Raw genomic sequence first — 61,337 nt, forward strand, 5'->3', positions numbered from 1 at the left:
CAAAGAGTTGTATAAGTACATATGCTTCTCTAAACTTGCCACAGAAATAATAAAACCCCATTAACTACACTGGTTCAAACAGTTCCTTCTAGGATTTACTCTCTAAACAGACCAGAACAAATCTTTCACCATCCCCTGGTACAGGCACTTCAGAAATCCTTTCTTAAAACTGCTATGTAATGCAGTTTTATTCACATTACAGCATACCCAAGCCTTAAGCCATAATGCTGATCCAAATTCTACTAAACTTGCATTCCTTTCTTCATTTTAGCACTTGGAAACCCAATGTTAAAATCTCCACATATTCTTAGTACTAGTAGTTATTCATCCTCTTACTCTTTCTTATATCATTCAGTGGATGTGGTGCTTAGGGACATGGTTCACTGGTAGACTTGGCAGTGCTAGGTTAAAGGTTGGACTTGATGATCTTGGAGGTTTTTCCCAACCTAAGTGAATCTACAATTCTATGAATTTCAGAAACCTCAAGGTATAATTTAACATATAAGGTTTTTTATTATTTTTTTTTACATTGAAAGAAGTATTTAGCATTATTTTCTGTTTTGAAATGTGTCTTACTCTGTTCATTAGGAGCCATATTTGAATCCGTATCCCCAGTTTAGCAGATTTTTTCAGTAAGTGTTAAAGGGCTTAAAGGTTGAACACTTACCTCACCTTAAAAATAGTTTTGGTATAAGTAGGTTCATAATTGCACTCCAAGACTGCAAAGCAAAGCAGAAGTCTGAAAGTTTCATAATTAAGACTGTAACTTTAGCTCTCTCCTGCTTCTCACTGAAAGCTACCCCAGCTCCATTATCTAACTAGGCTCACCTCAACAAAAAGTACATTTAAATCTAGTCTTGCAATTCCACTGATTCTATGTTCTCAATTTCCTCTGCCTGCTTGTGACAGCAGGGAAAAAAAAAATAAAATAAAATAAAAACCACATTCTTACATTCCTGCAACGAGCTTTTTCTTCTGATGTCTGTCTTACTCCAGAACGGCCCTTCCCTTTTTAACCTTTCCTTCTGTTTCAGCATCACCAGGTTTTCCTGTGTTGTGGTCTGTGTTTTAGCAACTAACCCACTTCGGCAAATAAATCATTCTGAGCAATTGCCAGCTCTTTTTGTCTGAGGGTCCTCCATTCAATTTCAGGTTGTCAGCATTTCATTATTTTCCATGGTTGGCCTTATGGCAATGTCCTTTTAAAATTCAATACACTGAAAAGTCTAGGAAAAAAAAAAAAAAAAAAGAGAGAGAGAAAAAAATGTTCCCTTTTCAGTAGAGAGCATGCAGGTTGAAACAGATATATCTTGAGGACCCATGATATCAAAGAGAATTCGTAAGTTTTACATAAATTCCTCAAATTGCCACAGTTTTGTTACGCATGCATATTTATGAGGAGATATTATACATAATAGAGATATACAGTGTATCAGCTAAATGTTCTGTTAGCTTTTGAAGCATAACATTAATACCAAACTTGCAATGCAGTACAGAGTTACCCAACAGGTACGTTTTCCTTGGCTGCCTGTCCTGTACTGTGAGGAACTGGTAAGTTCACTCATCAAAGGAATGCTTTTATGTCCAGGCACATATCCCAGATTAGGGAGAACAGATCACTAGTATTTAGGTCTCTTCTTTCCACATTTTATATTAATAATGGAGAGTGAATAAGTTCACTGAAGTTTAACAAAATTATGTAATGCACAAGTGCAAGAGCTTCAGATATGATTTAGATATCTAAACCATGACTTGAAAAGAATTTAGGACATAAATCCTCCAAAAAGTGACCCAGGAATCCCTCAGTGCAGCAACAGCAAGACTTACCAGTGCTCACTTTTCCCTTTGGCATTTATTCTTGGGACCTGTGTTCACAAGCTTTCCATCCATGTGCAGGACTGCCCAAGAGTACGCATCTCAGAATCTTTGTGATACAGATGTGAGACGGAGCATAACCCAAGTGCCTCCCTCCCCCCCAAAAAAAGACTATAGAAGAGTCTGATATGACTAGTGTGGTCAGGTAAGGTATATCAGCAGTAGTGCTGAGCCCAGCGAATACACAAAAAGTTCAGGAAGCCCTCCTTCTGCACTACCACCTAGCAGTTGCAACACATGAAACAAGATCTGGAATTCCTGTTCATCCTGGATCCCCTATGTGCAGAAATGCAAGAGCAATGGCACCAGAAAACAAAAATTGAAAAGAGAAACTGACTCCCATATCCACTGCCTAGGACACTTGCCTCTTACGGTAAGATCTGGGTCTTGGTTGCTGCTCCATGGCCTGACATTAAGCAGTCAGTGAGGAAACAAACCAAAACCAGCACTAAACAGTGCAGGTAGCAGGGATCAGAACCCATGAGTTGCTCTTGCCAGCTGAGTGTCTGATTTAGTGCAGTGCAATATCCTGTTCCTGCTCTATTTTCCACTCTTTTCTTTAAATACCATTAGGCATTCAAACATTGCCTAATTATATGCAAATACTAGTCCAATTAAGCACCAGATATTGCCATTTGCTAACATTAGGCTAGATTAGTTTTGTAGGTGACAATTCAATAAAACACTCACTCTTTCATACCTCCACGAAAGAGGCAATTCAACAATAATTTTGTATTCACAATTGCATCATAGAGCTGCAATCATGCACTTCCTCCTACTGTGCCATCGTCATGCTGTTCCCAAAGTACCTGAACAATTCCAACTGTCACGTTTCTTACAGATGGCTTATCCTTATCCAGAGACTGATTTCTGCATCCTCATCAGTACCACAAGACCTCCAGTCTTCTCCCTTCCAGTACGTAAAGGGGTCCTACAAGAAAGATGGGGAGAGACTCTTTGTCAGGAGAATGATGATCACTATCCTAGTGAAAGGGCAAGAAAGAATGGCTTTCTTAGATTAGATATTAGGAAGAAATTTTTTTCTGCTCTGAGGGTGATGAGGCACTGGCAGAGGTTGCCCAGAGAAGCTGTGGATGCCCCATCCCTGGAGGTGTTCAAGGCCAGGCTGGATGGGGCTTTGGGCAACCAGGTCTGGTGGGAGGTGTCCCTGCCCATGGTGAAGAGGTTGGAACTACATGATCTTTAAGGTCCCTTCCAACCCAAACCAGTCTGTGATTCTGACTTAAAATTGCTTCACCATTTTCCATGCATAAATCAGATCATTTCAAACTTAATAACCTACAAATTGACAAAATGAAACCTTGGCACTAGGTTTTAGATGTCAAATTAGTTGCATCAAACAGGTAACAGGTGACACAGTACTATCCAGGAGCATTTCCACTTTCCAGACCATAAGACCTAAATTCATGAGTAGAACATACGTTAACTGCTCAGAAAGCCACCATTCACTCTCCATCTCTGATGCTAGAGACTTGATTTTTTATTGCCTAACTCCTATGCATTGAAAGTAATTATTATTCAGGATAACACTTTAAAAATTTAATATTTTCTTTGCAGAGCTTTAAATCGATTCAGAGCCCTATAGTGTACGTCTGTATTACCTTCAATTGAAACAATAAATTAGTAGGAAATTTAACGCCTAGCTGTGAACCAATTGTATCAGCAAAAATACATATTTCTAACACCAACACTGTGAATTTTTGTCCCTGAGAAGGGCCTGAAAGTTCTCTGAAAGCTGTCAGTGACAGTTATCCTATTTTATCCTATTATTTTTAAATCCCCTTCTCAGTATATTGCTAGAAATAGAAAATGTTATTGCCAAATAGTCTCTTTAATCCTACAACATATTGTCCATTCATGGTTCACCTCTAACCTAGCCTTAAAGATGGTAGAAAATGGGAGAAGTGATACAACTCAGCTCTGCAAAAAGTGACTTAGGTATACTGCTGCACACCAATAGTGGTCATGCAAATATTTCTATGAGCACCAGAAGAAATGGAGCAGTGTCTGTGCAACAGAAGCAAGGAGGGGCTCGGCAGTGTGCCTGTTGGACAGTTTGATGCTAAATAAATAAACAGGATTGGTTTGATACTAAACTACCAAACAGGATGTCTTCAGACTATCGCAGAACCAGCAAAGCCCTCGGTTCTAACAGTGCTGTGCTCGCTACTCGCCATTCCTCCCCTGGTCAGCTGCACAGCTGAGCAGAGCCAAGCCTGGTCATGAAGTGTTTGGATGAGGACAGATTGAGACTCCAGGCCATGGATGGTTTTGGCCAGTGAAAGATGGCTGTATCCTGAAGTGTCAGGCATCAGCCACAGTCCCTAGGGTGTCCTGAGATCACAAGTGGTGGCTCATGAGAAATAAGAGCAAGGGAAAAAGGTAAACTCTAGGGCAAAATCCCAACACCTACGTTCACAGAATTTACAGGAATCTCACTTGCCCGTGAGACCTCTCTGCTCATGTATCTAACTTCACTAAAAAGAGCCTTCAGGTTCAGTGAAGGGGAGGAAATGTGCATAAATTTCCTTAGTCATTATCTAGCTTCATGATAGAAAGTATATGAAAAAGTGTATGAGAAGTATACGAAAAATAATGAACCATAATCACTTCTTTCATCAGGTCCCAACCACTCCCTAATAATCTCCAGTGAGCCAACTGCACAAAAAATAGATGCGAGTAATACTGTACTAGCCCAGGAGCCACAACAAGAAAGCTGAAGAAGCACTGCACACATACCCATACCGGCTGGAAAACTACACATGACCTCAGGACAGAATAGCTTTACATAACTGGTGTAGCTACATGCATCACAAACACGAGGCTGTCTGCACTTAACACTGGGTGCATGAAAATGCTGGACACAGCTCAGCTGGAAGAAGTCATCCTTCCCCTGTCTCTCCTGCATTTTTAGGTTGCTCTCTCAAGGCAAGCAGTCTCTCTGTAATGTCACCAACTCTTTTCATTTTGCTCCACAGTGTTGCAGTGGCACCTGTAATGGTGATAAAAAATAAATAAATAAAAATTAAAAAAAAAAATTAAAAAGGCTCTTGAATGCTGTGATTGGCACGGTTAATGACCATGACACTGCAGAGCTGCTGTGTGCTTCAGCAGTGGTTGGAATATTTCAAGTCCTGACTTTCCATTTAGTAAAGTAAACCAGAAGCATTGCATAGCCTCTGAGTAAGCATTTTATTGAAGCTCTAGTGTTAAAATAGCCTAGACAAAAGGACCATCAAACATAATACCTAAGAAGGGATGAGGTGGGCAAACACAAACCAAATGCTTCCTTTGTTTAAAAAAAAATAAAAATAAATAAATCAGCAAACTTTTGTCTATCAAGTCTATCTAGTCTAGCAGACTACACTTCTACAATCACGGTAACAGATTTCCCCACCGGAGTAAATGAACTTAGCTTTCTGTGTCAGTGGTTGAGAGCTGCTTGTGTTGGCTAGAAATCTTTCCTTGAGTGGGGATGCTCCACTCTTACCAAAACATGTTTGGCAGGCTGTCAGAAGGTAATGTCTATGGACAACAGTCAGGGGAGAGATCAAGCCTCCTTAGCCATGCATTGGAGCCAGAAAGTCATTAGCGTGGCCCTTGTCAGTGCTTCCAGTTCAGTTTTTGGATTCTGAAAGACTCCACCAGTTTCTTACCAGAGTGTTTTTGCATTACTGGTTAGACAAGGCACCTGCAAAAGTTACAGCTTTCACCTACGGTGATTTAGTCACGAATTCATAACTTGTCAGCATCGTTCCTTTCAACTGTCTTGGTTGCTGAATTGTACCACTGTGATGTATTCACATAGCCATATGTCATGCACAGGAAAATGTATCGGCAAATGGAATGTATTTACAGGAGTTGAAAGACATATTGTATATAGCTTATACTAAAATATGTACAATTAACTGGATTAATTAAAGCACAGATGAAAATATATTGAAGAAATGAATCGCTATTTCTGTAAGACTACTCCCAGTGTCTGTGCAGATGCTTCAGCAAGTCCCATCTACCAGATTTGTAAGCAATGGTATTTTATTTTTGGTTAGGGAGAAAGAAGAAAGTTATTTCCAACCATTCCACATTAAGTTACCAAAACACCAACAGAATTTTTGGCACGGGAGGAGAGCAGAAAGACTGGAAATAGCAGGTACTTCCCGCAGCTTGGTCTGCATTCTCTTGAAGTCCTGGTGAGAGGTTTGTTCTCCTCCCCAGGAGGGCAGGGAATAACAGCAAGTGTCCTTCCAAGGTCAGCAGCTCAGGACCTCACTGAAGACTATGTTGTTGCTCATGTTAACTAAAAACTGTTGACAGGAGAATTTCAATACTTTACAGTAAGAAAATTGCAAATACAGCATAATTCACATTTAAAAAAAAATATATATGGACGCACAAGATAGCATTTACCCTGTTTTGCTTTTTTTTTTTTTTTTAAATTTGAGCCAAACAAATTATTCAAAGATTAAATTTTAAATACACCATTATCTATGCATACAATTTACAAGAAATCCAAGACAGCAATATCAGACAAATATTCTCAACCATTCAAAAATGTAGCTACATGGAACTACGTCTTCAGCTACTATAAAGTAACCTTTATCTTTTTTTTTTTTTTTTTTTAATATACTTCTGTGGTAATAAATCATCTATTCATATCACTGTGGCTGTGATTATCTATATCTTTAATCAGTTATTTATTATCAATCCACCTTGGCTGTAAAAATACGCAATTTGCTAATTTTTCAGTACATTACGACATACATATGGAGCACAAACCACAAAGGCAGCATGAACCCTTCTTTGCCTCTCTCTCTTTCTCTCTTAAATATATAAAAAGGCCACTTGTGAAGTCCAGCAATTTAAAAATGTAGCTTATCTTTTTGTAGAAACAAGTAATTAGCAGTGCAATTTAACATTGGCAATTAGTCATGGGCATGGTTAAGCTCATTTGCATTTCTGACTACCTGATAGCAAGTGAAGTCAAGTAATTAGTTGTCCACACTACCTAAATTGCATAAAAAATAACTGAACTTAACACTGAAATATTTATTTAACAGTATATCTATGAAAACTAGATGCAGAAGATGTGTGTCCAGTCTTCAAATATAGTTGTAATGAAAAAAATGTAAGAAGATGTTTAGAAGCTTGAGGATACCGATGAGTACCTAATGGGATTTTCAGAAGCACGTTGGTTTCTCACAGCCATTAGAGTCACACAGAGCTGTGGTTTCCCTCTGCAAGACAAAACCTTTTTATATGCTCAGCAGATGAGTTTATGTATATTGGCCCTTAAACCCTTATTTATCTCTGTGTTAGCATGCAACATAGATCAGTTTTTAAGAACAAAATTAACTTTCAAAGGGCACTTTGGAAACATTTTTAAAATACCTCATTAAACACTTCTGAGAAATATTTATAAAACAACTGAGGATCCGGCAAAAGATTAATTTTAAAAATTGCAGTAGTTACCCAGAGGAATTGTTCTCAATATTCATATGAATGTGGTTTTGTTATATGTGAAACCAGGCATCACTGAGATGGAGACCAGTTCAGGCATCTTTAGCGTGGGGTGAAATTTATGTCTGCGCTCAGAGCCAACCCCGCAGCCAGACACTACCAACAATGTCTTTATTCTGCAAACACTTTACAAAGCACAGGAACCAAATATATTGCAGGTGAAATTCTCTGTTGTGCAGGGGTCTTTCACAGGTCTCTGTATTACATAAGTCGTGCTTAAATACTATTTCAAAGTTGCACAAATCTACAGCGCTGGCATGAAACTTCCCTTGGAAGAATTCCTTGAGCCCTTTGAAAAGGATGTACTTTGATAGCATCTATCACAGTCTCTTAAGCAATACATAAATCTTGTGCTGGCCTCTGCGCAGAAGTGGGTACACCTTGCAGAGTATCTCCAGTTTTGTAGAGGTGTCACAAAATCCCACAGTGCTTCTCAGTTTGCATTTTTCAGACTGAGCAGGCATCGCATACATCCAAATTTCAGAACCACTAATAAACACTTTAATTACTCAAACGATCAAGAGAATAGGGAAATGAATATTTTACAGTTTAGCTGCTCACAGCTTCTGGCCCTGGACTGAAATCTTGATTTCACTGAAATTGGTGAGAGTTGTTACTGACCTTGGTGAGGCCAATATCTCACCCCATCTTTCAGCTGATAGCCACTTGTCATCACTAGCCTGTCCTCCAGCCCAATCTCTACCTCAGACTCCATTAGCAAGATTTCTCAGTGTCAGACTTTTCTAAAAAAAACCTCTTCCATTCTGAGGAAAAAGCTCAAAACAATGAGAATCACCTACCCATCAAGCCCACAAGGTTTATAACTTTGGTACACAATTCCTCGAAAGAAATCAAGTGCCATGTACCCAAACTGCTCTCACTTGCCAAAAAAGTTCTTTACAACAGTACTCAACTGTCCCCTACGCAGGTGCCAGAACTCCTGGTACTCGAACATCGCCACCACCTCATGGCAATGGGCTGCCGTGATCTCTTGCCAAAGACCAAAAATCTCAAAGTATGATTCTGTAATAAGGTGATCCTGTTCTGGGAATGGATCTAGTGGACCCACACCTTGGTTATTCTTAATCAATACCTAAATAGAAAAATAATGACAGAATACAGGATCCTCAGTTACCAACAGCAGTGCTGAGTACCTCACCCTTTATTTTCTAGGCTGTGGGTCTTATGAAAAAATAAGTAACATGGAGATAAATAACATGTTTCCAGGAGACATGGAAAGAACTCTGTACCATAACTGTCAACAAACTTGCAGTAGGGTTGCCCTAACCTGCAGAGAGTTCACGTCTTTGATCTAAATCAGAAAATGAGGGAAAGAGTCTTGGCTCTCATATTTTCTAGGGAATGCTCAAATCATTCTGCTGTTAGCTCTAATGGGGTACATGAACGCTCTTGCTCTCACACTTGACTTGTTCTCTGTCCTTTTCCCCCTCCTTCTTGGGGAAAAGCAGACAAGAACTTACATAAAAATGGCAGGGAAAGTTTATTTACCTTCCCAAGAGTAATCACTTCTGTCCTCTGAGATGCTTATACAGCATGCAAGTCCTCTCTTTTAAACTTCCTTCCTGCTGTCCTTAATGGTGTTCCCCTTACACTGAGGAGCGGGCCATTTATTCCAAGTTCAGGATCCCTTCTTGTGGCAAAAGCCCAAGAAGTTCTGCTTGGCTACCCCTAATCAGCTCACTTTACAACAAAGGCTTCCCCGCATATATTTTTTTTCTGTACCTTTCAGATCTCTAGCCTGAAGAACTGAAGAGTACAGATCTGAAGAACTACTGAGGACAGATCTCTTTTCTCTTTTGTAGCTTTTCTCCCCCCCCCCCCCCCTTCCAAAAGCATATTCATTTCAGTTTATGCTTCCTGGAGCCACCTGTAACTGACCATTCCTTTCATCTCCCAGACTCCCAGTCCATGACTCCTGGATTTGCTTTCCATCCATGGGGAAAGTGACCTGCTCCCAGCACAACAGCTTAACACAGTGTTATTTCACACTTCACCAGAAATCTCTCCGTGTGTAACAAGGGTTTCTCTTGCCTAATTCTACCCCAGAGAACAGTGTATCCATCTGACCTATTTTAGACTCGTGCTTCAAAATGAGGTGATCTGATCCCTAAAACATCTTCTCATGTGCTGTGAGGAGAAACCGAGGACACTTGGGTTGTCTAGTCTGGAGAAAAGAAGGCTCAGAGGCAACCTCATTGCTCTTTGCAGCTTCCCGAGGAGGGAAATGGAGAGGGAGGTGCTGGTCTCTGCTCCCTGGTAATGAATGATAGGATGCATGGGAACTGCAAGAAGCTGCACCAGGGGAAGTTTCAGACTGGGCATTCAGAAAATTTCTTTAGTGTGAGGGTGGCCAAGCACTGGAACAGGCTTCCTGGAGAGGTGGTTGGTGCCCCATGCCTGTCAGTGTTCAAGACGCATTTGGAGAATGCCCTCAATCAATAATGAGTTTTAACTTTTGTTTAATCCCGAAGCGGTCAGGGAGTTGGACTTGTTGATCTCTGTAGGTCCCTTCCAACTGAACTCAACTCTTCTCTTCTCTTCTCTTCTCTTCTCTTCTCTTCTCTTCTCTTCTCTTCTCTTCTCTTCTCTTCTCTTCTCTTCTCTTCTCTTCTCTTCTCTTCTCTTCTCTTCTCTTCTCTTCTCTTCTCTTCTCTTCTCTTCTCTTCTCTTCTCTTCTCTTCTCTTCTCTTCTCTTCTCTTCTCTTCTCTCTTCCATTTACAATGGGAAACTAGCCTAGTTATACGTAACTTCAGTCTAGATGTCTATATTTCATTGAACAAAATTAGAGCATTATTTCTCAGATTACACATATGATGATTATGCTAAACCAGCAGTTGAACAGTAGTCCATGAATTCTGAAGTCTATGGACGTCAGCAGTCCATGACAGGTATAAAAGAAAAGCAAATTTGTAAATGTTATATAGCAATATAAATTGTAACAGCTCTATGAGAAAGCACATATATTTAACAGAAAGGGGTAGCCAGAGAGGTCTGCTTAGCTCAGCCGACTGTGACATGAGAAGCACATCTTGAAGTAGTAGCTTTAATAACCACCCAAAATGGCAGTTTTTGGAAGTGAAATCAACCCCAAAGATGAGCAGCAACCTAAGGTCACAGTAATTACGTTCATGAAAGAAACAAAGAAACAGAGACAAAGAGACAAGAAAAAATGATAAAGGTATCTATGATAAGGCTCTATGTGAGTTTTCTACTCAATAAAATATTTTATTTGAAGCAAGTCACATGCTTGAAATACTGCAATTTTTTGTTCTAAGTAACTGAATTACTCAGTAGCTGAAGACCTTTGGGCTCAATCACGCTGCTCCTGAAGCTAATTTTGTGGCTTGGCCACTAATTCCAAAGACTTCTAGAAAGTGCCATAGCCATGAAGAACCCAAACTTTGACAACAGCTTTCACAATGCCAGTTCGTCTGTCGGTGATCCCAAAGATGTGCCACACAGTTTGAATCAACCCCATTCTCCAGAAGGACTTGTTTTGGGTTGAGCAGAGGCTCCCTGTGAAGCAGTTCCTCAGAACCCAAGCCTCCTTCCACCCTGGAATACCTTGTTCTCCTCTAAGCCTTTTGGGGCACCTCTTGGCATGCCCGCTTGCCTTGGCTAAACTTCTACAACGCCTCAAGAGGCCGGAGGGCTGAGGGCCACGCTCTGTCAAGCCTTTTCACCAAACCCTCTGCTTCTTCCCCAGGTTTTATACCCTCTGCGAGTGGCAGCGGGCGGCAAGGCTCCCACAGCGGCTAAGCCATGGGTCGCCTCCCGCCATGCCCACCTCGGTCCCCCCGAAGGGTGCCATTTTGGGGGTACGGCTGGACCGAAGGGTGTCATCTGCGGGTACGGCCGGGCTGAAGGGTGCCCTCTCGGGGGACAGCGACCCACCCTGTCCCCTCGCCTCTCCCCGCTCCCTCACAGCGGGGGTGCCGCGGCCCGGCCGGAGCAGGCTGCCATTAGCATTCAGCCCCGCCGCCATGCCGCGCTGCCAGCAGCCCTGCGCCGGCCGTGCCTGCACGCTGCCAGCGCCGCCGTGCCGCCGGCTGCCGGGGGGGCAGCGGGGGAGGCAGGGAGAAGGTGCGGTGTCCTAGCGGCCCCGCAGCCCGGGCGCTTTCTCCGGGAGCCCCCCTCCCTTCCCCATTCTCCCCGCCGCCGCAGGGGCTAGCAGGGGGAAGGGGGCGCTCCCTCGCCCCCCCCCCCCCCCCCGTTTTCAGCACAAGGGGAGGGAGCGGGGGGGAGTTCATCGGCACAAACAAGGAGCGCAGGACCCGCTTCCTCCCCCCCCTCCTGCTTCCCTCGGCGATAAATCCAGCCGGGCTATGCATCGCGATGGGGACGCGCTGCCGCCTTCCCCGCGCTGAGGCGGCGGCTGCTGCTGCCGGGGGGGCCGCCATCCCCTCGGCGGGGACAGAGCAGCCGCCGCGGGGGCTGCCCGGCCCCCGGCGAGGGAGCAGCCGCCGCTGAGGCCGCCCTGCCCTCGGCCGGGGCCGCCGCCAAGGGCCGGGGGGAGCCCGAGCCGCTGCGACACGGGAGGGAGGACGGGGCTCGGCGCGCAGGGAGGAGGCGCAGCGGGCATGCGCCGGCCGAGCCGCTGACTGGATCCTCAGGCGAGGTACCGAGGCGAAAAAAAAAAAAAAAAAAAAAAAAAAAAGGAAAAATAAATAATAATAACCCTACAGGAATGAGGGAGAGAAGAACGGAACGCGGCGGAGGAAAGCGAAAAGGGGCTTAAAAAAAAAAAAAAAAAAAAAAAAAGGATAAAGCAGCGCTGGAGGAGCAGCTGTGGCATGTGGGCACCGCCGGCACCAACAGGTAGGAGGAGGAGGAGGAGGGCAGGGGCTGGGGAGCCGGGGCTGCCGCAGCCGCAGGTGCGGGGACCCCCCCCCGGCTCGGGGATGGGGTCCGGGGGGGCGCTGAGAGCCGAAGCCCGCAGACAAAGCCCCGGCTCCCCGCCGCGGGGGGCTCCCGCAGGGCGCCGGCAGCTGCGGCTGCCAGGCGGCGGCACCCGGGCGGCGCGGCGCAGCCCTGCCCGGCATGGCCGCGGGTGGCGGGCGGCCCTTCCCCGGGGGGTGCCGGCGTCTGTGGGGTGCGTGTGGGGTGCGTGGGGCTTCGTGGGGTGGGGGCGAGGGGAGGCAGGGCCGCCCGGGCGGCGGGGACGGCTCCACAGAGGAGGGGGAAGCGGCAAAGGGGGGGGGGGGGGGAAGGAAGGTGGGGGGGGGGGAGGGGGAGCCTGATTTCATGGTTTTAAAACGATGCCATGATCTGATCAGCCTCTGTTTACACAGCAGCAATCAGGCTCTTTTGTGGACGGTAAGAATGGCAGGGTTTTGCTGGGGTTCAGTGGGAATATCCTTTGTGCACACCCGAGGTGGAAACGCTCGGGGTGGGGAGCGAAGGAGCCTGATCATGCCTGCTGTGGCTCCCGTCCCTGGCTCCGGAGGGAGGGGGAATAATAATAATAATAATAATAATAATAATAATAATAAAAACAACAGCAGCAGACAGTTCTTTAACGTATTTTATTTTATTGCACGAAATGGTGTTCCGGTGAGCTTCACCGGGAGGATTAGTGGGAATCGCGGAGCCCTAATTAGCTAAAAAAAAAAAAATTAAAAAAAAAAAATCAATCTATTATATGTTTATTTAAGCATAACCAAAACCAGCCCTCCTGAAAGGATGGGCATTGTATCTTGGGTGTGTTGCCTGTTTTTTCTCAGTATTTACATCGAGCGTTGCTTATTCTGAATTATGTTGAGGCTCTAAAGATTTGCATTAAAGCGGGGAGGGGGGGGACCCTAAAGCATAGTGCTATCGCCTGTCTGGCATACCTGTTTATTTGGAAGCCTAAATGATAAAATTATGGCTTATAGGAGGAAGGGAGGGGAATAATGAATACTGTTTCTCTTACAATGTGCATGAACCAACACAGTGTGATTAATGTGCTTTGGTGACTTGGGTTAAAAAACATAAATTCTGCAGGGTTTCTTTGGGTGTGATCCGTATCAACACAGCAGCTGCCTCTAAAACATTGACAAATACTGTAGCCGTAAAATAAATATAGGTAATGTCAAAATATCAGCAGCCTTTGGGGATTTTTAAAAAGATGTCAGTGATTAACTCTTGGGCTTGCAAACTAGGAATCTTTTTGATTCATAAAATCTCCGAGGCTTTAACTGTAAAATTATATATGCTGCCGAATATAAGGGGCACTGGTCAGTTCTGAAACTGTAACGAGCCAAATCTGTGAAATGCCAATAATCAAACATGCTAAACAGTAAGTACAAAAAAAAAAAAAAAGCCTCGGGATTTTTGAAAACAAACAATAGTACTCAAATTTACAACTTCATTTGCTTCTCCATAAATTAACATCTTTGTTAGCACTTTCTGACATCATTTCTTGTTAACTTAAGAACTGATAGCTCGATTTTTTTTCAGATATTTTGATGGCATGACAAATCAGAAAGAAGAGGATGTACTGTATGACTAGACACCAGATCAGTTCTGTTTGTGGATTACATTTTCAGTAAGATGTATGGATCTATTTTTTCCTTGTTCTTATATATAGATCATGAGACTTGACTGAGGCAATATACATATCATCCATCCATCTATGGCGAACTACAGCCATGCAGCTGACAACATTTTACAAAATCTCTCTCCTTTAACAGCTTTTCTGAAACTGACTTCACTGGGTTTCATAATAGGAGTCAGTGTGGTGGGTAACCTTCTGATCTCCATTTTGCTAGTCAAAGATAAGACCTTGCATAGAGCTCCTTACTACTTCCTGTTGGATCTTTGCTGCTCAGATATCCTCAGATCTGCAATTTGTTTCCCATTTGTTTTCACCTCTGTAAAAAATGGCTCTACTTGGACGTATGGGACTCTTACTTGCAAAGTGATTGCCTTTTTGGGGGTTTTGTCCTGCTTTCACACTGCTTTCATGTTGTTCTGCATAAGCGTCACCAGATACCTAGCTATTGCCCACCACCGTTTTTATACAAAAAGGCTGACCTTCTGGACTTGTTTGGCCGTTATCTGTATGGTGTGGACCCTCTCTGTAGCCATGGCTTTCCCCCCAGTTTTAGATGTGGGCACCTACTCGTTCATTAGGGAGGAAGACCAATGCACTTTCCAGCATCGTTCCTTCAGGGCTAATGATTCTTTGGGATTTATGCTTCTTCTTGCCCTCATCCTCCTAGCCACACAGCTTGTCTACCTCAAGCTGATATTTTTTGTTCACGACCGCAGGAAAATGAAGCCAGTCCAGTTTGTTGCAGCAGTGAGCCAGAACTGGACTTTCCATGGTCCTGGAGCGAGCGGTCAAGCGGCTGCTAATTGGCTGGCTGGATTTGGAAGGGGTCCCACACCGCCAACCTTGTTGGGAATCAGGCAAAACGCGAACACCACAGGCAGGAGAAGGCTACTGGTTTTAGACGAGTTCAAAATGGAGAAGAGAATCAGCAGAATGTTCTACATCATGACATTCCTCTTTCTGACCTTGTGGGGTCCCTATTTGGTAGCCTGTTACTGGAGAGTTTTCGCAAGAGGGCCTGTAGTACCAGGGGGATTTCTAACGGCCGCTGTCTGGATGAGTTTTGCCCAAGCTGGAATCAATCCTTTTGTCTGCATTTTCTCCAACAGGGAGCTGAGGCGCTGTTTCAGCACAACCCTTCTTTACTGCAGAAAATCCAGGTTACCAAGGGAACCTTACTGTGTTATATGAGGGAGCATCTGTAAATCTTTAGCCTTGTGAAACACTACCATTCTCTGCTAAGCAATTGTGGCCTGTAGCCATGTCTTGAGAAGAAAATCAAGAATGGGATGTCAGCAGTTGTAAGGATTTGGGCAACATTCTGCAGTCTTTGCAATAGCTCACCTCTAATCCTATTTTAAACCTAAACATGTTCCTGCTGACCACTGCTGAAGGTTTGTAATTAAGAACAAAGGACTGAACTACTGCCCTGAATTCCTTTATGTGGTTGAAATCTAGATTATGAAAGTAGCAGGTGCTAAGTATCAGTGCTAAATGCTGTGTATATCACTACATAAAATAAGACCATCAAAAAGATTAGCATTGGACATCTTAATAAATTAAGTTGATATGAGGTTAATGTGTTGATAAAACTAATTTTAGACATCTGAAGACCTTTAAAACATTTCATACAATTATTGTTTTGCAAAGACTGAAAACTGGGGACTCAAGTACTGTAACTGATTAAAGATGTGCCATGCATTATTGGATTATCACACTTACAAATCTGTTTGCCTTGTGAGTAAGTTTTGGGGAGCATTCCAAAGCAGTATTTTTGTTCGGATTTAGACTTTACTTTTTTTTTTCCTTTCTTTTTTTTTTTCCTTTTTTCTTTTTCCCAAATATATTACTCTTTCTAAATACCATTTTCCTTAACGGTGAAATTACTAACATTTAACTGTATTCTGTGGGTTTTGCTGATTTGGTATAAAGTTTAATAGACTCTTATTTATATTTTTTAAAAAGCTAGATATCAGTCTGTTAGGCAACGTTAATGATAATATCCAGTCATAATTGAACAGTTATAATTATACAGAATAAACACATGTTGCCTTAAAGGGTTATCTAGTATCTTCCATTTTGTTTAGCATTGAAGCAAATAAGCAAGGAAAATTGAATCAGTAACTCTGGTCAGTCATTTGGGAGTGCATGAGAGATCACTTAGTCCTCTTTTTTCCTTTTTACTCCAATGGTTCCCAAAATCAGTATGCACATCACTGGGATGATATGATTTTTTTCTAGGTGTGCCGCCCTTTCTAGTTTGTTCTGAGAAACACAGGCAGTTGATGTATGTTTATATTTTAAGACAGCTGTCATGGGGAGACCGCAGCCTTAGTATGATATCTTGCACAATTTGTGAAGCATTTATTCTACTGAAGGCACAGTCTTGTTTATATTTTCTGCACATTTTGGTGTATTGGTTGTTTTAAATTATTTAAGTTTTAACTTGTGAAAGCATATAATATGATTTCTTAGTATTTTAGAAATACATTAGAGTCTGTGAGTCTTTCCTTCTTTAAGATACAGATGTGTGGATTTCAATATAAAGTTGCATTTGCCAAAATTTACCTGTGTAGCTTGTTAATTTTCTTGGAATAAAATTTTACATTTTTCCAGTTATACAATTAACCTTTTTTATTTTGTCTAGTGAGCTAGCATGAAGTACTGAGAATGTAGCCATTATGAATTATTATCCTTTGCAGTCACTGTATTCCCAAACTGTAAATGCATGAATGATGGGGACCACAGGATTGATAAATGATATTATCTACAGTAGCACTATTGTGTAGTTTATCATAATTACCCATCTATCTGTTCTAATATGTCAGTTATATTTAAAGTTACAACACAGTATTTGACATTAACTTCACGGTTTAATTTTGGAAAATGTGTATATTTGAAGCACAACATCATGAGTCAGTCGATCGTAAAGAACATTGATTTTTTTCTTAATTTTTTTGGAGAGACAAGACTAGAGGTCTTAATTCAGTATTGGTGTATCTTGTTCTTTGTTGTAGTTTTATGACCAGCAAGTTAATATATACATACACGAGCAGCAGTCAATAATGGAAATGCTTAAATTTGTATGATAACATTATACAACATATGCAACAATTCAGAGAGTTGTGTCTATATGTGATCAGACAACTTGATCAAAGATTTAGTGAGCAATCTGTTTGACCTCACTTACACTTTTATACTGAGGTTGATTGGTTGAGAGGCATGGCTTAATATACTGTGTTGAAACAGAAAACTTGCTGAAATACCGAGTCCTCATCAGTACAAGGATGTTTCAGAACGTAATTTGAAACGGGACCAATAAACTTCCACCAAAAGGACTTTTTTTACTACACCGGAAAAGGCTTGGAAATTAAGGTAGTTAAGCAATTGTCAAAGATAGCAGGAGTGCATAAAAACCGAATCGTACGTTGAGAAAAATTCTGAAAGTTATCCCACTTAAGTTTATTAAAAGGTTGATTGGCAATAACTTCAGTCTAATTTCTATAAAATAGTAACCTTTACAAGGAACATTGATATTACATATTGTAATAAAGAAGTACATATAAATAAAGTTGTAAATAGTGTTATAGTTGTAGAAGTAGTCGGTTCTGAGGATTAGCCAGAAAATTTTCAACTATGAAATTTCACAAGCTGCAAATTTGGGGCCTGGCCTAGCTCCTAATAAAGTCAGTTGGCGTTTTCCCGTTCACTTCATTTGGAGCAGAAGCAGGCCCTCACGTTTCTATAGTACTATGCTTCTGAAATACTAAGAAGGCTGTATTTACTATGCAGTGGGAAAAGGAAAAAACAATTTAAAATTATTTCCCTGGAAGTTTTGCAAGCAGTAACTGATGTAAATTAAAATAATAAACAGTAAACAAGTCTGAAAGCAAATATTTTGCTAAATGTTTTTCTTTTGATATGAACATAATTCCTTTGACTAACTGAAAAATACACGAGTGTATTGCTACCTGACAGGGGAAGACTTTCTCTTTCTTAAGTGAATTTTTATACTTGTTCCATTAAGAAGTCTTGTGACAGATGTAATTCCTTTTATTCTCTCCAGTGTTAAAAGAACAAGGGGATGTGCAGTGAAGTTAAAAGCCAACATGTGAAGTAACATGCCATGCAAAGTTATTACTCAGTGGAACTCACTGGCGCAGGATGTCCGGTACCTTAGAGAGGTTCATTACATGTAGACATGAAGTAAAGCAGTGCTTGCAGGTTCTGCCACGGGTGCCATTTGATCCTAGTCAGCACATCAAACCTCATGTATTGGGGGATGAATTCCAAAGAGCAAGAAGGTTCCTTCCAGCTCAGTACACGGTTGTGTCACAGAATGAAAAGCTCTCTGCTCTCATTTTAGTACAGGAGTGAAATTGGTGTCAAAGCTTATGCAGGGCTGGTGGGTTACTCTTCTGTTTCAGAATAGCAAAGAATATCACAGTGTTTTATGTCTGCGTTGATCTTTGATTCTCATGGGTTATGTGATGCTAGTTGTAATTTTCCTGGGTAAGAAAAAAAAAGAGTAATAACAGGTGCCCTCGAGAAAAGACTGTCTGCCCCTCTTGCTTTCTTGCCCTCTATTTGTGCCACTGGCCCTTTGGCAACCTCTCCATCAGTTCTTCTTCAATGTGAAATATTTCATATATTGAGTCCTGTATTTCTTCTACTCCAGTGCTCCTTAAGAAGTATCTCAGCCATCCCCACTCCACAGCAGATAAGAGGAGCCCACTTTCCTCGATAGTAGTTTCTAACAGCAGCTTCCCAAGGTTTGTCAGTGTCTGGGTTCCCTCCTAAAGACAGAGAGAGGCCACTGGTTCCTTCCAGTTGCCCTCCTGGGGCCATTATGGCATGATGCTTGGCTAGCACACTGCCTATCTTGCCTTTTGGCTTTGGTCATGAAGTAGTCACTGTCTATGTTATGCAGAGAAAAATGCATACTGGCGAGAGGGCAGCAGGAAGCAATTTCCCCTCTCCCAACTCCTTCATAAAGAAACCACAGTTATTGTTGCATTGATCCTCTAAATGAATAAAATGGACAGTTAGCAAATTAATGCAAGGTTTTTGGTATAGCCCTAAAATATTATTACACAATGGTTTTCAGGCAGTCTCCAGGCCTTGAGGGCAGAGCAGCCTGCTGTATCCGTCTCCTTTTAAGTGCATTGAGTTTGCTCACTTGTATTGTCTGTGCTTTGCCTTCCAAGCATGAGAACATTCTACTTATATTAATCCGAGCCCAGTATTGCAGCAGGCTGCTATTATTCATGGGTTTAATAAATAAAGTCAAAGGGAAGTCTGGTGGTTTTTGAGGTGAATTAAAGACGTACTTTGACTAATACTTGTTTTTTTAGCAAATGTTGAATAAAACTACGGGTTGCCAGGCTCTTCCGTAGTTACACAGTCAGCTGTCAATTATTGAAAACAGAAATGGTGTAGACTAACTTGCATAAAACATAGGTAATACAAAGCATATGCACGCTAGCCTCTAAGGACTTCCTGTGTTTATTACATTTCTTGAGGAATGAAGTTAAGCTGAACTAAAAAGCTGCAGGAGAAATTCAAAGGAAAATGGTGGGTGTTTTTCCTTTTATTTCTGCTTTGTTTTAGCATAGCCCTGCTAATCTGCAACCTGGGTTACACACCCACAGACAACCAGGAGTTGACTGTACAGTTCTGCATACCACATAGACAACTTCCCTCCAGTTTATACTCATTGAGAGCTATGGAAGTGCACGCTACTAATCTGATAGACTTTTCAGAGAAAAGAGGAGTCTCATCCTGAGAGACAGTATTCTTCAAAACTCAAATTCAGTGTATGCCCTCTGCTTTTGTTTACTGAAGTGATTTTGAGTGTGAAGAAATCAGTGATCTAAATCAGTAATGATCATAAGCGTTCTCTGGCTGTGTCCATTAACAGCAGGATGAGATGACATTTTGCAATGCATATGCCAGCAAAAAATCAAAGAGTTTGATATTACACACCATGACTTTCCTTGAGTGGCCTGAAAATAGCTCATGCTTATATTTAGAAAAGATACGATGAAGCTGTCCATTTAAATGGATAAAGTCTGTAACTAGCCGGTATCAGAAAACAAAGCAAAACAAAAAGTGAATTTTAAAGATTGCTCATTATAAATAGCAAAGAGTTTTTGTGGTGTTTTTTTTTGTTTATCTGAACTGTGTAATTACATAAGTATATGATGATCAAAGGAGTGCCACAGTAAATAAGTCAGAGTTTTAATAGTCTAAAGAGGAAATAAGTAACAACAAGCCATTTGAAGTAAAATAAATGTAGCTGACCATGTGTTTCATAATACTTAGGAAACAAAGCAATAATTGAGATTTTCACTACATAGTGATTTTGCGTACCCAATGCATTTAAAAAAAAAAGTCATTAGACAGTGAGGTGACTGATACAGTCCAGTGAGACTTACTCTTCACATCACAGCTTTTGTACTATGCACTACATTTAATGAGCATGAGATTTGAAAACAGAATTTGTCTGATATAATCGTCAACAAACTGCATTAGCTACAATAAAACTTCTCCAAATATTAGGTAAATTACTGTCTCCAGAGATTATTCAAAATTATCCCTGTGCTAATTTAGGAAAAGTCTACTTCACCTTTGTAAAAGAGCCATCTAGTTAAAGATGTTTTTTCCATCCTTTCATGTGTTAGTCAAGACAGCTTCTTCTGTAATGTGGAATTAAAAATACCAAGTTTGAAAGGATACATCTGATTTCCAACTATTATGCCACCTATCCATGGTATTGTTGTCATGTTTTAAGTAAACCCACAAGGTCTATGGTTGAAGAATGTAAACAGTCACTTAGAAAACAAACAAACAAAGCAAAACTCAATGACATGCTTCCAGTTCATTCTCTCTCCTATTTGCATGGAATGCTAAAATTTCAACTTTAAGAATTTGAAGGCAAACTCTGAAAACAAGCATGTTGAAGGGGAGAGAAGGCAAGCCAGAAATACATTTGTTGAGGTTATCCTCACAAAGAAGAAGGTTATCATGTGTGTATTGCATTTTCTGCATGGTTTTAGTCTATCAGCTTGCCCAAGCTTTGCCAATGCATTTAAGCAGCATAGGTTGAATTCTCATGCTACCATCAACTACAGCATTTCCAGACCCCTTTTATTTTCATTCTATAACTGTAATGCTCAGGCATGTTATCATTCTTATGCAAACTGAAGAAATTGCTAAAAATAGAGTTTTGCACTACAATAATTTTGGAGGATCAGCTTCTTGAGACAGTCTAAGAGCAGGGTACCTATTTCTGATGACTCCTTTAGGCAGCAGCCTGGAGGATACAACAAAGTTTTAACCCCTGTTCACGAGCTAGCTAAAGTCCTGCTGTCCCTCAGTGAAACCACCTCCCATGGAACCGGCCCACCTCCAGCCTGTGACCCACTTCCATGCTGAGATTAAGTAGGACTTCATTTGTGCATACCCTGAGTGTTAATGGGTGAAACTGAGCAGGGAGCAGAAATGCCTAGACAATATTCATAGGCTGCAGATAGATGATGCATTTGTTTTCTCAAAACAGAAGTAACAGAAGAAGGAGAGGCCCAGAGGTAAACATTTTTGTGAGCTGGTTGGTATTTCATGCCCTGTTGCCCCCTCAGCAGTGGCTGAGATCTTCTGGTTTACTCTTGATTTTTTATTTTCTATTTTTTGGAAAATATATTCTATCTCTGCCACTCTACTATATCCCACCCCTTACAAGTTGATTTTATGCTTAATCAAGTTTGTATAGTCTTTACAATACATATTTAGTAGTAAAACATTCGTAGCTTTGCACTGATTATGGAGATATATATCAGTGTAAGTGCTTGCCCATTTCCATAAGCAATTCCTGTGTTACAGGCACACAAATCCTATTTTTGAAATTAAGGCACTCTACAATTATGCGTTTCCTGAATTCTCTGTTAAGGCCCTTAAGCTTTGGAAATTTCTCCTATTTGATCCAAAACACTCAATGCAGATTATTATGGCACACCGCAGGGAACATTCGATCTCTCTGACTGCAGGACTGTTTGGACATCATGAAGACTGGAAATGTATATTTAGCTCCTGTGTAATAATTTATGGTAATGACTGAGCAATAGAAGCGATAGTGATGGGGCTCCTAAAATAACATATTTGGGTAATTGCAACTTTTAATCGTAAGACATCCAGAACAAAGGAGAAATGCTCCTTTTGTAAGATGATTATGTAAATGAAAATTAAATACACAATTAAATGCAGTTCCATAGGATTTTGATTAACATATTCTGTCAAAGCTACAGCAAGATGGACATAAAAAAAAAAGAAGAAAAAAAGAAAGAAAATAGAGTACCATTTGACATGTAATCCTTGTAACTTTGGCTATATTCTTGCAATCCCTACTCAAGGAAGAAATTCCCTCTCTTTTGTGGAAACTTGTCTCAATAAAGTCTGTAAGATCTTGATAATTTATGTAAGCGTTCATGTTCTTTACTTGACTAGTTCTCAGCGAGAGCATGGTACAGCAGGTCTTGAACCATAATCTGTGTTGTACTCTATGTGCAAAGCTAATCTTTTGATTGCTTTCAAGAGGAAATGTGTATGTGTATTTATGGGCTTTTCTCAGGCTCTTTGATGGATTGTGGTGTAGTTGCTTCCAAGCAGTGGGGTTTGAGCCCATGGGGAAGGCACGGAGCATCACACTAGAGCATGACAAGTGAGTATAGAAACAGGTGCAAGGAAGGTGAGGGACCTGTGCTAATAGGAGTAGATAATGCTTTTGGACTTTTTTTTTTGTAAGTTCCTGTGTGTTGGTACGGGTATCTGCAGCAAGGTGGAGTGGAATGCTGCTGCCCCCACCTCTTTCCATAGGAGCAGACTGGAAGTAGTACACATTATAGGTTGGTTCCTGCCCCAGGCAGCTGGTGTGGTCGTTTTGGTCACTAAACCCAGCAGCATAGGGATTTAGCCCAGGTGGATTATTTGGTCGCAGTCCATGCTGTTCGAATGTGTGAAGCTTGTTTTTCTTTCAGTGTTTGCTGTGAGTAGTTTCTGGTTTTCATAGGTAAAAAAAGAGAAGTGTGTAAAGAGAATGAATGGGCAGATCAAATCCTTTTCAGTACAACCTTTGTGTGAGGAATTTCAAAAGGATGGAGATAGATGTGGAAGTCCCTCATGGTTTTACCACAGCTCTGAGACAGTCTTGTATTTCAGCTTAGTTAGCATATATGCACACAAGGGACTGAAGTGATCGGTCCCCATCAGCATTCAGTCTCTTCCCAATGTAAATCTCCAAAAAGACAGAACACCATTTGTGGACACTCTTTTATACAGATGACCTTCCTCTAAGAGGCATGTTGTCGCAAAAGATGAGATTTATTGTATTCTTTTGTATTGGAGAAAATTCAATATTGTATCTTTTGGAATAAAATTTCATGTTATATTTGCTTATTAGCATACCAACTAAAGGCAGTGTTACAAAAAGAGTCCATTGCCCTCTTTGAACTAGGTGAACCATAAGTCTAACTGGTAAACAGTATCAGCAGGGATATCCTCGTCCTTTGGCATCAGATAAATGCTGATATGTTAGCAGTCATTGCAATATTTTACTGTAAAACCCCTGAACAGGTTAATTTCCCACTTTGACATTTTCCTTACACAAACATCTTCATCCCCTTTCATACAGAATGGGCTTGGTAAATATGGATGCTTTGGGTGGTATTGACATCTCAGCCATGCCATCTAAGGACAAGTGCTAAATAATTTATTAATTGAAAGTTCAGAAGAGGCTGTGTAAAGCAACAAAACAAGCTATGTTTTCTTAAGTTGTGTTTGTGATCCATTAAACATTGGCTTTGGTACCTGGGTATTGACAGACCTAGCATACAAACCTGATGCAAAATTAGAAATCAAGCTGTCAAGATAATTCCTAGTCATTGAGTATAACTATGAAATGCTATTGTTAGGTGTATTCTAATGGACTGATTCTTTGCAAATATTCACAAAGTCCGTATGATAAGACACGGATAGAAAAGCCTTGGCCATATTGAACTTAGTAATAAAATGCCTGTTGCTTTCAGTGAAGTCTGAATGCTGTGCATAAACCTTAATTTCCAAAGATGACAGATTCACTTGTGCATGCCCAGCATGTCTAAGAATGGAATTTTTAAGGCCTTGACCGTATTCTTAAGCATTTTGGTTCTCTTTTCTTCATGACAAGGTTTTGTATGATGCTTGCTGCAATGAAATCTGAACTCCCTTTGTAATTTGTGTTTATATAACCATGTTGCTTAATAGCCTCATTACGGACAAGTACCTCTTTGTATTAGGTTCTGTGAAAAAGCAGCCTCTGTCTAAAAGCTTACAATTAAAAGATAACAGAAGATGGGTACAGACGAGTGGGCTTCCAAGGAAATTATGAGACAGTGTTTGTTGGTAAGCATGATGGGAGAAGAGATCCCACAATACTCCATCTTTTTTTTTATCTTTTTTTTTTCCTTTATTTTTTATGTTTTTAAGGAAGAGAGGGAGAGAGATGATGGAAAAGGGAAGTTTTCAAAGGATTGAAAAATAACAAGGGGATGGGTTCTCAGCAGAGAAAAGCAGCTTGGGAGAAAGTACAAAGGCTGTTTCCTGAAAATGTAATTGTCGGTGATAATTGTCAGTGATAGCCTGTCAACATGAGCAGATCAGAACCTCTCGATAAAGAAAGAAAGATGATAGGCCAAGAAGAGCAGAAAGAAGTGGCAGTGAAGCTGAATGAGGGACAGAAAATAACTGCTGATCCACAGCATTAGGTAGGAAGAGGTCATTAGAGGTCGTGTTGAAAGTAAGGCTCAATGAAAACAGCTGGGGAAAGCCAAGGAGATTGACACCAGGTACTGACTGCAGCCAAGGAGCTTAAAAAGCAGAGGTAGAATAAGATAGCAGGGTAGTTGCCAAAGTAAGTGGAATATGGAAGTCCAGCTTTTTTTGTTTGCTTGCTTGTTTTTGTTTGCAAATTAAGGAAGAGGCTACATTACCCCTGAATTGTTACAGGAGGAGTCAGAGGACAGCAAGAAGCTGATGAAGCCAGCAAGAGTGACTGAAGGACAGGTCTGGATATTCAAAGGAGGGATGGGAGGTGAGGCTATCTGAAAGAAAGGCTGGAAGAATGACCAGATTTGGTTGATTGTCCATGAATCAAAGAAAGTAGATGTGCATTTGAGGTCACAGGAGGAGAAGCACTCAGGCAAAAACGGAAAGGCTGAGGAGAAAGGGGGGTGGCATTAGCTAGGGAGTGGGAGGGTGAAAGAAGTGAAGAGCCAGGAATGAGGGTCACCTAGACAGGAGCAGGTTGCTGTAGTCTCTTCGAGGTTCCCCTTACCAATGACTTTGTGCTAACCCATGGCAAATAAAGCAATGCCAAGGGTTTCCAACATCAGTGATGTCTAGGCAGCAGTGGTGCTAGTGCTTGTGTAACTGCTGTGGTCCCAGTGTGGCAGCAGTGGTCCCAGTGTCTTGTAGCCTCTATTATACCCAAGTTCAGCAGGAGCTTGAAGAAAAGCAGAATAATATCCATCATTTTCCATTCATTCCTTTTTAACATTATAACAGGATTTTCTGTTCTACTTCCATGTTCTTTTTCTTTCTCTTTTTGTAATGTTACTCTACTAAGAAAAACTACATGTTCTTCATAAGTGACACTCTGTATTTAGAGTATGTTGGGCCAGCAATTTTGATAACTTTCAGACTGAATGATAGCTTTTCTGAACAGTGAAAGTGCAGCTCCTGTGCAATTTGAGAGCACTGCAGTGTTTTATTATCATTATCTCCCATAATGGTGGTATCTTGGTCTGGTGAAGTGACCATTAGGATGAAAGCCAGTAACTTCCAGGTTCTCATTGCAGCTTTGCTGCTAACATCATTGCATGGGTGACCTTGGATGATTTATACAGGCCAACTTTCCAGTTATCCCCAGTTAATTTTAAGCATTCCAAGGACAATTGGGGCTCCTAGTGTAAGACACTAGGTGACCAATTTCCAAGGCAATGCAGCACTAATAAGTACAGATTATGTTAGTGTGCTAGGTGTGTAGGTGGTAAAACTGATGAAAAATGTTTTGTTTAGCACGTTGTGCCAAGTCTTGGCCTCCTGCAGGAAATTTCAACATCTTTTCAGATTTTTCCTTCTTGAGAAACTCAAAATATTATGTGAAAAAAAGCTGTTTTCTAACCTCTTCTTACTGATTAGGCCAAGCAGTGTTTCAGGATACAAAAGTTAGATAGCCAGATTATTGGTCAGCTTGAAAATGTATTTGTTGTTGTTGTTGTTTTTGTTTCTTTTTTCCCCAAGCATTTTTTCTGCATAATGTGCCAGTTGAACAAAATGGCTAATAATATAACTTACTTGAAGGATGAGAGAATTAATGAGCTAATGTTTCCAGATTTCTGAAACTCATTACAAATCAGGATTTACCCCCTGTAATTGACAAGGCCATGATAAGAAGCCCATAGCTACCCTAGGCAAGGAAATAGTTGTTAAAGCCTTTTCAGCTAAAAGTTGACGAGACAGTGTGGTGGTCAGCTTTCATTGCTGACGGTAGACTGCAGCCCAAAAGTTTGGAGACAACTGTGACAGATGATTTGGGATGTTCAGATAACCTCATCTTGCCAAGAGATATGTTCATTAAGTTGTCAAAGAACTGAAATGTATGCATTGCCCATCCATCTGGCATATAATTTAAATACAGCTGAATTCCTGACCTCAGATATGATATAAGCATTTCTGAGTAGACGTGACTGATAAATTTGCATAAACAGAGGCTCTTAGAATAAAAATACATTTTAAAAGGAGAGTTAAAAAAAAAAACACTTCGGAGATCTAGACTCATGACAACATTGATAGATGGTAACATACTCAAATAAAAAAAAATATTTTACTGAGTACTAAATAATATTTTTAAATGTTTGCACAGGATTTTTAGTACAATTAATAAAGTCTCTCTGTAGCCTGAAGAAAGGTGTCAGCAGTTGAAGTGCCTGAAACTGAGATACCGAATTCATCACAATGAGTTTTCTGAGGGCTGAATAGATAATCTGCATGATTTTAAATATTAAAAGCCTTTGTCAGGGTAGATATGCCTGCAAAAATGCAAGCTGGCAGTTACACATGATGAAGGTACAGTTGTCTGGGCAATTCCGTATCTGGGTTACCAAAAATATTATAAATAAAAACAAATATTGTTACCTGATTTCATTTTTTTTTTTATTTACTTTTGCCAGGCAGCAGTACCGTCATCAGTTCAGTGGATTTCAGCGACACCTAACATCTTAATATTTGAAACCCAGTCACGCTGATCTGATGCTAGATCCCAAACCTGCAAAGCCCAGGTTGTGTGTGCTGACCCTATGGGAACAGTACTGCTGTGGATGCTGCCTGTGTCCCCTGGGAGGCTGTGCAAGCAGCCTAGGCCCCCTCGGCTGTCCGTGGAGCTTCAGCAGACAGGCTGATGGTTTGACTGATAGGCTTGGAGAGAGGTTCTCTGAATGCTGCAGGCTTTCGAAGTAGGCACCTAAAGCAGAACCTGAGGTTTGAAGCTGTCAATACCCCTTCAGTCTTTCTTCAGGTCTCTCTGCAGGAACACTGCCGCACTCTCAAGGCTGCATCTAGCAGAAAGGGAAGAATCATCCCTCTCTATCTGTGCAGAAGGGCTGGTGCATGGATTTAAACTTCTACACAAGCAGATGGCAATATTTTCTTTTCCCCTCCCTTTTCTCAGCACGGAGCTCATCACTCTCTTCAAGTCACGAATCTGGAGATATGTTTATCAAGAGAGCTAATAGCAAACCCTCCCTCTGCTGTACAAGCAGTTTAAAGAGTGATGTATTTCTCACACGCTCATGAGCATGCTGAAAGCCTCCTTTGCTCATGGGCACTTCTGAGCAGCCCCTCAGTAGCTGCTTCTGCCAGTGAGGCTCTCGCAGGCACCCATGTCACAGCGTGGGAGGAAATGGCCCTACCTTCTAGCAGATCATCAAAATCCACATGGATTTTAGTAGTTCCACAAGGCAGAAACTTCTGCCAGCACTCAGGTGAAGAAAATGCAGACTTGTAGATACCAGAGGTACAGGTGTTAGGTATTTCTGTTCTGGCCATGGGCCTTTCACCACTTCTTCTGCACAAGTACCACCCCACCCTCTGCCCATTTTTTCCTTTCTCCTCCTACAGTTTCTCCATGCATGGAACATTATGTTCTTGGAGGGCAACAACAGCAGAACTCATATGTCCCTGTTCAACAAAAATTAAGTGAATGTAAATCCATGTCTTGAGCAGTTTGGTGCCCCTGTGCTTGCTTCCAGGTGTCTTGTGGGAGGGCAGAGCTCATTCCCAGGGGACAATTTGCTGGCTTTCCCTGCAAAGACTCCTTAAATCTGTAAGCATTTACAGGATCTGGTCTTCAATCCTTCTTTGTCTTTCAGTGTTAGGCAGGCTCAAGAGCAAGCTGAGGCACAACAGTGCTCCATGACCCTTGTTCCGTTCACTGCAGGTCCTCCAGCTCGCAGTGACCACCCCACAGCACCTCCTACACAAACAGCCAGGTGTTCTGGGGTCCCTCTGGTGGCTTCAGGCTGTGCTGTGGGGAGTTCAGTGGTATGAGGGGGTGAGCAAGTGCTTCTGTCCTCGGGAACTGAGGTGGGATGAGCACCCCAGCCAGTGAGGATGCACAGCTTTGTTGTCTTTGCTCAGGCCTCTAAGCCAAGCAGCACACCGTGCAGCAGGAGCTCTCTGAGGGACTCGGGGTGCCGTGGGCACTGCAAGGTGGGCAAAGGGTGGAACTGCCGCAGAAGAAAGAAATGGAAAGCGGTTTCCAGTGTGGATACACAGGTATCAGAAATTTTACTGAAAGCAGGGAGGGTCCCTGGGAGCAGCACGGATGCTCAGAGAGGTGATGTGGAGAGGCTGCAGTAGTCATTGGGGTTTTGGGGAAAGGAGCGTGGGCAGGCAGGCACATTGGGTTCAGTGGGAGACTGCTGCAATGTAACCTTTCATTAGTAGGCATCCTTTAAATTAGGTCAGTTTAGACACAGTCAAGGTGTCTTTGGTTTACAGAGGAATTTGAAAATTACTTAAAAATAAGATAAATGCAGCCAGAAAGCTCTTAAGGAGTATGGGAATCAGTGACAATTGGACCCAGTGATCCCGTCTCTTCCAGGCCAGCTATCAATGCTGGTGCATACCCCAAGGGCAGGACAAGGCAGAAGGAGAGTATGGGAAGCCATAGTTGTAGGAGATGTGTGATTTAGTGCTTTCCCTGCAGCCTCTCTGTGAAATGCTTCTCCTTCACAGAACTCCCAGGGGAGGATGGGAACAGCGTTGTCTCGCACCCTCATTGGGATGATTTCTCTCTTCCCTTTCCCCCATGTGACACAAGCAGGGAAATTAATATTCCAAACCATTAAGCCTGTTTGGTGAAGCTAGCACGTTGTTATTTAAGATGACTGTGATTTTTTAATTGTATTTTTTTAATTGACTCCATCTAACTCAGCATTTGAAAAACCTTGAAGATCATATTATGTGCACAAGCACAATTAATTTGTTTGTTGCAAGGACCCCAGTCATAAAATGTGTAAATCCAAGGCCATCGTGGAATTAAGACTTAAGGTCATTTAAGCAATTCTGCGTGTGAATAAATAACATTCAGCCTCCTGATGCCCAAAAAGTATCCAGGCAAAGCCCACAGAACCGAGGCTTTCAGCACAACACTGCCCTCTGGAGCATTCTGAATCACTCTCATCACAAGCCAAACAAAGGACATAAAGGAGAAAAATAGAAAAAGGCCTTGGTCTCCAATGTAAAAATGAATAGCACAGTGCAATGAGTAATGAAAGCAGCTATACTGCAAAAGCAATGGAAATATAAAGACATTCATCCCCGTCACAAATACCAACAAACATTTTTCAACAGTGAATGGAAGGCAGAAAGAAATTGAGAATTTAGAACAGACCTGGAGAGAATGGCACATAATAACAAAAATGCTTTTTAATTTTGCTCAGAGGTCTTGGCAGAATTCTAACAAAGAAAAATCAACAAGCTATTGGGAAGGAAAAAAATAATTTGCTCTCTCAAAAATCTATTTTAGATGCAGATCTTTTACTGCTAGGCATCCTTTCACATTTTGGTAGTGTTTGTGTCAATGCAAAGATGATATGTTACCTTGTGCTGTCAAGAGCTTACCAAAATAAACCTCATCAACAAGGCATTAAATAATAATATCACCTTTCCCTGAAGTTTTGATATTCTCTGTGATGTACTTATGCATATTTTTAAAAGAACATAAATTATTGATTCCCTCCTTCCATCAAACCTGTCTAACCAGTGAAGTGTATATAGAATGCAGTCCTGTACTGAGCTCTGTTAAAGAACAATCTACAACACGTAATTGAAAGCTTGGGCTTGATAGAAGTGAATTTCTTGAATTTATTAAAGGCCTAATCTTGCAAACACAACCTATAACCAGCAACAGCTTATCGTTGCTGATCCTTCTGATAGCAGATATTATTGTCAGTAATACATGTGTACAGAATTGGATTCAAGGATGTAAGAACCACATTGCAACACCAGCTTCCCAACACAGTATGTTTCAGCTAAACAGAATCATGGAAAAGCTGAGGTTGGAAAAGACGTGGAGATCATCTAGTCTAAACACCAGCTCAGCAGAGGGTCAGGTAGAACAGGTTGTTCATGGCCACATCCAGTCAGCTTCTGAGTGCTTGCAAGGCTGGACAGTCCACAACCTGTTAGGGCAATTTGCTCGAGTAAGCACTCGCAATAAAGATTTTTTTTCTCTCATTTTTAACAGGTATTTTCTGTTTTCTGATTTGTGCCTGTTTTCTCTCGTCCTGCCACTGAAGATGGGAGGACCTGTCTTCTTTAATTCCCCAGCCGGGCATTTATTCACGCCAATAAGGACCCTCCTTAAGCAGTCCCAGCTCATCAGTTTCTGCTCTCAGCCTCTTCCCATATGTCAGGTGGACAAAGCCCTTAATTTTCTTTGTGGTCCTTTTCTGGACTCACTGCAGTGTGGCTTTGTCTCTGTTGTACCGAGTGGTCCAGCACTGGACCCAGCACTCCAGATGGATCTTGTTGGCACTGAGCAGAGGGTAGGGATGCCAGCGCTTGACCTGGTGACCAGATGCTGTAGGCTTTTTTTGCCAGAGGGACACATTGCTGGCCTGTGTTCAATTTGGGGTCCACCAGGACACCAAGCGCCTTTTCCACGAAGCTGCTTTACAGCCAGCCCTCAGCCTGTGCCGATGCATGGGGCTATTCCTCCCGAGAGGAATTCGTAGTGCAATTCAACATCATCAGGATAGTAGCTGCCAATGAAAAGAGCTGAAATAATGACTTGGGAGTAAATGACTTGTGTTGTTGTAGTTGAAAGAAAGGTTATTTGAATACCAGTAGACTAAGGGGAATGGATTGCAACAAACAGAAATGGCAAGAAAAGGGAAACAGCCATCCCCTGGTGAGTGAACGTCTGATCATAGAAACAGAGCTCCTGGATGATTCACTCAGGGCTTGATCTAGTAGCTGTTTAAGCCAGAGAGATTTTCCCCAAGGTTTTGGGGCACACTGAATGAAACCCAAATGTATCATGAAGAAAGGAAGAAGTTGCATAACAATCTTTTCTTTTTTTTCTATCCTGCTAATAACAAGCAGGCAGCAGAGTAAGCTTCTACAAACAATGGGAAATTCTGAAGGCATCTCATAAACTGAATTTAGAATACTAAAATGTAAAAATGTCAAGTACAGCTTTAGTTAGCCTCAGCGGTACCTCTGCAATGCAAACAATTAATTATGCACATGAATGTTTGCAGGACTGGTACATATATGGGGAAGGATATTCAAAGTAAATGATAACACAAATTCTATTGTCCTCTCTCCATTCTTTTGGGAATAAAATCCAGTTTGGCACTACTGTATTCAAATACATGTTTGAGTGTTTTATAGAGTTGACCACTATGCAAAAAGTGAAGAGAAATGATTATATATTTTATCCTATGAGGCTAGTTATGAAATACTGATGCTAACGTTGCAGTGTATAATAGAAAGTAACAGTTATCAGACTTCATCTGTAGTGCAAGTGTTTAACAGTTTAATAACATGTTTAATTTCACTTCAGATCCAAACAGATAACATGGGGTCAGCTTGGCTGATTTGTGTATCTGTGCATGAAAGACTGGTTTTCCCTTTAAAACTGGCTTTTCCAAAACATGAGATTGTAAAATTTATGAGGCAGAAGCTGGAATTCAAGTAAGTTTTGCTCTTCACTGTAAAAACTTGGAATAAAAAGTTTTCAGAAAACATGTCCTGGTTGGATGTGAGATAGGATTTTAATTTAGGATCATGGATTAGGGCCGCTCTTGGAAGATAATTTATGAAGCAGATTTGTCCATTCATACCTTCCTGAAAGTAGAAATAGATCACAGAAATCTGAGATGTTTGTTTTTCATTTCAATATTTTATTAGAAAATCTAAATTTCCTATACAGCATTCAAAAGTTTACTTAATTCACTCTTTTGTAAGTAATTAATCTTAAAACACCAGATGGGAAGATGAAGAGCTCTTTGCCTCCCATGCTCCCTGTGCAAAGCCCTGTATATTCAGTGTACAGATGCAATGTAGAAGGGATAAACTTATTATTTGTGAGTGTCCTTACAGAAAAAATAAGTAAATAAATGACAAAGTAGAAAACAGTGATCAGAAATCACCACGGGACTTACTTTGTTTATTTGCATTGATTATACAAGTATTTCTATATCATCCAGACACATTTTAGTGGATGACAGCTTTTTTACTTGAGATCTTTAGGATCATTTCTACTTTAAATACTTTCAGATATAAAATCTTTAAAGCATTCATTGATAGCTTTGTATAGTCAAATTTGTCTTCTTAAGTCAGGCTTTCTAAGTGATAGCATTGTTATCATCATCTAATATTTAAAGGAGCTGAAGGTCTTGTCCTCAAGGATATCAGTTTAACTCCAGCTCTGTGTATGTATTTAGCTAACTCAGAGGACATGATGTGGCTCATAGTGATTAATAACTATGGTCTTCAGAAGCTGGCATCTTCACTGAGGTCTACAGTATATCTAATTGAATTGGCCCCACTGAATTTAATCTTGAGATCCCCAACACACATAAGAATTAAGTACAATTTTAAGTATAGTTATTAAATTATACTTTCATTTGACTAGGAAATATGGGCATGCAACACTTAAGTGACATGAGATGAAAGATTAATAATAACTCCATACAAAACAACTTACAACTTTTCTTTATAAATAGAATGGCAATGTTTAGAAAAGATAGAACAATTATTTAAATATTTACAAAATATAGGCTAAGAGCGAGTCCTTATTCATTGTAAGTCCTTTGGTATTAGTGAAATCAATATACAGTTGGGGATTCAGACTATCATCCAGGCATACTGCCAGTAAACTGAATGACTCTTTACCCTTGACTTCAATAATATGAAGTAGAGAACAAAAATGACTATCGAGATGCCTGTAATTCAGACACTGGAAAGCCTGAATATAAGGCAGCTATGTCATACATGTTGATTCAGTGGAGTGGCAACATACCCTTGGAGGTTATATCAAAGTAACGAGAAAGGGGCACCTACTCAGAGTGCAACCCAGAAGGTCTACAAACTAAACAAAGTAAATAAAAGCTCACTAGTAAGATACAATGGGCACAGAAACCCTCTTCTGACCTTCAGCACCTGGAGGCTTTCCTGTCCAGTCAAGATCCAGAACACAGAATCCTCTCCTGAGGATTTTAAAACAGGACTCTGGGAATGATTAGAGATCTGATAATTCAATCCCTCCTCAGGCTGAAGGAATTCAAACCTTCAGTTGTTTCATGCCACTGGACTACGATATAATCTGTTGAAATGGAATCATTGTTTGATCAGTGCTGTGAGACTGATGAAACCAAAAAGAAAGCAAACATGGTAGAACTTGATGTTATAGCCCAGTGAATATACGTCTTTGCTCAGAGGTATTGCCTTCCTGATAAACAGACTCCTGTATTGTTGCATTGTTGCTGATAATCTTGGACCAGTGTCTGCAAAAAGCATTTATGCTTCTAAAGATTTACTCAAGATACAAACTGATTTTCCTGGTATCGATATCAGAGCAGATAAACAGTTGGGGGAAAAAAAAAAAAAACCAAAAAAAAAAAACACACAAAAATTGTCCTAATAATGGGATTCGTGATAGGATTAAGGAATGGTTAATGAATGATTAGTGCCAATCAAAAAAGTTTGAATTAACCTATAAATAGAGATTTCAATATTTCTGATTAAATTACAAATGTTAATTGTTAAAAGCAATATTGATGATATAACGTACTTAGACTTCTGTGCATCATTTGACCTAGACCTGTACAACTTTCTGCTTCAGAAACAGGATACAAAAATAACTGATTAAAGCCATTGAAAACTAGGTAAGTGACAGAACTCAGCCTGAAACAGTAGATGGGGAATCTGCATCAAATAGGATTTTTTTAATGGGGGCTTTCAAGGATTTGTTCTTGGCCTCAGATGATTTTGTTTTTTTTTTATCAGTGACCTGGAAGAAAAAAAAAAATCATGATTGAGAAAGTTTACAGAAATTGAGGAGGCAGTGAATAATGGGGCTGACAGATCACTGATACAATTCAGATTGTGCTTTTGACCAGGCACAAACAAACAGTATGCATCTTTCTCATCTTTCTTCAGCTGAAGCTGTTCTTTGAAGAACAGGAACTGCATGCTAACCAGCAGTCATTGCAAGGATGACTTGATGTCCTGGTAGATATCAGCCAAATGTAGGCTCCTGGTGCACAAGTGTGGCTGAAGGAGCCAAATGAAACCCTTCAGTGCACAAATAAAACAGTGTGAACAGTAGTAAAGGGGCTGTGTCACTCCACATTGGGTATTGATGTGACTGCCACCAGATAACTGTGACCAGTTTCTGTCCTGGTGAATGCTGAAAAGCTAATCAAGATTTAGGGAAGCCCACAGCAGCACTTAAAAGAAAGTCATGAAAAGACTATTTGGCTTGAAAGACTAAAAGAACTGTTTTATTTGGGGCTACTGTTTAATCCCATCTGGGAAGGAAAAATTCATTTTGCTGACAGATCAGCCTGATACAGGCCAGCAGAAAGGCTGCTGAAAGAGTGACCCTACCACAAGTCGTTGGTGGCTTGGTGGCATGTGTACAGGAAGGGTTAGGGACTGTGGTGCCTCAGTGCTGGGCCCTGTTGGAGTGAGTGGTTCTACACTTGTTCCTCTGGCAAAAGCTTTTAAGGACAGGCAGTCTAAATTAAAGAAAGGATCCCATGACTCGGCTGCTGTCACTGCTCTGCAGTGCCAGGTGGACAAGAGAAAGAGAGAAGGTCAGGTTAGATAATCACCTTACAGTCTTGGTGCTTATCTGAACCTTATGTTTATCATATCCTACCTCAATCATTCGTATCAGTAGAACTAGTTTCTAGCCTCATTAGAACAAACTGTCCTAAAACATTTCATATTTATCACATCTAGTCAAGAAACAATTCCTGGGGAAACTGCATTTTTCCATTATATTTCAGCACCAAGTCTAGAAGTGCACCAGCTTGCAAAAATGAGGATGGGGAAAAATCCTAATTAAATTTCTCTATTAAAATAACTTAGTCCTTAGGGAGGAGGGTGTTAAGGTGTGGACAACAGGTTATTATGACTAAAACGGCAGAGCTGTCACCATTTGTTAGCTTGTAAATGACAAAAATGCAAAAGATAACATTTTTAATGCAGTAACCCACTGAAAGCAACCTTGCTTTTACAGGGCATTTCCCATGCAGGCTGCCTTCCAATCCAAGCAAGCCAGATGAAAGTTTGAGCACTAAATATTACCAGGTGAAATGAATTTGCACAGTAATTGACCTCCTGCAACATGTCACTAATACAGTGTCCTTTCCCCTGTCTGTGGCCTCTAATAGAAGTTTTGGAAGAATATTAACCTGGCTGTATATTATTTTCTGGTTCATTAAATATAATAGCAATTCTGGCAAAGCTTTTTGTTGATGAGAGAGGTTTGGCCTCCACAAGAAAACGTTGTCACAATAGTAGATGCTATATCCTTATCTAATTTACTTACAACCAATGCAATTTTGAATAGAGGTATTAGATGGCAAAACCACAAAGGACAATTTATAATTTGCAGCCTACAAAGCTATCCCAGCCCTCAACCACCTGCTTTGCCTCTATTCCCAAACATTCCTGCAATCCCAGACACCTTTAATGGGTTCTCTGTTGCATATCAGCCCTTGGCTCCTCTTCCCCTGCCATTAGGACAAACTATTTCGTTCTAAAGGTTTAATTCTCCTTTGCCAACAGGATTCTGAGGAAGGAAAAAGCTTGTCATCCTTTTAGTGTTTTCACTCCCATACTTAAAAAAGGCCCTATAAAACAAAAGGGTCCAAGTGTCTGTTTTCAGTGTTTCATCCAGTTTTAAAGCATCTGCTGTTGCCCTCAAAGTATCTCTTTCAGGTCATTTGTAACTGTCCTGGTCTGACGGGCGGTGACAGTTCACCTTTTCTTATCACCCTGCAGATATTTACTCAGTAGTTCGGTGTTTTTTCCCTGGTGTACTAATAAAACACCTGCATTTATACAAGACCTTTTATCCCAAAAGATTTCAACAAGCTCTGCAAGCTGTAAATTTACAGTAGTACTGTACAGGTAATGTAGCTTTCAGTTCAGTACAAAAGACAGTATCCAAAATCTGGAAATCCTGATATTCTAACAAGTGACTGCTGAACGCAGAATTAAAGCAGAGGGTTGTGCATTTTGGAGGCTTAGTCTCAGGTGTAGAGCTAGATTAAATTCCCTGCTGAACCCACACCCAAAAAACTCACCCAGGTTTCCTGTGGGACCTTGGGGAAAGTGCTGGTGCCCAGATCTACAAAGTATCTTGGCACCTGACATGGGACTTCTGTGGAGCCAAAGCAATGAATTTCAGTGGTGTAGGCCTCAAAGCTATGCCTGCCTCCTTCATAAGGCTGTCAACACCTGCTTTTTTGTGTTTGTGGTGATGATGAAAAATTATCAGTAATACCAATACTGTGCATACCCAGAATTTCAACGATATTGCCTAGACTGGAAAGTTGAGTGTTTATTACACATCCTTACCCACTCAAGACACATATTAAGTGTCCCCACTTAATGTCCTTATTAGGCCAACTCCATGAAGCAGGATTAGGTGAAGCTTAAGGCCAAGTGGCAGCAGTTTAGGTCAGTCTGGATAGAGAGGCTGGAAGGAAACTGCTGTGCCATTGAGCAGATCCCTCGACGTGAAGGGCTGAGGAAGAAGGACCTTGAGTTGCAGTGCAGAGGACATCCACCCTCAGTCCAGACACACCATTCATGCCTCACCCATTAAAAAAAAATAATAATAAAATAAAATAAAAAAATCAGCTTTCTCTCCTCAGACTAGGAGGCTGCATTATACAGTAGCATTCAAAGTCAGGATTATTTCCAAGCTTAAAAACCTAACATATTTAGGATCAGACTTGGCCTCCATCAAACAGATATCTAAAATAAGCAGTCACTTTTTGAATTTTGGCCTCAGTAGCAAAAGTGAGATTTGGATGACACCAAGTTAGAAAATACAAACCTTTATATTGGATTTATGTCACAAGCCAAATGCAAATTATTACTGTTCCTCATTTTCAGTTACCTCTGGCTATTTAATCCATCCTCCACTAATTCTCTTCTGCATTATTGGTCTGGAATGTAGTCTACATGATGAGAATCATTTAGTTGATAGCACTTTAAACTCATCTATAAACAGCTTTTGATGACTAATATGCATTTTTCTGTTCCTGCAATAAATTTGTTTCAAGCAAAAGGAGACTGTTTGGAAACACCTTACATTTCCTGGTAAATCAGCTATTTAATATTTAATTTCAAGCTGTACTGGGAAAGTAAATCTAATTTTTTCTCAGGCTCACATCAGAAGGGAAAAAAAGTACAATAGCCGCAGAAAAATAGACAGATTTTGTATTATTTCAATATGGATATATGTCTTCTCAAGCCATAAAAAGAATAATTTTATATGGCTTTTTTTACATTTTTCCATCTTAGAAGACAGCCACTTTACATTCATTTAATTTGAATTCCTACATGGCCTCTGCAAATAAAGAGAATGAATAACCAAATGGAAAATGCTTTTGCTTACTCCCAGCCCTGGAAGTGATTCATTATTTAAAGCATTACCATTAAAAATGAACCATTTCCAGAGATAACATGAAACAGGTAATTCTTTTACAGGCATCCTTACAACTACAGAAAACGTGAATATTTGTATACTTGTATGCTTTTGAGAGGAATCCTCAGTAATATACACACAAAGAGACATCACAGATGTCTTCTATCCTACATTTTTTATGCCATTCTCATGCTAAATGGCATTAGACTTTAGCATACCTTTCTTTAATATTCTTCTTTTTGTGTTGTACCCAGTCCCTGTTTGCTTTTGCAGTCAAAACCAAAAAAGCCCCCACCTTCCACAGCTTCTTCTGCTATTCAGTATTATAAAACCTCACTACTGCCACTTAGAGATACTGGATTTTACCTTGCTGCTTCATCCTGCCCAAGGACAGAGTGCCTAATTGTCCTGTTCAGCCACGTATGAAGCAATCTGGCCCACAGAGGTTGTACTGAGTATATTTTGTGTTACTGTCAGAGGCTCAATACTTTCTTACTTGGCTGCATGCAGTTGAACCAGGCAAAAACTCTTCAAGGAGCAACAAACTTCCTCAGGCAGGAGCTCAAGGAAGAGAAGTCCTGTCAAACTAAAATATTCTTTCCTCACTTATCCACAAAGGCAGAAGCTGTGATGAGGGAGGATTCCTGATGCAGGTGGGCTGTGCCAGGAGTGCATGTGCAGCCAGTTATGGGAGGTGCCTGGGGTATGACCAGCATCCAAGAGGGGCAGTAGATCTAAACCACACCATCCAGGCCATTTGGCTGATCACGTTGAGTTTTTTCATCATTCTTGGGATCTCTGTGTTCTAGTCAGAGAGCACAGTAGAGAATTGCATTAGTTAAAATAGTTCTTGAAGCAGACAAGAATTTCAAGCAAACTGCAGACTTAGAGCTTGCCATTAATATTTTCAAAAGGTAATGACTCAGCTCAGTCTTATCACAATTCTGTTGCAAATTCAGATTTCCATCTTTGTTTCTGCTGACTTCACGCAAAGATTTTGCTACTAAAATGAGACTGTGTTTTCTGATACAGGCCCTTGCTTCATGCCAGTCAAGCTTTTGTGCCAGTGGAGTTGCAGGATTGTCTGTGCTGTTCTGAGTACGTTAGGAATGCATACAGGATATTTAGTACTCAGAAAGTACCAAATCAGTTCAAAATGACCTTATCTACTAAGTGGGGATCAACCCCAAGATTAATACCATGCATAGTTGTATGTGCTCTGTGCCCCATGAGGGGCTGGTTTTATTGCTTTATAACACTTCGCAACCACAACCTCTACATTTGCCAACTAACAGCCAATAATCCTTACAGACACATTTTTTTTTTTCCATTTATATATGCAAGACTATCATGCATAAAAGCCTACAGCATTCTGTAGATAATTTTAAAGAAAATCCCCTTTCCTTGGAATTCAGTCAGTATCCTCAGCTCTTTTGGCACTTTATCCGAAGGTTGAGATACGGGGTCGTATTTTTAGCTTTCAGGCCAAGTCAAAGAGTCTTACTCATTTTAAGCGGCTGTTTGTGCTCTTCACCGTGAAGTATGAGTGATTCATGGGTTTAGTCCACTTGGGCTCATTTACAGTAATGCTGTACAGAAGCATAGTTTCTTGGTGTAATGAATTTCTCTCTCTTCTCAATAGTCTAATTTGACTGGCATAATTTGACTGACGTAATTGCTGGGCTTTCTATTAAGCAAAATAGAAGTACAGATCATGTATTCTAGTTATTCAGAGGATTCTCAACTCAGATGAGGAGTACCTAATCAAGTTATCATTCAGGTAAATACTACATGTACAAAAGTGACTTTCATTTTACCAGCTGGAATTGATGTGAAGGGGGATTTTTCAGCTCATTTTCATAGTTGCACTGATGAGTTTGTCAGAGTTCAATCAGGAGAGTTATCCACACTCCTACAACTGTGTTGCTATTCTCTTTCACAGTTTTGTCCCATTCTATCATGATAAAACATTAAAAGACAGTGCCTTGTTTATCAGCAGGAGTTTTGTCTTTGCTATTCAAGGGGCATTTTCACTAATCCAAGCAACACGTTTCCCACCTGCAGTCTGCAAGTTGTATGTTTCCTTACCATTTGATGAGAAACCTAAGTGTTGACATTATTTCTGTAATTTTTAAAAATGCTTTTCTTTGTGAACAATAGCTGGTGCCATCACAGTGTGCAACATTCTGGGCCCTATCCCAAACATCTGATACGTTAGCACCAGTCAATAGCTTGCCCTCCCATGCTATTTCCTTTCACCTCTTATGAAGGTAACTCAAAGCCATTGACCCCAAGCAATTTTTACAGTGAATAAAACTGACTATAGAGCAGTCAAGGACTACAGAGTATTTACGTAACATCCTCTATATTTCTTGATAACCCCATACTTTTTCAGTAGTTCCTTATTAAGGCATGAAGTCATATGACATTTTGCCTGGTTAATCAAACAGGAGGTAATCTGTGAAAGCATCGTTCTTGATTATCGCCACACTACACTGGTAGGGTTGTTACAATTACTTTGGAAGTAAAACTTCCTCTGGGGAACTCATTCAACTGCCAGTCACATCTTGCCGTAACTTAAGCCACACAGTTAGTTGCTCTTAAAGGCTCGTATTTCATACTGGCTTCTCCTTCAATTAAATGTATTCATTCAAAGCAGATACTTTATCAACTATTAAATTGTTGGGAAGTAAGTATGATGCAGATCATATTTCTATTCAAATTAACATGGTTCAATATTTGAAGTATTTTGTGGTTAGATTATAGAGACAGCTGGAGGAGTTTATACCAAAATGCCTACAGATAGCTTTAGTTTTCTGTTAGAGCTTCTTCAATGACACAAATTAAATTTATTTTAGCTACTAATAATATCACACCATATGATACTGTGTTAAATGTTGGGCTTGATCTCCTTTATCTTTTAAAATGCACAAGGATACAGCATATAAAATGCAAGAAAAGGGTAAAGGGGGATGATAGTTCACAAATCAGCAAGGTTTTGTAGTTAAGGCTATCTGGTTAGCTGTTTTACTATGCAGCTTACACACCCCCAGTGTGAAGCACAAAAGTGTCATCTGCTTTTTGACACAACTTAAAGACGTTGGCCTAAGTTATGCAAAGACTGTGTGGGGGTTCATAGCAAGAGTGAAATGACATATGAAAAACTGTTACTATTAAGTTGCACATTTGCTGTTCTGCACTTTGTATGTCGATAGTGGAGGCTCTGTGCATCAGCCCTCACCTTCACTGAGGAGTTACCAGAGCAGCTTCTGAAAACCCAGCCAGACAGCCTGGCTCTGCTATCTGAGCAAACCATCCTATTTTCATACTGAAAGGGTTGTTAGGCATTGGAATGGGCTGCCCAGGGAAGTGGTTGAGTCACCATCCCTGGAGGTCTTTAAAAGACGTTTAGATGTAGAGCTTAGGGATATGGTTTAGTGGAGGGCTTGTTAGTGTTAGGGCAGAGGTTGGACTTGGTGATTTTGGAGGTCTCTTCCAACCTAAATGATTCTGTGATCCTCTCTGGTTTGGTCTGCACCCACTGTAGATGCTCCACTCTGCTGTTCATAAAAAGTTCCTCTAATGCACTAAAGAACACATTTCATAGTCTTTCTTTCTCCTTGCCTCATCTCACGCCAAAATTATCTAAGGATTTCTTTTCACTAACAAAATGTTTGCTTATGTTCAGAAGGGCTAAAATAATTCCTCTCTGTTTCTTCTTGGTTGTGTCATTGAATTTAGCCTTGTTTCACAGTGGTGCCTATACAATACCAGTATTACACGTAACCCTGTGAACTCATTTAGGGAACATCTTGTTTAAAGAGCTGAGATGTTTCTTTCATTCCCTGCTACAAGCCACTAAGAATAAATCCTATTAAAAGTAATGCAAATTGCTGTCGTTAAGAAGATAATCCTGTTTGGCCTACATAGAGTTCACATTTTTCTCCAGCAAAACATTACAGATTCTTGGTTTGTTCAGCAAGAAGCACGTAGGCTATGCTGCCATCACTGATAAATAACACACTACCTTCTTTTTATTTCATACCAGCCGTCAAAATATCATTGTTTTGTGCAAAACAACTATAAACCCCATAATCAGCCTAGCAGAGTTTGTAGGTGAGAGTTACGTGAAGCAGGGATCACTGGTACCTTGTGTATGTGGTCTCTCACTGACCTGGGCAAATTTGCACACATTCATTATACCCCACAGTTCCCAGCACATACATTAATTCTAATAATATATTATACTGTGTATTATACAGTCATTCATACTGAGATATTGTCAGTGGGGAAATGACAGCAGATCCTACGACAAAAGAATCTGAGGTTCCAAAACAATGATTACATGGAAGATAGCACTGTCTGTCTAAATGAAATCTGAAAGACTGGCATCCCATAATCGCAATTCATAGTCCTAAAAATATCATGCTGTCCTTTCTGAAAGTAATATAACCATCATATTAACTTACTCTGAACATACTAATGGAGGGTTTGACTTGGAAATGGAATAGATCAAACAAAGAAGTGATCTGCACGTACTTCAAACATTAGTTTGAAAGTCACCATTTTTACCAGACCATTCAGTTTTATTTGGAAGCAGAAGACTTCAGCCGATGCTCATAGCACAATATTGAATGAAAGTTGGAAGATTATTTTAAATCACCTACATAGTGTTTCGTGTATGGTTCAAGACAGCTTTGTCAATAATGTGTAAAGTGCTAGTCAGCGTGATCTGGAAGATAGAGCAGAGTGCACTCTCAGCAATTCTGCTGATGACACAAAACTGAGAGGAGTGGTGCATACACCAGGAAGTTGTACTGCCACCTGGAGGGACCACAACAAGTTGGAGAAATGGGCTGATAGGAATCTCATGAGGTTAAACAAGGAAAATTGAAAAGTCCTGCAACTGGGGAGGGACAACCACACGCACTGGTACAGGCTGGGGCCAACTGACTGGAAATCAGCTATGTAGAAAGGGACCCTAGGGTCCTGGTGGACACCAAATTTAATACATGCCAACATTGTGCCCTTGCATCAGAAACTAATGGTATCCTGAGCTGCACTGTCAACAAGCTGTGGGAGGTGATCCTTCCCACTCAGCCCCAGTGAGGTCATACCTGGGGACAGACTGCTCTGGATGGTCCTGCTTGAGCAGGGGGCTTGTAGCAGATGGTCCCTTCCAACCTCAACAATTCTGTAATTCTGTGAACCAGAACTCTATTACTATGGTTAGAGATAGTCAAGAGAACAGAGTTTTGATGACTTCTGCAAAGATTCAGTATTTTACTCAGTGAAAATATGTCCCCATTATTTTAAAACAAAAGTGTGAGTTTGATCTATTTTAAGACAAAAAAAAAAAAAAAAAAAAAAAAGGCAAGAGAAGCAGTGGCTTTCCTTGGGTGCCATAAGTGTTGTGGATCACAAGAAAAATTGCTGACAGTTTTGCACTTCTTCCTGGCTAGACTGAGACTGTCCCAGAAGCAGTGGGAAGCTCATCCTACCTCCTAGTAAAACTTAGACTTTTCTTACAGACCTCAACCAAAAGACAAAGTAGAAAATTTTACAGGAGAATAATTTATCTGTAGAACTATAATAAATATTTGAACATTACAAACATGGATTCATTAGCTTTCCATGCCCTGATGCATGTTTCCGTAGTGATGTCAGTCATTAGAAATGTCAGTTTTACTGTTTTCCTTATGTTTTGTGTATTTAACAGATGTTGACTTCCTAAAGATCTGGTCTTAAATATTCCTCCCTCCTATGCATGTAATATCCCTCATCACAGTCATTTTTTTCTTCCATTATGGCTCTCTCCAGACTTGGGATCTCTTATCAAATCTTGTATATTTTTCATTACACTTTAGGGACAGAAGGAAAAAAAAAAAAAAGTATTTTCTCCATCAGTAGTAATCTCTCAATGTTGCAGATTTCACTGTAGCTTGGCAATGCTTCCTACTGATTTCACATATCTGAAGTGGTAGATCATCATTAAATGATTTTTTATATTATTCCACGTCTACACCACTGAAGGAGTAGTTGTTTCCATCAAGAAATATTTCTGCCTCTGTTTTCAGTTATTTCAGTTATTTAACAGAAAGTACAACGTCCCATCTCCTTTCAAGATGGCAGTAGTTTCAGCCCCCATCACAAAGTTCTTTTGTCATGTCATGACTTCCAACAAAAGCAACTTAAAACAAATAAACAGTAAGGAATAAGTCTCTATAAAAATTAGTAACTCATAACAAATCTATTTCCAGATCTACTATATCAGAATCATAGTTTGCATATTTTCTGCCAACTGCCATTTGCAAATCCCTAGGATGGTTTTCATCCAACTGTGATCATAACAAACCTTTCCATCTGTGTATTTTTCTAAGAGAAATCTTCATCAGAATTGTTCCCTAGATGCCTCTTGGGCTCCAGGATTCTGAGATGGTTCCATCATTCTCATAGGAAAAGTGATACAACATTTAAGGAAATGTTATAATTGATCCTTAGGTTTGCTCAGCCATGATAAAGAACAGATCATTTGCTTTGAAAATTACTTTAAAAATTATATTAACAATATTATTTCATTAAGTCATTCTAAGTTCTAAAATATCTTTTCTAACACACAATATATGTAGAATATTTGTCACTTTGAATCTACAAAAAGGTGAGTTTTCGAGTTTGCTGGTTCAGGACACAATTCTTTTCTTCCAGCAACATGTAAGTGGCAAGTGGGACTAAGGGAATGAGAAACTTTCCAAGAAACAGGGCTAATTATGAAAGGAGTAAGGACTATCTGAAAAATGTACCACAGCTTCTTTTAATAAGTCATCATTTCAAGTAGGTCATTAATAAAAATGTCCATTTCCCCACTTATAGACTGAAATAAACATATCAAAAGTAAAACACTTAAGCAAGTTTTAAACTTCAAGAGTATACTGACTAAAAAGACCTGCAGAATCAAAGCTCAATATGGGTAGGAAATTATTTTGCAGCACTAGGACTTCACTGTAAGAATGCAAGGACAAGCCATCTGCTCTGATCCAGGCAGGAATATTAATCTACATGAGAGATCTGACTTAATACCTTTATTTATTATTTTCTATGAAGTTAGCCAAGCAAACGTCTTCATATCAGGATTACTTTGCAAATCCTGTAAGACCTATTTCTCGTGTGAGGCATCTTGCCAATAACGGAGCAGTAAATACCATGCCCTGTATCTGAGAGGTAAAGGAGGCACTATACCAAGTAACATTAGCAGGTTCCAGTATCACAGGAGAACGACATCAAGACATCAAAAAGAAAAGAAACAAATACATCTATCAGACACCATAACACACAAACAACATCCAGCCACATCTACAAGGGAATTCCTAGGGCCAGAAACACACTTCTAATATTATGAGGGATGCTGTTGTCTCTATCATGTGCTGGAGGCACATCTATCTAGCCATGTGTTGTTGATGAAGGGGCTGCGGAGAGAGGGAAGGAAGGAGGCAGCGAACACGTCACAGGCTGACAAACCAGTGAATTCAACCAGCATCCCACTCCCTGCTCCTGCCTTCAGCCTCTTGGAAAAGAGGCTGCAGGAGGAGGTTGTGGGGTAGGAAAACAGTTTAGGCAGGCTGTATCCATGTAGTAGGTCATATTTTGGAGAAAATCTAGCTAAACTATCAAAGAGTTTTAAAGGAAACCACTCACAAGCAGCACTCACACGTGTTGGTGAAGATATACTTCTTTATATCATAGCTCATCAGTGAGAATAGAGAAGCACCTGCTCATTCTGATAAAGACTAAACAGCCTTAAAGTCCAAAACAGCACTAAAATAAATTAATATATTATGGAGAAACTAGTACCACAGTCTAGAAGGAATTCCCGGTAACACTCATGAGGAAATCAAAAAAGACAATGTTACCTCCACAGTGGGAATGGAAATCTGAGTTCTCAGCCCTGGCACTGATCTTCCAGCTGATTTTGAAGCAGTCACTTCACAACCTCGTGTTTCTATTTCCCTAGCTTTAAAATTCTGATAAAAATCATTGCCTTATTTGTTAAATACTTTTGAGATCTGATGTTATTGATAAAAATCAAGGCAAGTGTTTAAGAAGAGGAGAGGTAAGCAGTGGTATATAATCTGTTGCTAAAATCTTTGCTGGGGAATTAGAGTATAGAAAGTGTTCTGCTACTCCTTTGAAAAGATACTCATACTGTGAACCCAAGAATTATGGATCAATAAGATTTAATCCAATCCAAGGTCAATTCTAAATGTAATAAATAATTAAAAACAAAAACAAACAAAAAATCACACACACCAAAATAGCCTTTTAAATCTATTAGAGTTATTTTAAGGAGCAGTTGTTGACAGTTGTTTATTTACTAGCTTTACTGTAAGTTTGGACTATTGACTCTGGGAGAAAGACTAATTTTTTGGAAGTTCAAGGCTCCTCCATCTGAATACTCTGGAATAAAAAGCCACAGTGATGAATTTTAGACTAACTGGAACCATACAAGAGGAACACCTAGGTGTCCTGGTAAAACACCTGCTTATTTTGGAGAACAGAAAGAGGAAGGAGAAAAAAAAAAAAAAAAAGCTTAGGCATAGAAAATAATAACCGTATATGTACATCTCTAGTCCACATCCTGAGCTAACCTTCACAAAATAAAAGGTGAAGATTAAGAGGATCAGCAACAGTGATTTCTGGGAGAGAGGGAGGAGACTGGAATCCTGCCCATAAGGTTATAACAAGAAGGGGTCTGGGACAAACTTTGCCTTTTATTTTGTACACAGAAACACGTATGCTGCTGAAACACAGTCCTTCACTTCAGATGGCCTGTAGGACACACTCATGAAATACAGTACTGAAAATGCTACAGTGTCATCTGTACTGATATCACAGTTTCCACTCGAACACCGTGGTAGAGCTCATGAGTAAAGCTGTTTAATTTCCAATAATTTTTGTGTTCATGGTAAGATCTACCTTTTAGCACTCAAACTTTCAGATTGCCACAATAAATATAAATTTTCTTCCAAGAGTTCTTTTATTAAATAATTTAGATTTGTAGGCTTACAAGCAGTGCTATGTTGATGAAATTTGGTAAGATGCAGATTTCAGCCCTGGAGCAAATGTTTTAGAAGACTTTGAAAATACATTTCTGGGAACTGTGATTTGATTTAAAAGATATTTTTCAGAGAGTGGGATGGAGGAGTGTGTTGCATGAGATGAATAATATGAAAAAAGAAATCCTATCACTGCAGCAAAATGCAGTGGATTTCAGAGAGGAAGGTGATGCCCTATAACATATTCTGTAGGAATGCTGTAATTAGATGAAGCTTTTTCTGATATCTAACATACTGCAGCAAGAAAACAAAGCATAAATTTGGAGTTTATTGAGCATTTATACATGGGATTGTGCACCGTGATACAAGCAAGGAAAATTAGATTTGTGTTTCTGTATTAGTAGATCAAAAAGTCGTAGAGCTCCTATGGTCATGGAACCATTGTGATTACCAGCTCCCAATAAATGCTTAAGGTTTATTTGATGGATAGACTTCTGTTTCCTTGATAGAAACATCAGAATAAGTTATATATAATATATAATATATAATATATAATATATAATATATAATATATAATATATATATATTATACGATATATATAATATATAATTATCCATGTTTACTTATTTTGTATTTCTTCTCATTAATAAATAAATAAGTCCCAAATAGTAAAAATAATAATAATAATAATAATTCTGTGTAAAACAACAAAAATATTTTGTTGGAGAGCTCCTACTTAGACAACATATTAGCAATGAAAAAATACTGTCCTTGTGCAAGCATTTGCAAAGCATTTTTAAGGACAACTTTAATATTACATTAAATAAAATAAAGCAGCATGAAAACTCTTTGCTATAGTGTTTTTTAATAGCAGAATTTACTATAATTTTTAGACAATCAGGTTTCCTGAGTTCTAAAAAGGACATGAATTTTTTCAACCTAGCCTTTGTGAGGTTCAGGGCTGCCATAAAGCACAAGCCATTAAGATAGCAGTTCTCAACAAGTGACAGAAATAACAGTTCACTTTCTCACAACAAAAGCTGCTGAAGTACTAGCAGCATTTTCTAAGGTCTTTTAAAATACCTTAAAAATAAATCTATATATTTATTTACCTACAGTATACTATAAAAATCATGGGCATCCTCCCTTATATTTTTAGAAATAGTAGCATTTCAGGATGCCATGACTAAGACATACCGATGCTGTCAGAAGTTATTATTTGAGTGGCTTAAAGATGTCAAAAACTATCTCCTAACTGATGGGAAAGGAATTCAATAAGAGACAATTTCAAGACAAAAAAAAATGACCACCTTGTCCTTAAATAAGAAAATGTTGTTAAATTGGAAAACCTCAATTAAATTAGAAGCTTATGGCTTAGTGATGAGCTGGACTACAAACAGATGCCTTTTTAAGGAGAGAGCTTTTAGTAATACTCATTTACCATATAAGAAAATGACACAAGGCAGAACTTTGTTAAGGTTTATTTTACATAATGGCAATTTACCCATGGGAGCAGTGCTTATATGCAAATTGTATCCCCAAGTGCGAGCTGCTCTCCTTGGCAGGGCATCGATTCTTCCAGTGATGGCCGGCAGCAGCTGTGTCACTGTCCTCAGAGGGACAAAAGATGTATATTATCCAGGTTTTGTAGCAGCCTGGCCACTACCTCAGAACATCTCCCAGCCCATGGACCTCCATCCCTCCTAAAATGGCTGGTCCCCATTAGAGCTGTAGACTGGAAATGCAGACAATGGTCTCAGGATCCAAGATTTATAGATCTCATCACTGCATCTGTCCACAGATCCAGACGTCAGACTTTTATCTTCCTTTCTGTTTCCCTAGACCACTTCAGTTTCATATCATTCTTTAGTTTATCAATCTTATTTGAGGAAAATAATAGAAGATAATCTCTTAGTTTCCAAAAACTCACCTTCACCTCACAAACAACTAGTATCTTACACTTCTCTCATTGAAACTACTGCTTGTATTGAAAGGATGTTAGTATTAAATTAGAATGACGCTCCTAGGGAGGTACATGCATTAATTTGAGCACCCAAAATGTTCAACATGATTAATGTGATTGCAACCAATGACAAGGTAATTTAAAATGATTACTAAAAATATCACCATCACACATGTTATTTTTAGAGTATCTCCAGCAGTAACAAAACAGCACAGAGCTGGGCACAACTTTCACAAACAGTGTAAGATGTGAAATCTAAGAAGAATAAATTAAGTTACTGGCATCTGTCTGTCTAGAAATAGAATCATCTTTAAGAGTGCTCTCTAGAGAGAAGGAAAACACACACTTTTGAAAATGAGTCAATATTTTCAAAAAAGCCACGGATTCTGAGAATGTCATATTCTCGTTACCCAGCTTGGACACGTGAATGCTGGGTGTTTCCCTGAGCCCCTCTCCATAGGCAGTTAGTTTCAAGTCCTCTGTCAACACATTTTCTCTCATATTTAAATTGGCTTCATTTATTTATTTATTGACCCCATCCATTTCCCTCCCTACTTAGTATCTGCCCAACACTAAAAGAAAAAAAAAAAATGGGTTTGTTTTAACCCTCAATGTTTCTTAAATGTTGAGTGGAGGGGAACAACCTTTATTTTACACAATAAAACTCCTATTAAATGATGCTTAGCAAGACCTGCAAGGCCTAAGTTGTTAAAGTCACGCTATTTGGAGATCAGAGAAAAAAATATATAGATCAGCTTCAATGAAGCCATACACTCACCAAATCTTGATTCTATGACTTTTCTTAATTTTCATTAAAATTCTCAGATGAATTATTCCTGGACTAAGGAGGATACATCTCAAAAAGTCTCAGGAAAATCCAATTTTCTCTTCTGTTTTTCCAAGGGAAGTAATATTTTCATAGAGAAGCACATTATCAAGAAGTTAAGGCCAGCAATTTACTTAATTCCAGAAGATGTGATAGTATACAGTTATAAAATATATCATGGCCAAAAGGTAAAGGCCACGTTTCATAATGTTTTCAAAGAACATATTTCTTTTTAACTAAGTTCTTAAGTGTGTATGCATTACTGCTTCTATTAGCAATATTCATTGATTTGTGTAGGCAATGAGCTTTACAGCTGTCTACTTGTTTTATTTGCTTGGTAGAATTTTGTCATGAAAATTCCAGTTACATTCTGGTAGCAGCACATTCCAGCAGCACTTCTTCCCTCACACACTTCTTGCAGGTTCCTACTCAGGAAAGCACGAGTGTGGTAAACCCTGTTGGTCTCAGCAGGCTTCAAAAACAAGCTTAAATTAAAACACATGTACAACTGTTGACTTAAAAAGAGATGGATTCATGAACCTTTTAAATTTTAAAGAGTGTAGGGGCCACTGTTATTTACATCTATTGTATTATTTTGTCTTACACCTGGTATTGCTACCTGCTGCAGAAATTCCTGTGTAGTGGCACAGGAATTGTGCCACTTGTGGCTGGTGGGAGTCTGCAAAAGCCTGAAGATAAGTTGGTAAGCTCAAGTTCTTTAAAAAGCTCTGAGTAAAGCCTCAATCTTGCTAAAGAGTAGGTGAATTTTATTGTTTGTCTTTATACCATATAATGTGTCTTTATATCACTCTAAATGCAAGTCAGTCATGACTAAGGACAGCATCTGGATGCTGTTCTGCAGCAGACATTAATGAAACCATGTTATTTCATAAAGATTGTTCCATTTTCAGTGTCTGATTGAAGCTGGTTTTTGTCATTGATAAGGGCTGTCAAGCCCTGTAGAACTGTATAATTATAAACCCAGAGAACCATTGAAAATCAATATGGTCCAACTGAAGTGATTCTACAAACGTTCAGGATGTAATGGACTGTGGTAAATCGTTCAAAATTCCATACATTTGGTAAAAAAAAAAAAAAATAAATGTCTGTAAATATGCTTGGTATTAACTTCTGTAGAAGTTTACCTTTAAGTGCAGAGTTTGTCATATCTGTGGAATGATTTAACTGATATTTATTAATATCAATAGGATATTGATAAAAGCAGAATAATCCATTATTTTGATCCATCAGAACAGGCAGTGTTTCTGTATCTCCTGTCTTCATGACTGTACATAACTGTTAGCCTGTTTTCAAGACAGAATCACATCGAGGAAACTTATTCTAACAACTTTCTCCACCTTCAGGTAAGTACCTTTTGTTTTAGTCAAATTTGTTTAACCAAATCACGTTGTATATTGTAGTTTGACCAGTCTTGGAATTTGTTTTCTCTTAGAATTTAGGATTACATATTGCAGCATAATTGTCTCAAAGCCATGAAGAGGTCAGAGCTGCAAATGCATTCACAAATTAATTAATTCCCATACTGAAAACAGTTAAAACTTGCTAAAGATTTGTCATTTGTATTAAGCTCACAGGCATACAAATAGATTAAAAAATCATGTAAAGTCATTAAAATGATGTGAATGACTGAAGACTACGTCTCACGTAGTGAGACTCTGTGCCTTAGACCTCCATTTTACTACTCAGAGATGCCATCTTTAAGACTCATTTGTGTTCTAAAGTTTTCCTACCTGAAATGTCTGCCTGACATTCAAACTAGGATGGATGGATGGATGGATGAATGGATGGACGGACAGACGGACAGATGGATAGACAGATAGATAGACCTATTTCTACAAATTCTTTTTCCAAAAAAGTCAACATGGGATCACGTAAATATATCTGGCAACAGCTATAAAGTTAAGTGTTGATCCTTAAAAAACTCTAATCCTATCTTGGAGGTGGTCTGCTAAAACTGGTCTCTTTCAATGACATGGAGAGAGCATTGCTGTACATTTGCATCATCAAGAGCTCTCGAAAAAATAGTGAACTAAACAACTGTCCTTACCAAGACAGTGTAGAGAGGAAGAAGAATGACTTGTGCACCTTTATTCAGCTGTTAATAACAAGTAAAACAGACAGTTATTACAGGTTTGCCCAAGGAAATACAATAATACACTTAAAATGAATTTTCTCTCTTCTCATAACTTAAGGAATATTTTTTTCTCTGACTGATAGGTAACAACCATGCTCATGTTAAATATTATTCCAAAAATAATGCTAGAATGGGATCTTCAGTCACTAGTTCTCAGTTCTAATCCAAAGCAATCTATTTGTTGTGAACTACATCATAATAAATTCAGTTTTACAGCCTCGGTATGATAAATCCTCATTGATTTCTTTTTGAGTAATCAAGTTTTAGGCATAAGTTTTTAGCATTTTTTAAACTCACTGGCATCACTTCTCTAATATAAGGGGAAATAAAGTGTGAAATAGATTGTCAGATTCAGCTAAAGACCTACTAACCCTGGAAATGTTAGATGTTATAAAGTCTTTCAACTGTTTTATACCCTTCCCCCTACCCACTCCCCCCCCCAAAAAAAAAAAAAAAAAAAAGTAACTTCAGACTCCATATTTTATGGTCACTAATATGAGTAAATGAAAAATCTTCCAATACAATATGTGTGTCTGCTGCACTTCCATTCTCACCTATGACTTCAGAGACCAGAGAAGAATTAAAATTTTGTGAGTGAAATTTGGGGCCCATTGAGTCAATGACAATTTGTAATTCATTCACTAAAAATCAAGAATTCTACTTTGAATTTTTGCAGATTCAGTGACTGCATTCATACTGTTATCCAGTAGTACTGGCAAATTTATATTATGTCCACATGAGTGTATTAAAAATGTGTTTTCTTAAAACAAAATTTGGACCAAACTTCTGCAATACAGCTTTGTTGTTTTGTCATTATTTATTTATGTTTTTACATAATCATGTACTCAGATGTCTTATGTAGTCTATCACTATTGACAGAGTATTTCCAAATTTTGGAAAAATTATATACTTTCCCCTTTCCATAGCAAATACTGAAGGTTTCCATTAAAAAATAAATAAATAAATAATGTAACTATGTTTGTTGTATCAGATATTTAATCTAACATTTTATTTTATTTTTAGTTATTGTACTTTAATGGCCTAACTACTGACACTGCAGTATATTTTACAGCTCTAAGTAAGGAAATAGCATCATATGTATTTCCCAGAGACACAAAAACTTCCCATTCTAGCATCCCATATTTTTAGGCCATTCAGTTTCATTTAATGACTACTAGACAGAACTGAACAACTCATGGTCAGAAAAGAAATCTAGAAAGATATTCAGCTGTGTTTCAAAAGTAATAAAAATGATGAACTGAAGCAGAAACAATGAACTGTCATACAAGAAGATTATGGTGGAGCTGAAAATTGAACTTGGTTCTCCTGGGTCTCAAGCTAGCTGCACTAACACCTTATCCTTTATTCCACTCTACCCAAGGCATTCTCCAACAAAATAAGGGAGAAATCTCTCTGAGGGTTTAAAAAATGCTAGAGCTGATGAAATGTTCATAACTAACTCATCACCTTGGCAAGTTCAAAATTTTGTAACAAAAAAAAAAATATTTAAGCTGAATACCTGCCAAACCTTACCAAAATACAAGTGGTCAAATGAAGGCACTGGTCAACTGCTTTTGCCAAAGATTGTTTCCTAAATAAAACCCGAGAGGCAATCAGAGGTGTAGCTTCCTGGTTATTATGAAAGCTGGGTCATTTGGGTTTTTACTCAGAGGTCTGTTTTTTTTTGACATCCAGCTTTGCAAATATCATCTTGTGTCTCCCCCCTTTCTCAGAATGAGGTCAGAGGGTAGGCTTGCTCCCAGTGCTAAGCAAAAGTGCTGTTCTGCCACAAAACAAATTGTCCCATTCCCAGAAGAAATCTTCTGCAGGTGAAAGTAATTCCAAACATCCCCTGCTTTCAAAGTAAAGAAAATGCAGGAGCATCATGCATTGAGTCAGTGACCTCCATCAGGTTGCCACAACTACCACATGCCTTTGCCTGGTGACCCTAGAAGGGCACAGCATTTGGTGGATATCTGGGAGGGTGCAAGAGGCTTTCACATGGCTTACCTTTTTCTTTGCAGATCAAACAGCAAACTCATTTGGCTTGCCTGGAAACACAATTGGGCTAAAATGCAAAATTTTCTCAGAAAATTAAAAGGACTAAATGGATTAGAATGAAAGCTATTTCAGTCTTAACCTTTAAATTCCATTAATGTGATGTCTCCATAACATTTCTTTGTTTTATCTCCCTAAGGCAAACATCTTGTGTGCATCCAGCTGAGGAATGTGGCCAGGCATTGGGAAAATCCACAAGAGGAAAAGAGGATTCTTTTCCATCAGACACCCATTCATTTTAACTGCCTCCACACTCCCTTAGCACGATATTTGGCAGTTCACAACGATGCACAGGGTTCCCCTGTCCTGTTTTCTGTCCTCTGTGATGGAGGCTATGACTGTTTGATTTGTGTGTTTTTAGTGTTTTGGGGTTATTGTTTGTTTGTTTGTTTACAGTGAATGGTACTGTACAGTGTATGTTTTATCTAAAATAATACAGTGGCTACATGGCAGAGGATAAAGCACCAGAAGGTGAGGAAGGATCAGAGAAAGGGAAGAAAGAAGAGGGAGAAGAAAAAACAAACAAACACAACACTGTTTGTTAGGTCAGAGGTTGGACTCAATGATCTTGAGGTCTCTTCCAACCTAGAAAATTCTGTGATTCTGTGACTGTGCTTTCCTCAAATGCAACTGTTCTTGTTCAGTTGAAGAAGGAGATGATTGAAAGGAGCAGGGCACAGGAATGGTGTCAACCTCAGGGGTTGTGGAAAGTTGGAAGCTTTCCAGGGAACTCAGAGGAGCTCCCACAAAAGGAGCCACGGATAGCTGCTGGATTGAAAAGCAAGAAGCTGCTCCTTCAGGAAGAAAAGACTTGTCCCACAAGGATGCTGGAAGATTTGTTTTCAAACCTTTGTATTTAATCTGCCTCCTTCATTTACCATTTTATGGCAGAAGGCTGGGAGTCTTCTGATGTATTGGTGTGCTCACCTCAAAGAAGGTATTGACCAGTTCTACTCCAAACCTCTGTTAATTTGGGGTTCTGTCATAGTTTTTTTCCTAACACGGAAAATGAGCTACTTCTGGATTTCCAGCAGTTATATGACTATATTTATTGAAATGATTTTGTTATTTGCACTTAGAGGTGTACCACAAAATTCAGAATTCATCTTCTGCATTTTTGTTTATTTGTTTGTTTGAACAAATAAAGCTTTACAAATCCCTACTGTACATCACACAGGGATTCCAGGTCTTTGGCACTTGTATTTGTTTGTTGTTTATTTTTATCTCACTGTGTAAGTCTTGGGACAAAGCTTCATTTACAGGTAAAGACGAATGGCTGAATTTCTGCTGCGTTGGGACCAAATTACTTTAGCTTCATTTTGTGAACAAATGCAGTTTCACGGCTCATTGCTCAGATAGTGCAGCCTGTCACAACAGAGAGGACACAAAACAAGAAAACAAAAGGAAGAAATGTAGCCATGAGTAGCCTTGGTTGTACGTAACTAGAAGAGGTTTACTTTCTGAGTAGGGGTGGCAATATCCCCATCATAAAGCTCTCAGGGTGTACACAGGGAAGATGTTTCCACTTCAGTTTGGCAAATAGACCCAGAGAGGGTTTTCTTCCTTAAGCCATCACATATAGGTTGAGGTTCATAAAACTTCGTCCTTTAATATCTTTGGAAGTAAACAGATGCAAGGCAAATTAAAACAGCTGAGTCTGGATCTAGACTCACTTCAGCAGACTGTGGCTTTCCACAAGGGAGTTATACATCAGCTGAATAATGCAATTTATAAAGAGTTGAGGTGATCTGCATTTATCTACATTCAGGGAATAACTGTACAAAATGAGCCTGATTCTTCTCGCATTTACCCAGTTTTCAAAAGTATTCCAGTGGGATTTCACCTCAGAGCACCCTGAATGAGAATCAAAACCCATGATTTCACACAGCAGTGATGAATCAAATAAACCGCTCTGCTTTCCACACTGCTGAAAACGGGCATGCTTTTCAGGGCATCCTACACAGCTGCTTTATATTCATTATATATCCACATATCAGTCGCAGTAGGGGAGATATTGCAATGGAGGGAGGGCGGGAGGGAGGGAGGGAGAAGGACAGATGGGTCTGTTTTCTTAGGTCCTTCTCTTAGGAGGAGGTGGGATCAAGAGGAGCTTCTCTCAGAGGTGACAGCAGCATTTCAGTGGGGGAAGAAGACCCAGTCTTGGGGCCTGGGGAAGGTCACCAGCTCTCCACTGGATGTTGCACATCCCAACAGACCTGCCAGAATTGGGGCTGGTTCCTCTGGATGCTCAGAGCAACACCCATAGGAAAGACCAGCAATGAATCCCTTAAGAACTTTGTGGAGTGTTTGTTGTTGTTGTTGTTGTTGTTATTTGTTTTGTTTTGTTTTGTTTAGGTAGCCTTTTGGGTAGAAATACTTTTGAAGTATTGCAGAGGCTTTTCTCCCATAAAAATGTTTGACATGAGGTGTTCACTTCATTGCCTGTGGAAATTGCTGATTTGTAACCAAGAACTGTTTGTGAGTGGATCTGTGACTGCTCCTATTTCCTCACATGAACACTAGTATCTTTTCTCACCTATTAACGTCTTGGTTAATATTCCAAGGAGATTAGAATCAAGGCCCTGAAAATCATAAATGTTACTTTACAAAGGAGGGAGAATTAAGACAGTCACATCAGACAGTATTTACACTCCTCATTTTTCTGAGATTTGGTTTTACTGAAGGATACTTTCTTGAGAATGAGACTTGCCATTGGATAAGTCATTGCCATCTTCAAATGGTATGAAAGCAAAACAGCACCATTCTTCTCAGTCTCTTCTGAGTATCTCTTTACTTTGTTTCCAAATGAGTTCCTTGTAAAAATGTCACATTGCTGTGCTGCTCAAAAGCTACTTAATATTCTTCTATTCTTAAAAGAGCTCCGTATTCCCTGACATCAGAGGTTTCTTTAATCAGCTCTGAAGATGTTCCATCTTCTTCATGGTTTTCCTTGCTAAATTATAATGAAATGCACCAAAAAGAAAAAAAAAAAAAATCCATATATTTCTCATTTGACTTGAGGAAATAACTAGCTTTGGGAACAACATTTTAATTGCTGAGTTTCTTCTGTTGCCTAAAATATTACTAAAGATAAAGGATTTGGCCTAGTCATGTTTTTAAGAACTATTTACAAATCTAAGCATTTTACGGAATCTGATTCAATGTCTCCAAGCTAACATGGCAGCAAGCACATCATTATGAATTTCTTGTTTGTTATATGCATTAGTTTTCATGCTTAAACTGTTTGTAACAGTATTCCTAAGCAAGTAAAATACAACCTGTAAGAAAACAAAATGTTCATTTCTGCAGAAGATCTAATATTTCAAAGTATTTAGCTCCAAAATGGGATAAAAATGTGAAATTGGTATTGTATTAATGCTGTAGTACAATGATTTTTTAATATTTGAACACTATATATTTTATAAGGATTTTATAAAGTATTATATACGAAACTATATCATATTCAATCTGATACTCTAGCACTGAAGTTTAGAGTGAATCAAGATCTTTGTTGAACTAAGAACTTTATCTCATTAAAAATGAGACATTTTTTCTCTCCTAGTACTTAATTAAATGTAACCAATTTAAATAAATTATCTGTTAAAAACGGAGAAATGTATTTTACTAACACTTAAAAGTGAATAAAACTAGCCAGAAATATAGCCAATAATATTTCTGAACAATTTTAAAGTAAAATAGTCATTGAAATACCACTCTATACCCACTCTACCAGGAAGTTCAGCATATATTTAAAACTTGTAAATTGAAAAAGGACACAATTTTGCATGTGGACAATTTAAAACTGTGTGACTACACCTCTCTTCTTCCAAAGGGACATGCAAAGGTGGTAACTGTATTTACCATTGTTTAATGGTAAATGTAAGCACTGTTGGACATGTTGGATTGGTTTTAATTTATTTTAAAGAAAGACAAGATTTTTTCCTTCCCTCCACAAATAACTGTGCCTCCCGGGGCTCCAGAAGGTGCAACACTGCAGCTCCATTACATGTCATATAAAAGCACTCACAAACACTAAGCACAGGAGTTGTGATATAGAGAAAAATCCCATGACAGTTTTCTGGGGTGAAACACAAAAAGAAAAATAGAGATGAATATACAGCAGGATCAATGAATCTTTGCAGATTCTGTCATTCTCCAGTCTGAAGTGCTAGCAAAACAACACCTACAAAGTTTGCTTGAGTTATAGTGTAGTATCAGGAGCAAAGCAGATTCACAGCTATGTCTGTAAATTGTGATGAAATTCCATGTTTGCACCCCATATAAATGAATGAGGATAGTGTCAATAGTCTCAAATATGTGCAATAACCTAGCTGAAATAAAGTATATATTACATTTTATCTTTTTCTAAATTAATTTTTTTAATTACTTTAAAAAATTGCCTTCAAGTATGAAAGTTGCAAAATAAAAATGTTATAAACATTTTTACCTAATTATTATGTTTGTGTTTCTGAACAGATGGTGTTCTATGTGTGCAATAATTTAAAGTAAAAAATTACTAGGTTACTGCAACAGGAGCTCCTTTCTCTGATGCTTAATTCTCTGCTATGTATAAGAAGGGAGCTAGAAAGAAAGACCCTCATGGTCTGGATTTGACTTTTGCAAGTTTTATATCTTAGGTTTATTGTAGGTTTAAGGGAAATGGGAGTATGGAAATTTCAAAGGTCGTAAGGATTTTAGGTCTGTAGAATGAAAAATATCACAGTTCCCAAAAGGCAGAAAATCCATAAGTTCTTAAATTCACCCACATGGAAAAAGTAGAGTATGTAAAGACTTAGCATCAGCCTTCAGTGACACATTTTAGACTTAAAAGGCACTTTGTTCTGGACAAAGACATGCAGAAAAACTGTGTAGGGGCTTTAGAGGAGTCACAGTGAGTGGGTTACTGGGAAGGGGGAATAGGTAGGGAAAAGCAAAGGAAAAAATATGGGTAGAAATATAATGTTATGTTTGTTATCTTATGTTTGTTGTTATGTTATGCTATGCTATGCTATGCTATGCTATGCTATGCTATGCTATGCTATGCTATGCAATGCTATCATAGAATCATAGAATCATAGAATATCCTGAGTTGGAAGGGACCCTTAAGGATCATCAAGTCCAACTCTTGACACCGCACAGGTCTACCCAAGTTCAGACCATGTGACTAAGTGCACAGTCCAATCTCTTCTTAAATTCAGACAGGCTCGGTGCAGTGACCACTTCCCTGGGGAGCCTGTTCCAGTGTGCAACCACTCTCTCTGTGAAGAACCCCTTCCTGATGTCCAGCCTAAACTTCCCCTGCCTCAGCTTAACTCCATTCCCGCGGGTCCTGTCGCTATGTTATGTTATGTTATGTTATGTTATGTTATGTTATGTTATGTTATGTTATGTTATGTTATGCTATTTGTCCTAATACTACCCTTTACCTTCCACGTAACATTGTCGGGGATCTATGACATCCCCAAGGCTTGGAATTGCAACTTCTCATCTATTCCAGTGCTTTCATTCCCCTGCTTCATCCTACTCCTGACATGCAGTGGTTGACCCTGTGCAGTTATGCTTAACAAGAGCCTGGTTTTCAGTGAGTGATGAACAGCTTCCTAAACCCTTAATAGGTTTGTTACTTTAGGCAGGGATGCACATGCATTTCCCTATTAAACTACCTATGAGATTTAATGTGAATTAAAGTGTAGCAAGTAAGACCAAACAAAGCACTAACTTCTCCAAAGGACTTCTTCTTCTTGCTGTAGCATCAGATATCAACTTCTGTTCTTGTTTGTCATAAGGCACTTTTATATCACATTGGCACAATAAAGGTCTTCAGTATTGTTTGGAATAGATCCCATACCTCTTTAAACTTTGGATCTGATCAAAATAATAATTCTGTAAAAACAGCACTGTATTTCTTCCACCTTCTCTTCAACTCCAGAGCCAAAGTATTCATCGCATGATGCTCTCCAGCTCATTCTGCTGTCAGCAATGCAGAGCCATTACAGCAATCAGATGTAATCTGCTTTATCACCAGCAAAGCAGTTGCCAGGAAAATTTCAGATTACTGAGATTTTTATACTAATTCAGTGAAAGTGTCCGTGGTATTTAAAGCACATCTTGATTTTCAGTCCCAGAGTTGTATTTTCAAGCGTAAAATTTGGATAGCTTACTTAGCAATTTTGGTTTATTGAGCAAACACATACTTTGCACAAATTAGGAAGGTTAAGTATGAAACATCAAGATAGTGTTTCTGCCGAGTAAATTTTTCACCCAGGCACGTTTAGCCAAAAGCCAAAATTTTAAGCTGATTTTAATTGCATGTTGATTTGTTATGGAATTAGCTGTGGACAAAGAGAAAAGTTTGATCCTTGAGCCTTACCTCTGGAATATCTAATGACCTTTTCTGTGCCAGTGCAACCACTTGTACTGTATTCACACGACTCCCTCTGGTGGCTGACATCTCCACTCCAAGCACGGTAGAGCATCTTGCTTTTTTTGTTTGGTTGATTGGTTGGTTGGGTTTTTTGATGTTACACATGGGTTACAGATATGTTGGTGGATTCTCAGCTCTCCTGGACAGCGAATATGCTCTTAAAGTTTTTGTTTGAGCAACCAGATCTCTTTTTCTCACAATTATATGTATACCAATTCAACTGGATAAACAAACTACTGTTAAATATTGAAAAGACCACTGAAAAAAATTGTTAAATACATATTTTTGTAAAAGATATAACATTTCCTATTCATATATTTCTATTTTATGTAGCACACCACTACAGAAACACCTCACAAATAGTCCAAATTTGTCTCCAAGTAAGCCAGTGGCATAGTGCAAAAATTAAACCTTAATTTTCTTCTTACCTGGGGCAATTTATGCCACTTGGTTATATAAAGGGACCTTTAAGTCTACAAACTCACTTCTGCTTCCAATGGCTTTCTTCTCCCACTGCTGGAGACAGCGTTGTATCAGCTGCCATTCTCACATTTTTCACTATATGCTTCCTAAACACATAACAGAGCCCAATAATCTGCATATCCTATCCAAC

General features: G+C 39.4%; 1 protein-coding gene across 4 annotated transcripts; it reads left to right on the forward strand.

Moving 5' to 3' along the window:
* The first annotated feature begins 11,316 nt into the window (after positions 1-11,316).
* GPR85 (G protein-coupled receptor 85) lies at positions 11,317-55,500 on the forward strand. 4 transcript variants are annotated; one of them, XR_005266823.2, is made up of 3 exons: positions 11,317-12,253; positions 13,877-51,451; positions 54,440-55,500. XR_005266823.2 is itself a non-coding variant. In XM_038181633.2 (2 exons), exon 2 carries the CDS (start codon positions 14,052-14,054, stop codon positions 15,162-15,164), a length of 1,113 nt encoding a protein of 370 aa, XP_038037561.1. In that variant the 5' UTR covers positions 11,317-12,253; positions 13,877-14,051; the 3' UTR covers positions 15,165-55,500. The 4 variants fall into 4 exon arrangements, 3 of the variants coding, with proteins under 3 accessions (XP_038037561.1, XP_027313235.1, XP_038037566.1); XM_038181633.2 differs by having other exon boundaries at positions 13,877-55,500; XM_027457434.3 differs by lacking the exon at positions 11,317-12,253 and adding an exon at positions 12,262-12,527 and having other exon boundaries at positions 13,877-55,500.
* The last annotated feature ends 5,837 nt before the right edge of the window (positions 55,501-61,337 follow it).

The sequence above is a fragment of the Anas platyrhynchos genome, chromosome 1 (genome assembly GCF_047663525.1).
Source record: "Anas platyrhynchos isolate ZD024472 breed Pekin duck chromosome 1, IASCAAS_PekinDuck_T2T, whole genome shotgun sequence".
NCBI lineage: Eukaryota > Metazoa > Chordata > Aves > Anseriformes > Anatidae > Anas > Anas platyrhynchos.

What these genes read in the sequence shown, in the direction of transcription:
- GPR85 (XM_038181633.2), top strand. Translation starts at nt 14,052, where the DNA reads ATGGCGAACTACAGCCATGCAGCTGACAACATTTTACAAAATCTCTCT.